The sequence below is a fragment of the Nycticebus coucang genome, chromosome 16, assembly GCF_027406575.1.
Source record: "Nycticebus coucang isolate mNycCou1 chromosome 16, mNycCou1.pri, whole genome shotgun sequence".
Lineage (NCBI taxonomy): Eukaryota > Metazoa > Chordata > Mammalia > Primates > Lorisidae > Nycticebus > Nycticebus coucang.
This window is the reverse complement of record NC_069795.1, coordinates 76,149,909-76,219,595: the sequence shown is the minus strand read 5'-3', so window position 1 is coordinate 76,219,595 and position 69,687 is coordinate 76,149,909. Positions and strand designations below refer to the sequence as shown.

Sequence of the window (69,687 nt, the reverse complement as noted above, 5' to 3'; positions counted from 1 at the left end):
GGGAGCAGTAGAAGGAAGGAATTGTGTGGTGTCTACACTGTAAATGGGGAGATTGAAGCAAGGAAGGAGACAGACACAGTAGAAAGGTTCAGGAGTGTAGCAATACCTCACCAAGACTGATACTCTTTCTAAATTTAATAGGTTCTAGGAGAAGCTAGATTTTAGGGACTTAAAGAAGAAGTAGATGAAGAATAAAAGGAGTGGCTTGGCATCTGTAGCTATACACAGCAGCTATACACTGGAGATGGCAGATTTGAACCCAGCCCAGGACTGCCAAACAATGACAACTACAACCAAAAAAATAAATAGCTGGGTGTTGTGGCGGGCACCTGTAGTCCCAGCTACTTGGGAGGCTGAGGCAAGAGAATCTCTTAAGCCCAAGAGTTTGAGGTTGGTGCAGTGCCTGTGGCTCAAAGGAGTAGGACACTGGCCCCATATGCCAAAGGTGGAGGGTTCAAACCCAGCCCCGGCCAAAAACTGCAAAAAAAAAAAAGCATTTGAGGTTGCTGTGAGCTGTGACTCCACGGCACTCTACCTAGGATGACATAGTGAGACTGTCTCAAAAAACAAAATAAAGAAAGAATAAAAGGAGCCAGTCTTTCTTTTTTTCTTTTTTTGGAGACAGAGCCTCAAGCTGTATAGAGTACTATGCCATCACAGCTCACAGCAGCCATCAACTCCTGGACTCAAGTGATTCTCTGCCTCCCAAGTAGCTGGGACCACAGGCGCCCGCCACAACGCCCGGCTATTTTTTGGTTGCAGCCATCATTGTTTGGCGGGTCAGGGCTGGATTCAAACCTGCCAGCACAGGTGTATGTGGCTAGTGCCTTAGCTGCTTGAGCCACAGGCGCCGACCCAGGATCCAGTCTTTCATATGATTAGTCTTGGCTCCTAAACTAGAAGTTTCTTGATTGTGTGTACTAGGCCATGTCTGCTACGATTGTGCCTGACACAGCACAGATCGTGAGCATCTGAACTCAGCGGCCCAGCTGGGGTTACCAGCCCCAACTCCAGATGTCCACCAGGGGGCGTCAGAACTCAGGACTCCGTGGTAGTCTGCTTCGGAACAGCCCGTGGTGACCTCGGAGTTTGTAATCTCTTGGCTCGTTTGGTTCCTTACTGAATCTGGGCAGAGGGGGCGCGCATGTTGAAGCAGCGGCCAGCGCCGCCTTCCGATGCCCTAGTAAAGCGTTAAAAATGGACTTGGGGGCACGTGAGCACAGCCCACTTAGCAGCTCTACACCCCGGCCCACTGATTTGGGCGGTAGGGTGAAGGCACAGCCTGTACTTGATCCTCGGAGAACTTGGCCTGGGTTAGCAGTAACCCTCCACACCTAAGAAATCCTTTAGAAATCCCTCTCTTCACTTCCACCAGGCAGCAAATGGTCCTGTCTTGATTCAGAAATCTTTTGTCCTTCGTCAAATCAGATTGATTGTTCAGATACCCACCCTGCCTGCACCCCCACTTTCCATAGGCTGCAGCCCAGGCACCCTTCTAGGCACTGAGGATACACTGGCCAGTATCTCTGGCCCCTTCAGTGTCCTGCCACAGTATAAAATCTAGTCGCCCACTTCCCATTTCTGGTTACACGTTGGAATCACCTGTGGAGTCTTCCTTCCTTCCTTCCTTCTCTTTCTCTTTTTCATCTTTCTTTTTTCTTACTTTCTTTTTTTTTTTTTTTTTTTTTGTAGAGACAGAGTCTCACTTTATTGCCCTCTGTAGAATGCCATGGCATCACACAGCTCACAGCAACCTCCAACTGGGCTTAAGCGATTCTCTTGCTTCAGCCTCCCGAGTAGCTGGGACTACAGGCGCCCGCCACAACGCCTGGCTGTTTTTTTTTGTTGTTGCAGTTCCGCCGGGCCGGGTTTGAACCCGCCACCCTCGGCATAGGGGGCCGGCGCCTTACTGACTGAGCCACAGGCGCCACCCACTTTCTTTCATTTTTTTTGAGACAGTGTCTCACTCTCTTGTCCAGGCTAGAGTGTAGTGGCATCATCTTAGTTCACAGCAACCTCAAACTCCTGGGTTCAAGCAACCCTTCTGCCTCAGCCTCCCCAGTAGCTGGGGCAACAGGCATCTGCCACAATGCCTGGCTAGTTTTTCTGTTTTTAGTAGAGATGGGGTCTCTCTTGCTCAGGCTGGTCTCCAACTCCTGAGCTCAAGCAGTCCTCCCTCCTCAGCCTCCCAGAGTGCTGGGATTACCGACATGAGCCATGGTACCATGACACTTGGGGAGCTTTTACAAATGAAGATGCCATTGGTAAAAGCCACCCCATCCCACAGATTCCCAACTTAATTGTTCTAGGGTGGGGCCTGGGCATCAGTATTTTTTTTTTCTTTTGGAGACAGAGTCTCAGCGTGTTGTCCTGGGTAGAGTGCTGTGGTGTCACAGCTCACAGCAACCTCAAACTCTTGGGCTTAAGCAATTCTCTTGCTTCAGCCTCCCAAGTAGCTGGGACTACAGGTGCCCACCACAGTGCCCAGCTCTTTTTTTGTTGCAGTGTCATCGTTGTTTTAGCTGGCCTAGGCTGGTTTCAATACTGTGGCTGGTGTTGTAACCACTGTGTTACGGGATCCAAACCTGGGCATCAGTATTTTTAAAAGCCTTTGGTGTGATTAAGAATCTCTGAGTCGGGTGACACCTGTGGCTCATGGAGTAGGGCGCCGGTCCCATATACCAGAGGTGGCGGGTTCAAACCCAGCCCTGGCCAAAAACCACACACACACACACACACACACAAAAGAATCTCTGAGTCTAAGGCCTTTCTACTTAAAGTATGGTCTGTGGACCAGCACCTGAAAGCTTCACAGAAATACTGAATGACCAGCTACTTGGGAGGCGGAGGCAGGAGAATCACTTGAGCCCAGGAGTTGGAGGTTGCTGTGATGCCATGGCACTCTACCCAGGGCAACAGCTTGAGGCTCTGTCTCAAAAAAAAAAAACAAAAAGAAATACTGAACGTCAGCATCCTGTGCCCAGCTTGCTGAATGAATCAGAATCTGCATTTAATAAGATCCCCACCCAGCTACACTGAAGTTTGAGAAGTCCTGAGTTAGTATACTTTTTTTTAATGTATTTTAATGTGTTTTGTGTGTGTGTGAGTGTGTGGTTTTTGGCCGGGGCTGGGCTTGAACCCGCCACCTCCGGCATATAGGACTGGCACCCTACCCCTTTGAGCCACAGCCGCCGCCCGAGTTAGTATACTTTTGTTCCTCACCAATACTCATCATCCTGGCCTGAATCGCAGCTTGCATGACTTGCTCAAGGTATAGCAGCAGCTTTCAGGAATTTTTACTGTGACTTACAGAACCAGACTTTACATCAAGACATGAGCACCGATGTGTATACATATACATAATGAAACAAGAATGTCACCAAAACAATACCTTTACTACCTGGGATGTGCTCTCATTCATTCAGCAGATATTTTGGCACCTACTTTCTGCTAGGCATTGTTCTAGTTGCCTGTGTCTAGAACAAAACCCCTGTTGTTGTGGAGTTTATATTCTCTGTGTGTGGGGGTGGAGGTGGGGCAGGGGTCAGAAAGTTAAAAACAAACCCTGGATATAAAGAGCATGCAAGAAAATTTATATAATTAAATTTCTTTAAAAAATTACATTTTGAGAGGGGGCTTTCAGGTACCAGTTATGTTCTATATCTTGATCTGGGTGCGGAGTATATTCTTGTAAAGATGCAAGTTTTTGCACTTTTCTGGGTGTTGTGCCTCAGTAAAAGTTGAAATTTTTACATTCTTGGGTGGCGCCTGTGGCTCAGTGAGTAGGGCGCCAGCCCCATATGCCAAGGGTGGTGGGTTCAAACCCGGCCCCGGCCAAACTGCAACAGAAAAATAGCCGGGCGTTGTGGCGGGCGCCTGTAGTCCCAGCTGCTTGGGAGGCTGAGGCAAGAGAATCGTGTAGGCCCAGGAGTTGGAGGTTGCTGTGAGCTGTGTGATGCCACGGCACTCTAACTGAGGGCGGTACAGTGAGACTCTGTCTCTACAAAAAAAAAGAAAAAGAAATTTTTACATTCTTATATTTTTATTCTATTATCCTTTTTCATAATAGATATTATCCTTTTTCATTTCTTGTTCCCAGTAGAGTACTATGGCATCATCGCTCTCAGCAATCTCAAACTCCCAGCTATTTTTTTTTTTTTTTGTAGAAACAGAGTCTCACTTTATGGCCCTTGGTAGAGTGCAGTGGCCTCACACAGCTCACAGCAACCTCCAACTCCTGGGCCCAAGTGATTCTCTTGCCTCAGCCTCCCGAGTAGCTGGGACTACAGGCGAACAACCAGCTATTTTTAGAGTCAGGATCTTGCTCTTGCTCAGGCTGGTCTCAAACTTCGAAGCTCAGGTAATCTACCTGTCTTGGCCTCAGTCTAAAAACCTTGCACTCGGGAGACCAAGGCGGGTAGATTGCCTGAGCTCACTGGTTCGAGACCAGCATGAGTGAGGAGACCTTGTCTCTAAAAATAGCTGGGCTTTATGGCTGGTGCCTGTAGTCCCAGCCATTTGGGAGGCTGAGGCAAGAGAATTGCTTGAGCCCAAGAGTTTAAGGTTGCTGTGATCTATGATGCCTCAGCACTCTACCGAGGGTGACAAAGTGAGACTCTGTCTCCAAAAATAAACAAATAAATATAAAATAAAATAAAAACCTTTGTTTGCTGGCCATATGTGGTGGCTCACACCTGTAATCCTAGCATTCCAGCTGAGGCTGGTGGGTTTGCTAGTGCTCAGGAGTTTGAGGCCAGTCTGAGCAAGTGCGAGACTGGGTCTCTATTAAAAATAGAAAAAAAAAAAACACCTCAAACTGGGCGGTGCCTGTGGCTCAGGGCGCTGGCCCCATATACCAAGGGTGGTAGGTTCAAACCCGGCCCCAGCCAAACTGCAACAAAAAATAGCTGGGCGTTATGACAGGCACCTGTAGTCCCAACTACTTGGGAGGCTGAGGCAAGAGAATCGCCTGAGCCCAAGAGCTGGAGGTTGCTATGAGCTATGATGCCATATCACTCTACCAAGGGTGACAAAATGAGACTCTGTATCTAAAAAAAAAACAAAAAAAAACAAAAACCAAAAAAACTAGCTGGGCATTGTAGTGGGAACCCATAGTCCCAGCTACTTGGGAGGCTGAGGCAAGAGGATCACTTAAGCCCAAGAATTTGAGGTTGCTGTGAGCTATGACACCACAGCACTCTACCCAGGGCAATAGCTTGAGACTCTGTCTCAAGAGAAAAACAAAAACAAAAAACTGGGCATGGTGGCTCATGCCTGTAATCCTAGCACTCTGGGAGGTTGAAGCAGGTGGATTGCCTGAGTTCAGGCATTTGAGACCAGTCTGAGTAAGAGCGAGATCCTGTCCCTAAAAATAACCGGGTATAGTGGCATGCACCTATAGTTTCAGCTACTTGAGAGGCTGAGGCAAGAGGATCACTTGAGCCCAAGAGTTTGTTTTTTTTTTTATGTTTGTACACATACATTCGCATATTTATTTATTTATTTTGAGACAGAGTCCCACTAGAGCCCAAGAGTTTGAGATTGCTGTGAGCTGTGATGCCATGGCACTCTACCGAGGGTCAAATAAATGAGACTCTCTAGCCGGGCGTTGTGGCGGGCGCCTGTAGTCCCAGCTACTCGGGAGGCTGAGGCAGGAGAATCGCTTAAGCCCAGGAGTTGGAGGTTGCTGTGAGCTGTGTGAGGCCACGGCACTCTACCGAGGGCCATAAAGTGAGACTCTGTCTCTACAAAAAAAAAAAAAATGAGACTCTGTCTTCAAAAAAATAAATAAATAAATAAATACAACAGAATGAAAAAGTTTTCAGCCTAATAGTCATTCACCAGCACCCACCACTCTTAGCTGAGCATGTGTGTGCAGGTGTGAGCCTGGCTGTCACCCAGCAGTGGCCTTCCTTGCCCTCTTGCTTACCCCACAGTGCAACCATCTCATGGTGGAGATTATTAAGGACACCACCAAAGGCCTCCCTCCAGCAGCATGCCCCGCCTCCGCTTAGAACTAGACCTGACAAGCCCTCCTCATTCCAGAGTTACTATCTTGTGGACAGCTCTCCAGCAGTTCCAGATGAGGGAAAAGACTGGCTCAGGCACGTTAGAGGGTTAGGGTTATCCCTGCAGCCATCTTCTGAATCTCCTGAGCCTTATGCTTCTGGTCTGTGGTTTATTTCCTCCATTAAGCTGTCAGCTCCCTGGCAGCAGAGCAGTTTCCCTCGATGTTTCTCTGATCACAAGTAGTGGAGTTACAGAACCATATGAAGATGAAGACAGCCTCAAACACATCTCCCAGCATAGCCCCAGTGCTCAATGCCATGGCAGAAACAGTCTAGGAGTTGATGAAGAACCGGGCAGGATGAAGGAAGCTTCCCTCTTTCTCTCAAGCCTAAAGTTCCAGATAACCTGCACCAGAGATGCAGAAGGGGCACGCTTTTGCCTTTCCAGGGAAACTTGATGGATGAGGAGCTGGGGAGCTGGGCTCTCCTAAGAGAAGCACCTAGCGGGACCAACCAGGATGAAGGTGCTTTGACCCCTAGCTTTGTTTGATTTAGAGCTTGACTTACTGGTGGGAAGTTTGTTCCAAATCAGTTGTTTGCATCTATTGATCAATAAAATTTAGTTAGTCCTGATGCTTCCAAAAGCAAGGCGGCTAGACTTGGTGGTGCTTTGCCCTGCCTTAGTGTTTCAGAGCACAGACTTTGGCATCTGGAAATTGGATCTGAATCCTGGATTCACTACTACTAGCTGTATGACCCTGAACAAGTCACTTAACCACATAGATCTTCAGTTCTACCATCTATAAAATGGGGGTGATCATAGGTACCTCATTAGGTTGTTGTGGGAGCTGGATGAGAGGATAGAGATGGTCTGTTAATTTTGGTAATTGTCATTATTGAGATAGTGTGAGGGAGGTTGGAGAGAGAATCCCCCTCAGGTTCCTTTCAGCAAATCTGTTGTTCTCCTGGTTTTCTTTCAGGCCAGGCAATATGGGGGAAGACCTTGGCTGAGGCAGGGTGCATTTACCTCTGTGGCTCCATGGGAAAGGGCTGTTGTAACTCCCAGTGTTATCAAATGATTTAATACAAAGTTGCCCTGCCCACCTCATAGGGCAAGGTACCACAATCCAAATCCACCCAGACTAGGGACTGCGCAGTTTCTGGAACCTATGCCCTTTCTCATTGCTCTCCTGTCTTTTGGTCATGGCCCCTAGGCCCAATGCTGGACAACATGACTGCAGAAAGAGGCATCTCTACACAGTTGCCTGGTGTCTGATTCTTCATTCTGTTCTGAGCTTTGTTGTTATTATTATTATTTTGAGACAGAGTCTCATTTGCTCACCCTTGGTACAGTGCCGTGGCATCATAGCTCACAGAAACCACAACTCTTGGGCTCAAAGCAATTCTCTTGCTTCAGCCTCCCTGGTAGCTAGAACTACAGGCACCCGCCACAACACCCAGCTATCTTTTAGAGATGGGGTCTAGCTCTTGCTTAGGCTGGTCTCAAACTCCCCAGCTCAGGCAATCCTTTGTCACCCTTGGTAAAGTGCCACGGCATCATAGCTCATAGCAACTTCAAACTCTTGGGCTCAAGTGATTCTCTTGCCTCAGTCTCCCGAGTAATTGGGACTACAGGGGCTAGCCACAACACCCCGCTATTTTTTAGAGATAGGGTCTCGCTCTGGCTCAGGCTGGCTGAGCTGTGTTACTTTTATACCATTTTACAGATGAAGTAGAGCTAATAACAAGGGCTGAATGCCCTGAGCCTTCAGGTTCTGAGCCCAGCTAGTCAGGGCTGCCTCTATCTGGGCTAGGATCTGGGTCTGCAGGCTGCATTGTCACTGGGAATCAGAGCTCCAAATTGTGTCCTTGGCTAGGGCAGGAAGGAGAGGGCCCAAGGAGCAGTGCAGGAAGGAGGAAGGTCTCCTCGGACTGGGACAGTTTCTGTCCAGGTCCATATAAGGAAATGTCACAGATCTGAGACAAACTCTCCCTCATTCAGGAGTCCTCCCTTGGCCCCAGGGAAAGAGCCAGGATGGTCCGGATTCCTAGGCCACAGAGAGATTAGGACTAAAGTCCCACCCTCACTGGATGTTGACCATGGAAACCTCCAAATGCAATCTTCTCATTTTAGAGCCAAAGCAACTGAGATTGCCTGGAAGTGACTTTTCACACAGTAAATCAGCAGCAACCAAATTGTCCCCGTGTCAGTTAGAATTAGACACTCGGGCGGCGCCAGTAGCTCAGTGGGTAGGGCGTAGGCCACATACACCCGAGGCTGGCGGGTTTGAGCCTGGTCTGGGCCTTCTGAAATCCAATGACAACTGCAACCAAAAAAAAATGGCTAGGCATTGTGGTGGGCGCCTGTAGTCCCAGCTACTCAGGAGGCTGAGGCAAGAGAATTGCTTACGTCCAATAGTTAGAGGTTGCTGTGAGCTGTGATGCCACCGCACTCTACCGAGCGCGACAAAGTGGGACTTCGTCTCAAAAAAAAAAATTAGACTCTTATTCCAGTGCTCCTCCATTGGCCATCGTTGATTTGGCGGCACCTCTCCATCGGCTTCATCTGCTTCGCTCCTTCCTTTGGCACCTCAAGCAGATCCAAGTCACGCCTAGGAGGTTGGGGGCGGAGGGAGAGGATGGGTCAGGGAGGCTGAGGGAGGAGGAAGGAGTAGTAATGAGACCGGTCTCTTTAAGAGGGCGGACCGCTCTTCAGGACCCCGCCCTCCCAGGGCGGCGCAGGCGCAGGCGGGCTCCGGGAACTCGGGCTGGAGGGCCGGCGTTCGCTGGCTGGCAGCCGGCGCGCGGGGCCGCAGCACCTGCGGGGGCCGGCGCGGGGCGCGGCGCCCGGCCAGTGGACGTTGACGCCCAGAGGCGAGGGCAGGAAGGCGGGCCAGAGATTTAGGAGCGGCCGCGAAGCAGGAGGGGACAGGACTCCGCAGCCCGCTGTCCAGCGGGACGGGGCGGAAGGAGCCGGGCGGGGGGCGGTGTGAGAGGGCGCCGAGGGCAGCACCATCTGGAGGGGCGGGACCGCGCGGCCTCTGGGGGGCAGGCGAGTGCGTTGGGCGGTGCAGGCTGGGGGCCCCGGGCGGGGAGTGCAGGAGGAGCGTGGCGGTCTCACCCCCGCGCTGCCAGAGCAGCAACCGCAGCGCGTCGGGGTTCTCAGCTGGGGCCCGCAGCAGCTCCGCGGGCTGAAGCTCGGCGTGGAGGAGCAGGGCGGGGTGGGTCCGGTGGTGCAGGAAGAGGGCGGGGTGGGCCAGGGGGTACAGGAGCGGGGCGGCTGTGGCCACGAGCCCAGTCTGGGGGTCGTGTGGGGGCCGCCGGACGGCGCGGACTGGAGACGCCCGCCGCCGTGGACGGGCTCTGCGGGCTGGCCTGTGGCGCAGGAGGAGGGGTTGGGGCCCCGCAAGCAGTACCAGGAGAAGGGGGGAGGCAGCCCCGCAGTGCAGGAACGGGGTGAGGTCCGCGCCGGGGTGCAGGAGCGGGGGGAGAGGAGCCCACGCAGGCTGCTGCGGCAGCTCGAGTTCGGAGAAGGGCTCGAAAGTTCTGGCGAACAGGGGGAGCGGAATTGGGAGAACGGCAGGCACCTCGGACGGGAGGCAGTGGTCCTGGGAGCGGCCCCAGGGCGCGAAGACAGACTCCAGCTGGTGGGGAGGGCCCGGCCTGTAGGGCCCCGGGGGCCTGAGGGGGAGGGGCGTCTAGGTGTTCAGGAAGCAAATTGGCTGCCCGGGGTGCAGGAGGGGCAGGTGGTGCAGGCTGTCCAGGAAACATACCCGAACGGGAAGGGATCCCAGGAGGGAGGGGGACCCCCCGAGGGGCACAGAATTCGGAGGCGCAGACGGAGGAGGAGGTGGTAACTTGCAAGTCACCTACTTGGCACGGGGACCCTTCCTGGAGCCCAGGGGGACGCCGGATGTTGGGGTGTAAAGAATGAGGAGCAAAAGATCGCTGTGAACCCGGGAGCTTCGGAAGTCACTGCACGAGGGCAGGCAGTAGCCCGTGCGATCCTCTTCTGCTTCCTCAGCTTGGGCATTGAAGCTGTGTCGGGAGGCAGCGAAAGTCAGCAGGTAAGGAAGTCCAAGTCCGTCTCAGCCGGGGTTAGTGTGCTTGGAAGCTTGGGGCTGCAGTTACTTCTCTAGGTTTTTCAGTGCGGGAGGGAGGAAGCTGTGTAGTTTTCAACCAGAAGGCAGGACTCCTCCCCCTAGTACTGCCTATGCAACGGGAGTGATGGGGCTTCTTTGTATAGTCTAGACTGGAGGTGAGACGTCTGGGTGACTGCCAGGTCTGGGCAGAGGGAAGAGATGGGTAGCCCAAGGGCTGAAGTTGCAGGATGGTGGTGGTAGGGGTGCCCTGGTGCCACAGCTGGGATGGTGCAATCAGCACAGATTGCCCAAGTTCTCAGAACGCCTTCCAGAGAAGGGAAGAGGGCAGTGTTGCATTAACACAACCTTACCTTGTAACCCGTTGGCCGTGTGAGCTGAGATGGTAGTGTAGCAGCCAGTGGCTTGGGCATGAGCCTCAAGTGCTCCTGCTACACTGTCTGGTCACAGCTCATTTACTTGAGGGCCCAGAGCCAAGATGATTAGTGGACAGAAGGGCGGAGGGCAACTGGTGAGGCTCCTTGTGTTTTTGTGGGACCTCAAGATCCCAACCTGTACCTACAGTGCTGGACCCTAGTCTGCCTATGTGGCCCAGACCTTGACCCCATAGTGTGGAGGGTGGCAAATGGGCAGCTGTGGTATCACAGGCTCTCCACGCATAGGGCCAGTTCCCACTCTTGGCCCAGCCTAGAGGGACTTCAGGGCCCAGGGTGGGGGCTAGGTTTGGCTTCTTGTAGGCTCCTCCCTGGCTTGAGTGGTAGGCCTCCTTATTCCTGGCCTGGGGGGCTTGGTTGGCCAGCTGGGCCTTAACTCCCCTAGGAGGGCTATTAATGGCACTGTCGGGGTTCTTGGCTTCCATGGCCCTTGGCGGTGGGGGCTGAATTGCTGTCTGCCCGGGACCTCAGCTGGGACCTATCTCTGCCCTAGCCTAAGGTACGGTTCTGAGTCACTTGGCCCCCAGACTCCCCTGCAGAGCCAGACTGGGTGGAGATAGTGCTCTTTGTGGGGGCAGAGGGTGTGGTGGTAGCCTGGAGGAGCCGGTTAGCCTGCTCCTCATGCAAACCCTAACCTGTCTGTCAGCTTCATCCCATGCCTGTCACACTGCCACTGGAATACTCATGCACCGGAAGGTCAGCTGCTGTTTCCACGGTGCCTGGCTCTTCTGGAATGGCCACGTTCTGGCTCTCTGGCTTAAATGGAGAGAATTCTCTGTTTTAAACACATACGCAGAAGCATACATCTTCACTCCCTTATTTTAGGTCAGCCTTTTTTTTTAATTTGTGGTGGATGAAGGAGAAAGAAAGGCCTTGCCATTAGACAGATTGGTTACACCACTTACTAGCTACGTAGCATCTTTGGGTACAGTAATTGCCTCTGGACTTCAGTTTCCTTTTCAGTGCATCAGGCTTTGGCTTTCCCTACAACGTCCTGAGTGTGGAGGGCTCAGGTCCTTCTTTGCCAGCCTGGTGCCCCACCTTCCAGAATCCCTGGCTAGTAGGTGTTGGGGAGGAGAGTGGTCAGTGTTCCCAGACCTTTTCTTCTGGCCACTGAGCCTGAGATGATCACTCTGTCCTGTGCTTATTCTGGAAGATGAAGTGTTTCTTTTTGTTTTTAATAACAGGTTTACTAAGGTATAATGACATGGTAAATAGAGCATATTTAAAACGTACAATTAAATACGTTTAAACATGTGCATATACCTGTGAAACCATCACCATAATCAAGATAATGAACAATACTCCTATTCCTAAATCCTCAAGTTTTCTGTGTTCTTTTGGAATCCCATCCCAACCCCTCTCTCCCATCCGCTCTCTCCCATCCCCCTTTCCCAGGTAACAGACTGGTCCATTTTCTGTCACTATACTCGAGTTTGTAGCATTATGTAAATAGAATTGAACAGCATGTGTCCTTTTTTTTTTTCTTTTTCTTTTCTTTCTTTATTTATTTTTGAGACAGAGTTTCACTTTGTCACCCTTGGTAGAGTGCCACGGTGTCATAGCTAATAGCAACCTCAGGCTCCTGGGCTCAATTGATTCTTTTGCCTCAGCCTCCCAAGTAGCTGGGACTATAGGCACCTGCCACAATGCCTGGCTAATTTTAGAGACAGGCGTCTCGATTTTGCTCAGGCTGGTCTTGAACTCATCAGCTTAGGCAGTCCTCCTGCCTCAGCCTCCCAGAGTGCTGGGATTTCAGGTATGAGCCACTGTGCCCGGCTCCGTGTTCTTTTTTTTAAATCTGGCTTCTTTCATTCACAATGATTATTTTGAAATTTATCCATGTTGTTATATGTATTAATAGTTTATTCCTTTTTATTGCTGAGTAAATTCAAGTAGTTCATTGCATGCATATGTCAGTCTGTTTATCCATTACCTATTAATGGGTTGTTCTGAAATTTGGGATATTAACACAAAGCTGCTGTGAACAGCTGTGTTAATCTTTGTGTGGACATATGGTTTTATTTCTCTTGGGTGAATCTCTAGGACCAGAATGGCTGGATCATAGGGTGGGCATGCATTTAACTATAAGAAACTACCAGACTGTCTTCCAAAGTGATTGTACAATTTTATGTACCCACCAGCTATGTATGATGAGAGTTCTAGTTTGCCGACATCTTTGTCAATTTTGGTATGGTGTCTTTAATTTAGATATTAAAATATATCTATAGCAGTAACGCAACATGATTTTAATTCATATTTTCCTAATGACTAATGCTGTTGAACATCCTTTAATGTGCTCATTTGTCATATGTATATCTTTGGTGATGTGTCTGTTCAGATTGTTTACCCATGTTTCATGTTGAGTTTTGAAGAGTTCTTTATATATCCTGGATATAAGCCTTTTATCAAACATACGATTTGTAAACGTTTTCTTCCTGCCTGTGGCTTGCATTTTAATTTTCCTAACAATGTCTTTTTGAAGAAAAGTTTTTTTAAGTTTTTAATGGAAAGCAGTTTGCCAATCGATTTTGTTATTGATGATATTGTTTTTGTCTCATGTTGCCCCAAGCTAGAGTCAACAGCATCCTCAAACTCATGGGTTCAGTTGATCCTCCTGCCTCAGCCTCCAGAATAGCTTGAACACCTGGCTAATTATTTTATTTTATTTTTTTCTTTTTTTAGTAGAGACAGCTCTCATTCTTGCTCAGGTTGGTCTTGAAATTCTAAGCTTAGGTGACACTCCCACCTTGGCCTCCCAGAGGGCTAGGATTATAGGCTTGAGCCTCCGTACCTGGTGTACTGATTTGTTATTTTATACATTTTGCTTTTGTTCTCATGTCTTAGATATCTTTGCCTAACCCAAAGTCACAGTGATTTGCTCCTTTGTTTTCTTATAGAAGTTGTATAGTTTGGGGTTTTACATTTAGGTCTATGATGAATCTTGGGTTAATTTTTGTATTTGGTGCCAGGTATGAATTAAAGTTCCAGCACCATGTATTGAAAAGATGTGTCTTTCTGATGAATTGTCTTTGAATCTTTGTCAAAAATCAGTTGTGTGTGTGTCTAATTCTGGACTGTTTTTTTGTTCCATTGATCTATTTGTCTGTCTTAATGCCAATATTACATCATCTCGATTTCTGTGGGGTTTATAGTAAGTCTTAAAATCAGGGTAAGATCTCTAACTTTATTTTTTATTTTCAAAAATGCTTTAGCTATTCTAGGTAATTTGCACTTCCATATGCATTTTAGAATGATTTTGTCAATTTCTATAAAGCAGTATGCTGGGATTTTGATTAGGATTGAGACCATTTTGGGGAGAATTGACTTCTTAATATTGAACCGTCTGGCCCATGAACAGAATATCTCTGTACTTACATAGATTGTCCTTAATGTCACTCAGCAATGTTTTGTAGTTTTCGGTGTACAGGTCTTTTCTTTCTCTCTCTCTTTTCTATCTTTTGTCAGACATATCCTTAAATATTACATATTTTTTTGGTGCTATTATAAATTATATTGCGCTTTTTTATGGTATTGGTTTTTAATTTGTGGTTAAACACACATAACATAAGATTTATTATTTTAACTATACAATTAGGTGGTATTGAATACATTCATGATGTTATGCAACCATTACCATTATCTGTCCCCAGAGCATTTTTTGTCTTGTGAAACTGAAACTCTGTAGCCATTAAAGTAACTCCTCATCCCATTCCTTCCCCCAACCCTAGTAACCACAATTCTACTTTTTTTTTTTGTTTGTTTGAGACAGAGTCTTACTTTGTTGCCCTTGGTAGAGTGCTGTGATGTCATAGCTCACAGCAACCTCAAACTCTTGAGCTCAAGCAATCCTCTTGCCTCAGCTTCCCAAGGAGCTGGAACTATAGGCGCCTGGCACAATGCCCAGCTTTTTTTAGAGATGAGGTCTCACTCTTGCTCAGGGTGGTCTCCAGTTCCTGAGCTTAGGCAATCCATTTGCTTCAACCTCCCAGAGTGCTAGGATTATAGGTGTGAGCCACTGCTCCTGGCCCCACAATCCTACTTTCTGTCTCTATAAATTTGATTACTCTAGGTGCCTCATAGGAATAGAATTATATAGTATTAGAACTTTTGTGACTAGCTTATTCACTTAGCATAATATATTAAGATTAATTCATATTGTAGTATATGTCAGACTACTGTGGCCCTGACTAGAGTGCAGTGGAGTCATCATAGCTCACTGCAGCCTCAGCTTACCAGGCTTTAAGCAATCCTCCTGCCTTAGCCTCCTGAGTAGCTGAAACTATAGGTATGTGTTGCCATACCCAGCTAATTTTTAAATTTCTTGTAGAGACAAGGTTCAGGCTGGTCTTGAACTCCTGGGCTCAAGCAATCCTGCCTCAGCCTCCCCAAATGCTAGGATTACAGGCATGAGCCACTGCACCCAGCCAAATCTGTATTTTTTACAAGTTTCCAAGTAATGCTGATGGTCCATATACCACAATCTGAGAAACAAGGGTCTTCTCTGAGCTCTGGAGTGGTGGTTCTTTGCCCTGTTGTGCACAGAAAATATCCAAGAGCTTGGAAGGCGTCAATGTTTTTCACTGATTTTTTTTTTTTTTTTTAATGTTTTCAATCCATGTTTGGTTGAACCCATAGACAGACAGAGGTTCAACTGCATGATGAATCCTGTAGATACTGCAAGAAGAGAAAACTATCCTCAAAACATAGATGCAAAGATTCTTTTTTTTTTTGTAGAGACAGAGTCTCACTGTACCGCCCTGGGTAGAGTGCCGTGGCGTCACATGGCTCACAGCAATCTCTATCTCTTGGGCTTCCGCGATTCTCTTGCCTCAGCCTCCCGAGTAGCTGGGACTACAGGCGCCCGCCACAACGCCCGGCTATTTTTTTTGTTGTTGCAGTTTGGCCGGGGCTGGGTTTGAACCCGCCACCCTCGGCATATGGGGCTGGCGCCTTACTCACTGAGCCACAGGCGCCGCCCGATGCAAAGATTCTTAATAAATTCCTCAGCAAATAGAATCCAACAATATATATAAAACAATACATGATAACCAAATGAACCTTGTCCTACGTTGGAGAGCTGAGGCAAGAGCACAGTTCAAGAGTACCCTAGGCAACACTGCAAGACTCCATCTCTACAAAAAAATAAATAAATAAATAAATAAATTAGCTGGGGGCGGTGCCTGTGACTCAAAGGAGTAGGGTGCCAGCCCCATATACTGGAGGTGGCAGGTTCAAACCCGGCCTTGGTCAAAAACTGCAAAAAAAAAAAAAAAAATTTAGCTGGGTGTGGTGGCATGTGCCAGTAGGTTCCAGCTACTCAGGAGGCTGAGACAAGAGGATCTCATGAGCCCAGTAGTTTGCTGTAGTGAGCAATAGTTGTACCCCTGTACTCCAGTCTGGGCAACAGAGCAAGACCTTGTCTCAAACAACAGCCTCAACAAAAAGAAATGCAGGCTCTTAGACCCCACTCCATGTCTGTGAGATCAGAATCTGCATTTTAACAAGATACCAGGTGATTTGAGTATATATTCAAGTTCGAGAAACTGTGATCTGTACCTCATTTATTCGTGCAACAGATACTTACCAGCACCTGCTATGGGCTGAGCTATGCTTGGTGCAGTGAGGGTGGGTCTGTTGGATTTTTTGTGTCTCTTGTTTTGTTTGTAATTTTTGGACCCCCATTTTTTTTTTTAATCCTATTTTTATTTTGTGACTACAACATTTTATCTCTCTGAGGAAATTGATGAGAGTTTCTGTGTGGAATTTAGTTCTGCAGTTTCCTCTTAGTTGCTTTTTTCTGCGTGGTTTATTCTCTTTCTCCCATGTGGGAGTCTGGGAATTTTTTTGTTATCTGCTCTTTATTAAGAGGGGGAGCTTACAGCACTGGGTGGCCATGTTGGACTGAGCTTTGTATGGTGACCTGGACGTGCCATTTGTTAGGAACCTAAAGGTTGCTGGTTATCTTTACATCTTTCTTTGCCTGATCAGAGTTCCTAGAAAAGTCTCCTGCTGGGAGGTGGAGGCCCTGCTCCATGTTCTGGGAGCAGGTAGAGAAGGGAACTGGGATCTTGACATGTTGTGTGTGCCTTCTTTGTTAGGGCATGTCACCCTCTGCTCTCAGCCAAGCTGTGTCACCATACAGAGATCTTCTATCCTTCCATTTATCCTTTCCAGGGAAATCACTTGTCTTTTGCAAGCAAGTGGTGGGGCTGGTAGCTTTGTGATGGGGAGGTAATCTAAGGGTCTGTCTTGTTTCTTTCTTTTTTTTCTTTTTTTGAGACAGAGCCTCAAGCTGTAGAGTGCTATGGCATCACAGCTCACAGCAACCTCTAACTCCTGGGCTCAAGCGATTCTTCTGCCTCCGCTTCCCAAGTAGCTGGGACTATAGGCACCTTCCACAACGCCCAGCTATTTTTTGGTTGCAGCCATCATTGTTGTTTTTGGTGGGCCCAGGCTGGATTCGAACCCAAGCCCCTTTCTTGTTTCTTAAATAGCTTTTGACTAAGTTTCTGTATTTTAGCATTTTTAGCATTTCTCTTCTGACAACCTTTTCCAGAGGTTTCTGGGGCTGCTAGTTGTAGGCCTTTTGAAGATTTTGTGGGGTAGTTAAGTGCCTCTCACCTTGGGATTCTTGATTTTTTCAGGTTTCCCCACATTTGTCACTGACCTATCTGTTTTCCAGCTTCCAAAGTTTTCTTGCGGTTGTCTCCTCTGTCCTCCCCATCCTTAGGGACTTATGTTGTTCAAAAAAAAATTCTCTTTTTTGATTGTAGTTTTGGTGGGGTTTTAGGAAGGATGAAGCTGTGTGTGTAGGCATAGTCCACTGTCTTTTTCTGGAACTTCACCCCCTCTTAAGACTTCCTCACGAAATCCATAATCGTTTAGCAGTGATGAATAATGTAGTATATATTTAGCATGTCTGATAACAGGATGTAAGACTTCAGCTGTGCTTTCCATGGGCCTACATCCTTGAGCCAAGCAATTTAGTGTATAGTCACATATGGACTGAATTCTGGCTTCCCCTTTTACTTTCTGGGTGAGCCTAGTCACCTCTCCAGAGCTTCATTTTCCTCATCTGTAAAATGGGGATAATCTAGGGTAGTAGGAGGGCTTTTAATTAGTCAGTGAAAATAAGGCTTTTAGTCAAAAGCTTATGCATAGTGTGTTCTCAAGGACCCAGACCCTGACTCCTATTCCCCTGAATCTCCAGTAGGTAGCAGATGCCTAGAGCAGGGGTATCTGCTTTTTAACTTTTTAAACAGGGGGCCAGTTCACTGTCCCTCAGACCATTGGAGGGCCGGACTATAGTTAAAAAAAAAAAAAGAAAACTATGAACAAATTCCTATGCACACTGCACATATCTTATTTTGAAGTAAAAAAACAAAACGGGAACAAATACAATCACACTGCTGCATGTGGCCCGTGGGCTGTAGTTTGAGGACCCCTGGCCTAGAGAGTAACTGAAGAGGGGGAAGGACAAGCAGCTTTTTTTTCCTGGGAGCCCCAGCTGATGGCCTTAGCTGGGTATGATAACACTGGGGTTTCTTCTTGTCTCTGTCTGACCCTTGTATGCTGCGTCTGCTAATGAGGTGAGTGCCCTTGACCTTCACCGGTCCCTGACCTTGGCAGGGCTGTTCCTCTATGGCCAATAGAGAATCACTATCACCCTGAACATTTTGCTCTCTCCCAGCTGCTGGGGATCCATTCCCCCTATGACAGCTTCTTAATGCCTTGGACTAGCCAAGCCCCTTTCCTTTTCAGGGTCTCAGTTTCTTCATTGGTAAGTGGGCAGGCAGGATTCAGTAGGATTTAATGTGTGTATCATGGAGTCCCTGGCATTTCTGTCATTCCCTGACTTTCCTGGGCCCTCTGTCCTGCCCTAGATTACATGTTTCCAGCTCCTGGGGTTTGGGTGTGGGCAAGGTTCCAAGGGGATGAGCAGTGAGTGCATCTTGCAGAATATTCTACAAATCATAGCTCTGGCATCTCCTCACCACTGTTCCTTTCCCCACCCCACCTCCAGGGCCCAACAATAGGCCCCTTCAGCTCGGGGCTCTTGCTGAGGGGGTGGGGTGAGGACTGAGCTATCCACAGGCAGGGGGGCCAGCTGAGCAGGCTATGCCCAGCCCTGAAAGGGCTCTGGGAATGGCTGGCTGCTGGAAGCTGGAGTGCAACCTTCTTCCCACCAGCCATCCTCCCTTCCTAAGGGTCACTGTTGGGCCTTGGTGTCATGACGATAGCTGGACAGTCTGGACAGTCGGTGAGAGGCAGCTCTGCATTATGTGGCATCCCAGCCCTGACACTGGGGCATGCGTGGTGTGCATGGGAATAAGACCTAGACAGCCGCAGGAATTTATCCTCTGTCACACACTGCTGGTGTTTGTGTGCGGAGGAGGGATGCTCCAGGAGTGCATTAGGGCTCTCAGTGTCCTGTCCCTGGGTGTTGGTGTTGGCACACTGATTTTTAGCTGGTGGAGCAAGAAAAGCTTCTCAGTAGTTTCAAGGCCAACTCGATACAGGTGGGGAGTTCATCGGGGGCTTTGTTGTGTTCTTCGCTCCTTCCCTCCTCCTCCCTGGAATTGAAGGAAATGAGGCATAGGAGGATCCCTATGTCATGCGTCTATCCCTGCCCTCCCACCCTGGCACTCCCCTGGATCCCTCCTCTCAGTGAGTTGGGACGCCTGACATCTCAGGCCCCTTTCCCGTCAGTCTTTACGGCATCCTTCCCCAGCCCTCCCTCCACAGTTTGGCTGAAGACACCTTTGTGAAGGATGATTCAAAGCTCTCCTGCTGCTTGAGGGACTGGCTGAGTTGTCCCTGGGTCTGACATGGCTTTGTGGGAGCTAAGTAGCTTAGCTGTTCTGGGGCAGGAGTGACTGTAATGAGATTGACAGCCCCTATTCCCGTGAAGGTACTAGCTTCTCTGGATTAGAAATAATGGAGAAGAGCTAAACCCAGGGATAGAGGGAAAATGTCAGGAAGATGTTCCTGGGAAGGTATGGTGGCAGCAGCTCATAGGAAAGGTGGCAGGCCACCTTTGTCCAGTGTTCATTACCAGGTCTCATGCCAGGTGTTTTTTCTTTTGACCGAAAAAATGATTATTATTATTATTTATTTATTTTTTTTTTGTAGAGACAGAGTCTCACTCTACCGCCCTCGGGTAGAGTGCTGTGGCGTCACATGGCTCACAGCAACCTCTAACTCTTGGGCTTACGCGATTCTCCTGCCTCAGCCTCCCGAGCAGCTGGGACTACAGGCACCCGCCACAACGCCAGGCTATTTTTTTTTTATTGCAGTTTGGCCGGGGCTGGGTTTGAACCCACCACCCTCGGCATACGGGGCCGGCGCCCTGCTCACTGAGCCACAGGCGCCGCCCCGAAAAAATGATTATTAACTAAGTTTATTTTTATTGTCTCGAAGTCTGCTGAACACTGGATCCAGTCCAGGTTAGTGGGGCTTTGTGGTGCCTCTGGTGTCTTGACTGTGCATCCTGAAGCCCTTTGCAAGCTCCAGAAGGCTTACCCTGCAGTCTCAGAAGGGTAGTCTCCCAGAAAGACTATGGGAGAGATTTGGGGGCCACGTTGATGACATAAAATATGCTGTGCTGTCCGTTATCTTCTGTAGCTTGTAAGAAATAAAATAAGGGTCTCAGAGCCTGTAGCTCAGCGGCTAGGGTGCCAGCCACGTATACTGGAGCTGGCAGGTTCCAACCCAGCCTGGGCCTGCCAAACAACAATGACAACTACAACCAAAAAAAAAAAAAAAAAAAAAAAAGCTGGACGTTGGCGGACGCCTGTAGTCCCAGCTACTTGGGAGGCTGAGGCAAGAGAATCACCTAAGCCAAGAGCTGGAGGTTATTGTGAGCTGTAACACCACAGCACTCTGTCAAGGGCAACATAGTGAGACTCCATCCCCCCAAAAAAGAAATAAGGCTGGGTGAGGTGGCTCACGCCTGTAATCCTAGCACTCCGGGAGGCCAAGACCGGTGGATCACCTGAGGTCACGGGTTTGAGACCAGCTTGAACAAGCGCAAAACCCCATCTCTAAAAATAGCTGGGCAGGTACCTGTAGTCCCAGCTATTTGGGAGACTGAGGCAAGAGAATCACTTAAGCCCAAGAGTTTGAGGTTGCTATGAGCTGTGATGCCATGGCATTCTAGTGAGGGTGACAAAGTGAGACTGTCTCAAAAAAAAAAAAAAGAAATTAAAGAAATGGAAGAAGCCATCATCATCTGGCTTCAGAGAAATGAGAGTGTTGCTGGTGAGGTTGGTCCCATTGTGTATCTTCTATCCAGGGGTTCTCGAACTTTTTAAACACGGGGCCAGTTCACTGTCCCTCAAACCGTTGGAGGGCCAGACTATAGTTTAAAAAAAAAAAACTATGCACACTGCAGATATCTTATTTTGAAGTAAAAAAACAAAACGGGAACAAATACAGTCACACCGCCTCGTGGCCTGCGGGCCACAGTTTGAGGACCCCTGTTTGATATCCCTCAGAGATCTCTGTCCTTGTCTCGTTCTGAGGATTTACTACGTTCTCTTTTTCTTCTCTGGGAATGGTATTTAGACCTTTGATTTTGAAATCAAATTTGGACTCTTGACTCTGGAACCCCAGTTTCTTCCGTAAGTTGTTCTCTGCTCTCAATTCCAGGGTAAGGGTCTTTCATAAATGCCTGGATGAGAATGTGTGTAACTGCATGGGACCGTAGGAGGTACGACACCGTCTGGTTTCTTCTCTTTGCTTCTCTTTTGCAGGGCATACTTGTCCTTGGCTTCAGCTCAATTCTAGTCTCCCCACTTTTCTGGCATTTTCTCCGATCTGTGCCTGGCTCTTCAATTCTGAAACCAGATCTGGATCTTTTTTGTTTTTGCTGGGGCTGGGTTTGAACCCGCCACCTCTAGCATATGGGGCTGGTGCACTACTCCATTGAGCCACAGGCATGGCCCTCTTTTTTTTTTTGAGACACAGGCTCACTTTGTCACCCTTGGTAAAGTGCTGTGGTGTCACAGCTCACAGCATCCTCAAACTCTCGGGCTTAAGTGATCCCCTTGCCTCAGCCTCCTGAGGAGCTGGGACTACAGGCGCCTGCCACAACGCCTGGGTATTTTTTTTTTAGACACGGGGTCTCACTCTGGCTCAGGCTGGTCTTGAACCCGTGAGCTCAGGCAATCCACCTGCCTAGGCCCCCCAAAGTGCTGGGATTCAAGGCATGAGCCACTGTGCCCAACCCCAGATCTGGATTCTTGACTCGTCAGTGTTGGTTTTCAATGGGAGTTTTTCTTTGGTGGCATAATCTGGGTAAGGCTTTTGATTGAAGGTATTGATGAGGATTTTCAATTGATCATCTGTGAATTTGGTGTGACTGTACCTACTATTAGTTGCTATGGTTTGGCGAGTAGCACTTTCATGAGCCATGCTGAGGGGAGACAGGGTGACCTGGAGACCCAGAGACCTGGAGCTGGAGCAACTGAGTCCTCATGGCAGGTTCTGCCTTCAAGGTGACAAATGTAGACTGATGGTTATGATACAACTTAGAAGCTACAACAGAGGTGTATATAAAAGGCTTCCTCGATAGAATTATGTACTAATACAGAGGGTTATAGGAATAGTGACCTTTTAAGGACAGGAACATGATGGATAATTTAATTTAAAAAATTTTTGTTCTTAATTTTTTTTTGTGTGTGACAGTCTCACTATGTCACCCTTGGTAGAGTGCTGTGGCGTCACAGCTCACAGCAACCTCAAACTCTTGGGCTTAAGTGATGCTCTTGCTTCAGCCTCCCAAGTAGCTGGAACTACAGGCTCCCACCACGATGCCCGGGTATTTTTTTGTTGCAGTTGTTTAGCTGGCCTGGGCCAGGTTCAAACCCTCCAGCCTCAGTGGATGTGGCTGGCGCCGTAACCACTGTGCTACGGGTGCCAAGCTGGATAATTTAATTTTTAAAAATTCTTTTGGCTGTTTTCCACATAAATTATTATGTGTGCATACAAATCTTATTTTCAAGCATTTGATCTGTATCTTGAGTATATAGGAGTTCATCATGTGTAGACACAGAGAAGGTGTGTCACAGACAAAGAATAGCTCGGAGACATTAAAATTAAAGAGCAGGTGTGTTTAGGGAACGGCAAACATTTGAAAGAGATGGAGGTGAAGAAATAGGCAAGGAGTAGATCCTAGAGGGCCTGTGTGCCAACAGGGGATTTGACTCAGTGAGGATACAAGCAGGGGAGGGACATAGGTCTGTGTTCAGATGACAATAATAACAATAGGCAACCATCTGCCAGGTGCTGTGCTGAGTATGCTAGTCATTATTCTCATTGACTCTTCATAACAGCTCTATGAATGAGATTCTATTAAATCGTCACTTCACAGATAAGGAAATGGAGGCTTAGAGGTTAAGTGACTGACCCCAAAGTTGCTCAGCTAGAAAGTGATGGGGCCAAGCTTTCAGCCCAGCTCTGCTTGACTTCTGATCTACATGGTGTTGATGGGAGGAATACTAAGGAGGTTGAAGCAGTGTGATGGGGGTGTCTGGTGGAGGAGGTAGGGGCGGGGTGTGGTCTTCAGTGGGAGTGGCTGGTGTAGGCTTGTGATGTTTTCAGTCATGAGACAGGAACGTGGATTAGCAGAGTGTAAGGGGAGGATGATGAGCTCAGTTTGGTTGTGCAGTTTGTGGTACCTGTGCAGCTTCCTGGTGGGACTGCCCTATAAATGTCTGGACGCAGGGGTTTAGAGCCACAGGAACTCAGGAATGGAGACAGACAGCACTTGGTGGTAATATGATTCCTGAGAGGAGAGGTGGTGACCCCCAGGGAGTAGAACATCCTTTGAGAAGAGAAGGATGTCTGTGTTCAGAAGTTTTAGGAAACACCCACAGTTAAGAAGGGTGAAGAGGCTTCAGGACTGGCCTCAATCTGTGGGTCTGGTACCACCAGCAAACACAGTCTCAGTGTTAGGACCTTGGCTGCTAAGCTCCCCAGGGGGTGAGTGGGCCCTGCTTGTCTTGGAGCTGGAGAGGGTAGGGACAGCCATGGCATGTGTCGTGATCACTCCCTTCTCTTTCCTGGTGTCTGGCCAGCCTCCTCTGCAGACCAGTGTGATGTCAGACCCAGGCTGACCTGGGGTGTGGGATTGCCAGGCATACCTCTTGCTGGTATGAGGTTCTAAGGCTAACCAGGCTGGCTGTGGGCTAGAAGCATGAGCACTGTGCACACGGGGTGACTTGAGACTGACAGGTCTTAGTGGGATTCACATATGGAGGCAAGATACTCCTCTGGCAAAGAGAGGTGCTGTAACCCCCCTTGTCCTTCTGTGCAGTTTTTCCTCCAAGGCTTGGAGAAGAGGGAGGAGGAGATGGGAGAAGGCCAGCTTGAAGGTAGGGTTAGCATATGTTCCCAAGAATATGGTAGATTGTTTTAGAAAAATCCTCCTGGCTGGAAATTACATGTCATTTCTGCTCCTCAGCATGGGTTTGTCACTTGACTGATGCTGTTGGAGAGGCTGGGGAGAAGGGAGCACGCAGCAGCGGGGGGCTGGTCCCCAGCCTTTCTTAGCTGCCTTTTAGCTCTGTGGTATGAAGAGACAAAGAGGCAAGTGAGGATCAGAGGAGAGTACAGGTGGGGGTTTCTCCAAATCCTGGAGATAGTTTGGATCCTGTGGATGTCTTATACTAGGCTGGTGTTGGGAGACAGGAGATTTATGGAGGGATAAGGCAGGGAGAAAGCAGGAAGGAGGAGTGGTTTGGATCATACCCTGCATCCAACCAGGGCAGGATGGGATGGGCCTGGCAGTTTCAGCCCTGCTTTCTACAGCATCCTGAGTTTGGGTTCTTGCAGCTACTCCTAAGACTAGTTTCTGCCTTAGCTGCAATAAGATATGGAGGAGCTTCTGCCTAGAATAGACCAGGTGTCCTGTAGCCCCTCCCTGGCAAACTCATCCCCCCACCCTAGCTTCAAGGTGGAGAAGGGACTGTGTGAGGAGAGTGGGCTTTATGGCCACTCACCCAGTGCCCTCCTGGGGTCTCTTTCCTCAGCCTGGAAGCTGAGTGTGGAGGGGGTAGTATCTCTCCCTTCTCTGCCCAACCCAGGGAAGGGTGAAGGCGAAGGTGCCCTAAGGCCAGCCCCTAAATACCCGTCACTAAGGAGTCAGTAGATGCTTCAGATGCCATCAGAATGAGAGGGTGTGCTTATGGTACCTTGGGGCCCTGGGGGCCAGAGGGAGAGGAGGAGCCTCTGCAGTGGGACTTCTTGCCTTGGCAATGGCCTCATCTCAGTGCTGGGTGAGGCACCGTATGCGTGGGTACACGTTGGAGCGGCTCCTCCAGCAGGAGTCTGGGCACTGGAGTGAGTCCTCTGAAGTCAGAAAGTGGCATGGCCCACCCGGCCCACCCAGTGCTTCCAGGGGCACACCTCTGTCAAGTCCAGCTGGGCTGATGGGCTGCGGGATAAGCAGAATCTCCTGTCTCCCTTAAGTGTGGGGAGGCCTGGTGTCTCTGGCTGGGTGAGAAGAGTGTGGAGCTGTGGGGTGCAGGGTACGGGGGGAGCGGCAGGTAGGTACCTTGCATTTTTAGAGCAGGGTGGAAGCTGGGGTAGGTAGAGTGGTAGGGGGTAGGCTTAGGCCCTGGGATGTCTTATAGGAGGGGTTGAGTCAGGACAGAGACTTTTCTTCTGTGGCTTCTTAAATGAACCCCCATATCATGGAATATGGGGGGGCTTTTGAATCCCCAGGGCCCTAGTTTGGTGGCCCTAGAGCTTTGGGGTTCTGGAGGTGGGTGTAGGGCAGAGTAGAGCTGTGGCTACGCGGTCAGCCAAGGTGCAGCCCCGCCCTGGCTTTCTATGGGGGTTAGCCCCTGGCTGACACAGCCCTCCCTTTTGCTTCTTTCCAGGTTGGAGAAGGGGTGGGATCAGCGCTGCTGAGAGGCTAGCCGAGTGGGGATGGGGTTGGGGGTGGGGTTGGGGGTGGGACTGCCGCAGGCCCGGAGGAGGAGAGGGCGTGACCACCGGGTTGACTGGCAGCTGGTGGCGGTGTGAGGCTGTGGGGTTCAGGGTCATGGACCAGGCCCTCCCAGGCGCTGAGGTACATTAGCGGCCCCTGCCCTCCTGGAGGATGCTTGAGGCCCGGCCCCGCAGGACGCAGGGCAGTGACGCTGCTGCTGCCGGTGCCGCTGGAGGGGCGGGGGCTGCGGCCAGTGCTGCTTCCCTTCCTGACAGAACCGCCACCGGGAGTTTGGGCTCCATGGGGGAGAGATCAGCTTACCAGCGCCTGGCTGGGGGCGAGGAGGGACAGCAGGTAATGGGGGGAGGCTAGGGCACAGCCAGGTTCCTGGGGCCCAGACCTGGACGTCTGCCTGTGAGCTGAGGGCCCAGCCCTGCCCTCTGCACCAGCCTCTCAGGAGTGAGTGGTATCTGTGCTTGTGGGCCTGCCTGGGGACAGAGCCCTGGGGCTAGGAGGCTGGGTAAAGAGTGGGGTGTGTGTGGTGGTGTGGTGGGAACAGGGGTTTCAGCGGTGGTGAATTAGTGATGCAGGCGTCTGCCCAGCGTGCAGGAGCCTCCTGGGACCCAAATAAACTGCCCTTTGGGCATTCTTAAATGCTCCATGGGAGCCCACGAAACACTGCTAGGATTTGGATTCATCTTTTAGGACAGTTGAGTCCCTGTGTCCTGGACATTGTCATTTACTGACCTTTCAAATGTCCGTTTGCTTTGGAAAATATGGTCACCGTATTGATGGGGCTGCTTCTCTTCTCTTTGGAGCGCAAGCACTTTTTCTCCTGGCCGGCAGAGGGCAGTAGCTGACAGGAGAAAGGAGGATGCAGCAGGAAGAGTTGGGGCAGAAAGGTTGGGGCTGTTTTTCCTGGGCGGAGGGAGAAGGGGCCCAGCAACCACCCCACCCTGACTCATATATTTCACTTCTCATAGCCTCCCATGTTGGATTGCTGGACAAGCAGTGAGGGCTTGTTCTTAGTGGACATGCAAGGAAGAGTCAGCATGGGGTTCTGGTGGCTTTGGGTCACATCTTTTCAGGGGTAGTTAGCTTTTAATCTGGCCTTCTAATCCAGCAGCCCCATCTTGCAGAAGAAGGAGTAGCCCTTAATTGTCTCCAGACCTCAGGTCTCCTCCATGTGGTTTCTGGTGCCGGGGTAGCCGCCTACAGGCGTCTCTGTTTGAGGGTGTAGTCTGCCAGGATTTGGGGAAAAGTCTGTTCCTGCATAACTTTGACCTGACCTTGTCTTGTATGTTAGCTCTGCCCTCAGCCCTCGGACTAAAGGGTTGCTGCAGCTGGCTGTCTTCACAAGCTTTGGATGGGAGATGATGGAGATGATAGGGGTTGGGAAGAGAGGATGGATACTAAGGGTGTTCTCCTACCCCTCAGGGTCAGACCAGGAATTATCTGTCCCTGCAGGTATCCCCAAGGAGGTTAAGCACTGGGAGAGGCCCTGGAAAGAGAGCCTGGTATGCTGAACCCCCAAAACTCTCCCCAGCTGCCTGCTCCTCCAGCCAGCTGGGGCTCCCTGAGCTGGTGGCCAGCTGGACAGGGACAAGAAGGCAGTGTGCAAGAAACAGGGGCTCCCTAGGCACAGCCTGGTGGGGGGAGTGGAGGAGCCGGAGAGAACTTCCTGCAGCTGTCAGGTGTGTCTGGGGGCTGTAGTGAAGGGGGGTGTAAGAGCAGCTGGCGCCCTTTGAGTAAGGGCAAAGGGATCATTTGTCAGTTCTAGGAACGTGGGGGCCCATGGGGACTTGGTGGAGAGTCTCCAGTCTCCTTAAGTGGAGGCCTTTGTGTGTGTGGGTGCTATGCAGAAGACATCTTACTGCCTGGGATCCTATAGCTTTGGGCTGGGGGCATCCCAGCAGGGGTGTTGAGCATGTTTGTTTTGAGGGGGTTTTGTACCTTGGACAGCTGGTTTGGGTAGCCAGAGTATTGTGGGCAGCAGACAAGGCAACCCCAGGGTAAGGGGTGGAGATCCTCACCCCTCCACCCCACCCTTGCTCTTGGCCGGACTGCCCCACTCTGGCAGGCTGCCGGCCTCCTATTTCCGTCGGGCACCAGGGTAACAGGGCCACATTAGGGTCTGAGCCAGGAGACGCTCAGCCAAGGCTGGGACTGGGGGATGGGGGAGGGTCTCTGAAGGGTCTGCCTGCAGGGTCCAGGGAAGACTTACTGAGATCCTAGACCCCAACTCAGGTTGCGTTCTAGTCTCCATATCTCCAGACAAGCCTTATGTATGGGGGCCTGCAGTCCCCCTTTGTGCATGGTGTTTGATTCACATAGCCCCCACCCTAAAATCTCAGGAGTTGTCTGCAACTGTGAGAGCTGGGGCAGAAGCCAGAGACAGGGGGCCTGTGTATGGGGAGGCAGGGGGGCTGGTGCGGGTGGCTGGAAGGAAGAGTCCCCCCCATTCCTGCTGCCCTCTTGGCAGTGATTCAGAAAGGTCCTTTTTCAGCCAGTGTCAGAGCTGCTCAGCTGGGGAGAAAGGGAGGGAGGAGGGAGGAAGGCGGGGGTGGGGGTGGAGGTGGGGGGGAGGGCGGGCAGATGGGTGGGGAAGCCAGAGAGTAGGGCTGGAGCTGTGACCATTGCACTGGAGAGAAGACACAGAAACAGGACAGAGGACCCAGGCTGCAGCCAGAGGAGAAGAGCTAAGCTGCTTCCTTGCCAGACTGGCCAGCTGTAGATACCCAGCCAGGCTTGCAGCAGAGCAGAGGGGCCTACCCAGTTCTTCTGTCCCGTTTCCCACCACCAGAGTGGGATTTGGGGGTCTGTCCTAGGAGACAAACCAACTTCCCTTTTGGGGTGTGAAACTCTGAAGCTGAGGCCCCTGTTTATTTGCTTCCTGGACCAAAGCCCCAGTGGTCTGCTCAGGGGCTCCAACTCTGTGGAGATGCCGGCAGCACGTCGGTTCCCTGGCCTAGAGCTCTCCTTTCCTCTCCTGGCCAGACTGCGGAGACGTCTTTACACAGTGAGTGGTGGGCTGGCATCAGGGGCCAGGATGGCTGGGGACTGTGAATGGCTGAGGGACATCTCCAGTGAGGGCTTGACTGGAAGGTCTGGGCCAGGTGGCCTTTCCCCTTAGGTTATTGCATTCATTCATTTTTTTTTTTTTTTTTGCAGTTTTTGGCTGGGGCTGGGTTTGAACCCACCACCTCCCGCATATGGGGCTGACGCCCTACTCCTTTGAGACACAGGTGCCGCCCTACTGCATTCATTCCTGTTGGCCTGTGTGTAAGCCGGGTCAGGTGTGTGCTTGCATGGCATATGCAGGTGTGCAGACTCACACTGTTCGGGGGCCAGGCACATGCAGAATTAGAGACTGACTGAGCTGGGGAGAGCTGTCGCCACGTTCTGTGCTTCACAGAGAAACTTGAGCTAAAGGAGCCAAGAAGAAGGCAGGAATGGGGAGCCTGGAAGTAAAGGGTGACCTTTCTGGGGTTACCCTGAGCTTAGCAGTAGAGACAGGACTGGGACTCTGACTCCTTTCCTTAGCGGGATCTCAGTGTTCTTCGCAGTCTTCCCACACACTCCCCCTGTACAGAGCAGCCCTGTCCCTGGAGTCCAGGAGCAGGGAGAGGAGTGTGCAGCTGAGCAGAAAATGTTTGCTAGCTGGTGCTTTAGGAAAAGGGAACAGGCCCGGCTGTACTGTCTGAGTAGCTTCGGGGTGGGGCCGCTGGCTCTCCCTCAGCTCTGACCACCTGGAGCCTGGCTTTGAGCTGTTTTCAGGAGCCAAGAGGAAGGCAGGAATGGGGAGCCTGGAGCCCTGGGACTTGCGGGGATAGGGAAGGAGAGGAAGGAGCCTATAGACTGTTTGCCTTGGTGGGAGTGAGGAACCCCCACCTTGAGGCTGAGCCTTGTAGGGGTGGGGTCATTTTGCTGCAGGCGCAGGGTGGCAATGGTGAGAACGCTGGGTGGCCCTGCCTGGCCAGGCTAGGCCAGTGATTTTCACAGTGCACCCCTGGAAAGCAGCAATGCCCTGTCCTCTTAAACCTTTTTGTAAACATGATTTTGTTGAGGATGAATGAGTTAATACAGCTGAATGCTTAGACTTGTGCCTGGAATATAGTAAATATAGTCAAAGTGTTAGGTATTGCTTTTATTGCTATTCTTCTTAAAATTAATAGAAATATAACCTGCTAACTATGTGTATGTGTGTGTATGTAGTCATCCAGACAGTGTAATGCCAACAATAATGTAAAAGAGAAATATAAGGAGAGTAATTTTAATCACTTTGTGCACTCCGCCGTGTCTGTATGCTAGATGACATAGTGAAGTCATCGGATCCCAAGACTTCAGGTAGAACCACCACGAAGACAACGCTCAAGTGCCAGCGGAGGGGAGTTTTGAAACACAAGGCTGGGGGTGCTTCCCTTTTTCAAATGGTATACTTTGCTCTATTCTGAATAAAGCAGAGTCCAGTTTTCCCTCAGTTTACACAGTAGTTCCATTCCTGGAAAATTCAGTGTATATTAAAGCTACCAAAGTATACACATGCTCTTCTCTTATGGGAAGTGGGATTAGAGTCCAGGTCTGGACGATTATAAACAGTTTTTTCACCTGCACAAATTGAGTTGTGTGGGATTTAGGACAGTATGTGAGACCGTGCTGTGTGTTGTAGGATAACTCATGCTCTTGTTCCTCATTCACCCACTAAACGTCACTCATGCCCCTGTCACCAACATTGAGACAACTAAAAGTGTCCCCTAGGGGGCTGTGCAGCCCTCAGGAGAACTGTGCAATAAAGGGTTACAGTTTAAATTTTGGAAACCACCTCCGCCTGGCCAGCCGCCTTGGTGGAAGAGCCAGGATTTGAACTGAGGGTTTCTCATTCCCATTTGTCACTCTTTGTACTCGGCTGAACTGCCTGGGAAAGTCTGAACTGGCACTGTGCTGGCAGGCCCACTGGCTCATGCTGGGCCGGCTGCAAGTGCCTGCTTCTCTTCATACATCTCATTGTGATGAGAGCTGGGGATGAGACCACCTCCGAGATGGACAAGGGTGGGGGCACGTCAGTTGGCCCATGGCCGGGCAGCTGGCCTTTTCCCTCTTGCCTGCCTTTCTCATTGGGGATTGAGCATGGGTCGGGAGCTGGCATGGTCTGGCCAAGCCCTCAACTCTTACTTGGACAGGGTTTGGTGTCCTGTCTGCTTAGTTTTGAAGGTGCCACCAACCTCTTTCTCTGGGGTTTGGTGTCTTGTCTGCTTAGTTTTGAAGGTGCCACCAACCCAAGAGAGTATAGGTCAGGGGTCACTCACTCAGTGAGTGACTATACTAATCAACCCTAATCATCCTAGCCTAATCAGCCTATTGGCTGATTGTGGCCTGCAGATGTGTTTTTGGCTGGCACTACACGGTGTGTGTAGTTTCAGAGTTGAACAAACAGTGGACAGGGTTAGAGTCGAGAGAAAGAATGTTAAGTGAAAATAAGGAGGCTGGATGCAGTGGCTCACGCCTGTAATCCTAGGACTCTGGGAGGCCGAGGCAGGTGGATTGCTTGAGCTCACGAGTTTGAGGCCAGCCTGAGCAAGAGCAAGGAGACCCCCATCTCTAAAGATAGCCAAGCGTTGTGGCAGGCACCTGTAGGCCCAGCTACTTGGGAGGCTGAGGCAAGAGAAGTAACTTGAGCCCAAAAGTCTGAGATTGCTGTGAGCTATGATGCCACGGCCCTCTACCGAGGGTGACAAACTAAGACTGTGTCTCAAAAAAGCAAAAAAATAAGGAACAGACTGGTATGAATATTATGGTACCATTTGTGTGGAGGAAAAACCCAAAACCTGAGAGGGTATGTGAAAGACATTGGCAACTGGCTTCAGGGACAGGAGCTAGGAGGCTGGACAGTAGGGGACGGAATGAGACTATGGTCCCTGTGTATGTTTGTATATTTTATTACCTTTCCAAAAAAATGTTAATGGCAAGATTTCACATATAAGTTCAGATTTCTGGTAGTTCTTAAAAGACTTGGAAGCTTTGACAACACTGTCAGTCTCTTGAGACAGCCGTTGACAGGAGGAGAACTCAGTGACTTGGGGTGTCCAAAAGCCTATGCTGGTCCTCACCCTTCTCTCTTATCTTAGACTTGATGTGGTCCTGCAGGTGCTTGGGTGGTGGCTGTGGAATGGTCTTTTGACCTATGGAAAGGCTGTGGTGATGTCAACCTTTGGGAGGAACTTTGCTTAGAGCTCATTGATCCCAGGATCTTTCTGTGGGGTCTGATGAGCCCCTGGGTGGGTGTAAGGGGCACAGTACCCCAAAAACATTTTATTAAGACTTCAGGAGTAAGAATGTGGCTGTTTTCATGGAGAGACAGTTGTTTTTATCAGATTTTCAAAGGTCTATGACCCCTGGAAACTTCAGGTCATTCGGCTGCAGATTTTAGGTGTGAGACCCTGATTCCTGACCTTAGGGCCAGGGTTGTATCCCAGCTGCCCTAATTCTACCCTTGTGGCTGGCAGGAATGGGAAAGCAGGTACAGGCTGTTCTGTACAGCCGTTTTTGTAGGAGCAACAAGGTGGTTTGAGTCCTTCCAGGCAGTGATCTAGTAGGAGGTGGGGAGCCACCAGCACTCAGGGGCAAAGCTGCTGTTCTCTCTGGCATCCCTGGTCCCTGAGCCATTTTTCCCTCCCCACAGAGGCTGGGCAGCAGCAGCATGCAGCCGGAGGAGGGCACAGGCTGGCTGCTGGAGCTGTTGTCCGAGGTGCAGCTACAACAGTACTTCCTACGGCTCCGTGATGACCTCAATGTTACCCGCCTGTCCCACTTTGAGTATGTCAAGAATGAGGACCTGGAGAAGATCGGCATGGGCCGACCTGGTAGGTGGGACCTTGGCCTTGTGACCATTTCCAGCCTCTATCCTCAGGACCCACCCTCAAGCATGTGGAAGCCCCCTGTCTTTTATGCCATGGGATAGCAGCTGAGAGCTCTGTCTGCTTGTCCCAGAGCCCCCGAGGTGGGGCAGCGGGGACATCAGTAGATGCTGCACACAGAAGTTGGCGGTTGCAAAGGTGAATCAGTTTGAGGAGAATGAAGCCTGACTTAAAGCCCTGGCTACTCAGGACTTACTGCATACCCTTTTTGTTTGATTAGACTTTTGTGGGATGGATTTCCTTGTTATAAAGCATAAAAAGCATAAAATCAAGTCTCTTCTGATCACCATTCTGAACACCAGGAGCATCAATGTCCAGAGATCTATAGACAGAAGAAAGATAAAAATCAGATGATTTGCTAACTTTTTCTTTGTCTCTCACAAGCGTGTGTGTGCACACATGGAGAAAGATTTGCTCTAAGTTGAATTCATTTCTTATCTTGGTGTTTATCCTAAAAGTAGTGGTTGTAGCATCTGGAAATCATAGTGTTCTTTTTTTTAATGTTTTTTTTGTTCTTTTTTTTTTTTCTTTTCCCTCAAAGTCTCTCTCTGTTGTCCCAGGCTAGAGTGCTATGGTGACCTAGCTCACAGCAACCTCAGACTCCTGGTTTCAAATAATCATCTTTTTTTTTTTAAGAGACAGAGTCTCATTTTGTCGCCCTCGGTGGAGTGCTGTGGCATCACAGCTCACAGCAACCTCCAGCTCTTGGGCTTAGGTGATTCTCTTGCCTCAGCCTCCCAAGTAGCTGGGACTACAGGCACCAGACAGAACTCCCGGCTATTTTTTTGTTGCAGTTTGGCCAGGGCTGGGTTCAAACCCATCCCCCTCGGTATATGGGGCCGGCACCCTACTCACTGAGCCACAGGCACCACCCCATCAAGTGATCTTCTTGCCTCAGCCTTTGAGTAGCTGAGACTATAGGCACCCACCACAATGCCCTGTTCATTTTTCTATTTTTTTTTTAGTATAGACAGGGTCTCACTCTTGCTCATGCTGGTCTTGAACTTCTGAGCTCAAGCAGCCTTGGCCTCCCAGAGTGCTAGGATAGGCATGAGCCACTGAGCCTAGCCAAAGTCATGGTGTTCTTTATAGAATATTGGAAACTTAGTGCATTGAACTTAAAATAGCTAAATAGGTAATAATGTGCTAAATTAAACATTGACTTATGCTACTTTTGACCTGGATAGTTGGTGTCTGATGCCAGTAACATAAGGGTTCTATGGAGAAAAAACTCGAAGTTGAAAAAATTTTATCCACTACCTTGTTTTTTTTTTTTTTCTTCCTGAGAGCTGGGAGAATGAATGCTACTGTCAATTTGTGGGAACCATCTGGTCAGTTGAGGCTCCTGGTTAGTTGAGATTGATTATACTGGTATCATCATGCTGGACAGTGTCTAATGGTGGACCCACCCCAGGGATACCGAGGAAGCCCATGGGGCAAGCAGGAGCCTCTTTGGGTTGTGAGCCATCTTAACAGTGCTGTGTTCTCCTTGGCTCCCCACAGGCCAACGGCGGCTGTGGGAGGCTGTGAAGAGGAGGAAGGCCATGTGCAAACGCAAGTCGTGGATGAGCAAGGTGGGTGCTATTGGGTCCTGGGAGCCTTCCTCTCATCCCTAGGCAGGTGTAATCTCACCACGTTCCCTGGCACTTTGTTCAGACCTCACTCCTCCAGGGTCTTATCAGGCAGGGCACTTGTTGAGCTGCCCAGCTGAGTGTCTGTCTCCGCCAGAGATGGACACGTGAGCAATCTGTGTGTAATAGGTCTTCACCGTCCCTCCTGGCGCGCCTGCAATAGGAGCTTGTTGACAAGTGTGCCTTAACTTAGCTTTGCTCTGTCTGCGTGTTGGGGGCCAGTGTCCAACATGGGGTGGTGGGGACTGTCTGGACCCAGAACATCCTTGCTTTTCTTCCCTCCTCCCCCATCCTCTCTGGTCTCTAGGTGTCTCTGGTCCTTCTGACAGCTTCCTTCCCCCATCCTGCCCCCACCCTCCCACCTTGCCCTAATTTGGGATTGTGGTGTAGTGAGTCCCTGGTCTGACTCAGTGGAACTTCGCCCATTGTCTGGAAGACAATGACAGAGGAAGTGAGCCAGCCAGGGCCTTCCCACCCCACTTCTGGCGTCTGGACTGGGGTGAAGGGTGGGCAGGGCAGAACAGCTGGGCTGGGATTGGGCAGCAGAGATTTTCTGGCTGTAGTCTGGCAAAGGGGCTGTCTCTTGGGATTCTGTGGCCTTTTCTGGGAATACTGTCCTGGTCCCTTGCCCAGGTTTTAGAGAAGGATGAGTGTGATGGGGCCGGTGAAGGCAGGAAAGGAGGATGGTGTGGTTTGCCAGGATTCAGGGGTCTTGGATTTGGCACTGGCTTTTGTGGTAAGTCCCTGGGCAGTCAGCGATCCTCTCCAGACTTCAGTGGTGTCTTCAGTGAGCTGGTGTGGCCCCTTTGTCCAGCTCACTTCACAGGGCTGGTGAGGGGCCCCAAGATGATGGCTGTGAAGAGCCTTATAACATGAATGTGAACGTGGCAAAGAATTTTAGTTACAGAAAGGGAGGAAGGGCAGAGCAGAGGCCAGAGAGGCCCTCGGATTTGAGATGCCCTTGGCCCGTACAGATAAGACTCCACCAGCTTTGGGGAGTGGGAGACCTGACCTGGGACATCTGTAGACTGAATTCAAAACTTTGAATGCCTCAGTGGAGGTAGCCCAGTCAGAATGTGGCCTGCTCTGACCCTCACCGCCTCCTTTCTCCTGTCCTTTGGCCTTTGGCCCCCTTCCTCTTTAGCCCAGGCCTGAGTCCCCTCTAATCTTCCTTCTTTCTCAGCCCTCAGCTCTAGGCGCCCTTTCAGAAACCCAGCTGGCTTCCCCAGTCCTTCTCCCAGCTTCATCTGAACCACACACACTCTCTCATGGTTCAACCTCAGACTAAAATTATCCTCTCTCCTGGGCAGGATGAAGGGCAGCCGACTCCCTGGGGAGGGTGGAGACAGACAGCACCAAATGGTCAGCCCAGAGAAGGGGCCAGGGCTAAAAATGGACAAGGAGGTGTTTGCAGAGGGCCCCTTAGGCTCCGGCCCCTTCTCCATGGTTTAGGGACTGGAGTCTGTGCTGAGCGTGGGGTGCAGGAGGGGGGCTGGGCAGGAGGAATGGGAGGAGACTCAGCTCCTGGTGGGTGGTGCCTGAGGGCTTTAGATTGTCCTTTTCTCCACAGCTGGGTATGGGGCCACAGCAGCCACAGACTGCATGCCTGTCTGTTTCTGGTACCCACTGTGAGGATACTCTGAGACAATAGGTGCCTATTTGGGGGTGTGCTCTGGATGGAGTGTGGGCCTCTAGCATGGCTGCTGCCCCCTGCAGTTTGGCAAAGCCAGGACCTATCTGGAGGCTATCAGGAAGACCACCATTGGGGTGGGATGAGTGACTGGCCCTATAGTCTTGGGTTCCATCTGGACGCTGGCTGCCTTCAAACAGGTGTTCAGCGGAAAGAGGCTAGAAGCTGAGTTCCCCCCTCATCACTCTCAGAGCACCTTCCGGAAAACCTCGCCCACCCCAGGGGGCCCAGCAGGGGAAGGGCCTCTGCAGAGCCTCACCTGCCTTATCGGGGAGAAGGACCTGCGCCTCTTGGAGAAGCTGGGAGATGGCTCCTTTGGCGTGGTGCGCAGGGGCGAGTGGGATGCTCCCTCAGGAAAGACGGTGAGCGCTCTGTCACCACAGGCATGGCAGAGGGCCAGCCTGAGACTGGTAGGGGCTCTTTTTCCCCCTCTGCTGGGATGTGAATGGGGAACAGGTCACAAAGTAGCTCACCTAACAGTACATGCTCAGGTTTAACTAAGTATGTTTCTTTTTTTGATTATAAAATAATTTACCTATCCTAAAAGTTTGGAAACTAGTTGAAAAATCAGAAAAAAAGTGCTTGTAATTCCACTCCTCAGAGGGAGCAGAGTTAGCATTTCTGCCTTTTTCCCACCTCAAGTATTTTATTTGATTTAGTTAAAATTCAAATTTTGGATAAACTTTTAAAACTTGTCCTTTCTTTTTGACATTTTTTTGTTTTGAAATTTTTCTTGAGGGATAACATACGTACAGGCAGTTTTCCCAAGTTAGAAATATTCAATTTACATACAGCTGGCACTTAAAAAAGGAGGCCAGTAGAGTAAGTCCCTGAATTACAAATATCTGACTGATGAATGACTCATATGAATGGAGCCTATTACAGGTAATAGGTAAATATACCTGTTCTAACTACACATGAGTTCAACTTAAGAACAAACCTACAGAACCTATCTTGTTCATAATCCAGGGCTCCCCACACACTAAAGCATACAATTTTTTTTTTTTTTTTTTGAGACAGAGTCTCGCTCTATGTCCTGAGTAGGGTGCCCTGGCATCATAGCTCACAGCAACCTCAAACTCCTGGACTCAAGCTATCCTCCTGCCTCACCCTCCTAAGTAACTGGCACTGTAGGCATCCACTACAGCTCCCAGTTAGTTTTCCTATTTTTAGTAGAGACAAGGTCTCACTCCTTTTTTTTTTTTTTTTTTGTAGAGACAGAGTCTCACTTTATGGCCCTCGGTAGAGTGCCATGGCATCACACAGCTCACAGCAACCTCCAACTCCTGGGCTTAAGCGATTCTCTTGCCTCAGCCTCCATAGTAGCTGGGACTACAGGCGCCCGCCACAACGCCCGGCTATTTTTTTTGGTTGCAGTTCAGCCGGGGCCAGGTTTGAACCCGCCACCCTCGGTATATGGGGCCGGCACCTTACTTGCTTTACCTACTGAGCCACAGGAGCCGCCCCTTTTTTTTTTTTTTTTTTTCCAAGACAGTCTCACTTTGTCGCCCTTGGTGGAGTGCTGTGGTGCCTTAGCTCACAGCAACCTCAAACTCTTGGGCTCAAGCAATTCTCTTGCCTCAGCCTCCTGAGTATCTGAGGCTACAGGCACCTGGCGATTTTTAGAGACAGGGTTTCACTCTTGCTCATGCTGGTCTCAAACCTGTGAGCTCAGGCAATCCATCTGCCTTGGCCTCCAGGGTGCTAGGATTACAGGTGTGAGCCACCATGCCCAGCTCAAGGTTTCACTTTTGCTTAAGCTGGTTTTGAACTCCTGAGCTCAACTGAGCCACTGTGCCGGCCTAAAGCATACGATTTTTTTTTTTTGAGACAGAGTCTCATTATGTTGCTGTCAGTAGAGTGCTGTGACATCACAGCTCACAGCAACCTCAAACTCTTGGGCTTGAGTGATTCTCTTGCCTCAGCCTCCCAAATAGCTGGGACTACAGGCTCCCACCACAATGCCAGGCTTGTTTTTTTTTTTTTCTCAGTTGTCATTGTTGTTTTAGCTGGCCCGGGTGGGTTTGCACCCGCCAGCCTCGGTGTGTGGGGCCGGCACCCTATCCACTGAGCTATGGGCACTGCCTAAAGCATACAATTTTTTTTTTTTTGAGACAGAGCCTCAAGCTGTCGCCCTCTGTAGAGTGCTGTGGCATCACAGCTCATAGCAACCTCCAACTCCTGGGCTCAAGTGATTCTCCTGCCTCCGCCTCCCAAGTAGCTGGGACCACAGGCACCTGCCCCAACGCCCGGCTATGTTTTGGTTGTTTGGCGGGCCTGGGCTGTATTCGAACCCGCCAGCTCAGGTGTATGTGGCTGGCGCCTTAGCCACTTTAGCCACAGGCACCCAGCCTGAAGCATACAATTTTTAAGTGACATTTTACATTTGCGCAGACCCATGGTCAGACCAGATTGTGAAGCATTTCCAGCACCGCAGAAGGTTCCCCTCTTGCCTCTTCCTCTCAGTATCCCCTCTTCCAAGAGGAGCCACTATTCTGACTTCTTGAGCAATAGATTAGTTTTTTGGCATTATATTTAAAGCATCTTCCTTTTATGCCAAAGCCACTTTTTTTTTAATTTTTATTTTATTATTGTATTTTTTTCTTTTAGTTTTTGGCTGGGGCTGGGTTTGAACCCACTACCTCCAGCATATGGGGACGGTGCCCTACTCCTTTGAGCCACAGGCACTGCCCCATTTTTTTTTTTTTTTTTGGGTTGGTGCAGTTTGGCTGGGGCTGGGTTCCAGCCTGCCACTCTTGGTATATGGGGGCGGCGCCCTACTCCTTTGAGCCATAGGCTCTGCCCCAAAACCACTTTTAATATTTTATTTTATTAATAACATTTTAATATTTTGTCATCACATTGGTCATCTTCTACCAGTATGATAATTGCTCTTTAACCTGGGAATTTCCCCAGAAGGGGGAGGCCTCACTGATGGCCCCCAGAAGCTAGCCAGCTCCCCTTTTCTAGTCATACCACATGCAGAATATGCCCAGGCACTGGTGACATGTCCACCCACCCAGATGAGAGATCTGAGGCAGGGCTCTTGGAGCTGAGTTGGAAGGAGGAGAAAGTTCTCTCTGTTCTGAGTGTTGGAGGCTGGACAAATCCTGACTCCTTGCAAATCCTGTTCTGGGCAGGTGAGTGTGGCTGTGAAGTGCCTGAAGCCCGATGTGCTGAGCCAGCCAGAGGCCATGGATGACTTCATTCGGGAGGTCAATGCCATGCACTCGCTGGACCACCGAAACCTCATTCGCCTTTATGGTGTGGTGCTCACACCACCCATGAAGATGGTGAGTGCTGTGGGTAGGCAGGGGCTTGGGCCCCTTCCCTGTGGGGCGAAGAGACGCGTGGGGACCTAGCTTGGTGCTGACTCTCTGGAGGCCACATTCATCCCTGGGCACGGCTGGTGCTCATTGGCAGAGTTGCACCCATGGGAGGACCTGGCCCTTGCATTTATTTTTTATTTTTTTATTTTTTGCAGTTTTTGACCAAGGCCAGGTTTGAACCTGCCACCTCTGGTATATGGGGCTGGCGTCCTATTCCTTTGAACCACAGGGACTGCCCCCACCTTGCATTTACTTTTTGGAGTTGCAGGGCTTTACCTCTTTGGATTGCTTCTCTCTGGGCTTTAGTTAACCACATTTCCTGGAGGGAGCAGCCTAGGAACTTGGAGGACTCTTACAGGTCCCCAGATGACAGGCCAGGCCTTCAGGAGAGGGACTGGCAGCCCCATGTGGGGTGCTGAGAAGGGCAGGGCTCATCCAGGCCTATTCCTCTCACCTCTTCCATGGCTTCAGGTAACAGAGCTGGCACCGCTGGGATCGTTGTTGGACCGGCTGCGTAAGCACCAGGGCCACTTCCTCCTGGGGACTCTGAGCCGCTACGCTGTGCAGGTGGCTGAGGGCATGGGCTACCTGGAGTCCAAGCGCTTTATTCACCGTGACCTGGCTGCCCGCAATCTCCTATTGGCTACCCGAGACCTAGTCAAGATTGGGGACTTTGGGCTGATGCGAGCACTGCCCCAGAACGATGACCATTACGTCATGCAGGAACATCGAAAGGTGCCCTTTGCCTGGTGAGGGGCAGGCGCTGCTGGCTCATGGGGCCTAGACCTCACCCTGGTCCCTGTAGACCCAGGCGTCAATGCTTCCGGGGTCTTCTCTACCTGCTGCAGCCCTTGGCTCTGCCTGGGTCTGCCCTTGTCTATTCTGGGTCTGGGGTGCCCTTCTTGTGTACCCATCTATTCACTCATCCATCCAGGACCTCCTGAGGGCCCATGTGCCAGGGTCAGGTTGGTCCTAGAAGGCACAGGGAGAAATGCTGTGGGGACCCGTACATCAGTGTGTTCTCAGTGGGACATTAAAAAGGCTTCCTGGCCACGTATGGTGGTTCATGTCTGTAATCCTAGCACTCTCAGAGGCAGGTGGATCACTTGAGCTCAAGGAGTTTGAGACCAGCCTGACCAAGAGCGAGACCCTGTCTCTACTAAAAAATAGAAAAAACTAGCTGGGCATCATGGTGGGCGCCTGTATTCCCAGCTACTTGGGAGGCTGAGGCAATAGGATCTCTTGAGCCCAAGAGTTTGAGGTTGCTGTCAGCTATGACACCATGGCACTCTACCCAGGGCACAGAGCGAGGCTCTGTCTCAAAAAGTATATATAAATAAAATTAAAAAAAAAAAAAAATTAAGGGGCAGCGCCTGTGGCTCAGCGGGTAGGGCGCCGGCCCCATATGCTGAGGGTGGCAGGTTCAAACCCAGCCCCGTCCAAACTGCAACAACAACAAAAAAATAGCTGGGCGTTGTGGCGGGCGCCTGTAGTCCCAGCTACTTGGGAGGCTGAGTCAAGAGAATCGCCTAAGATCGGTGTAACCTGGCTTATTGTACCCTCAATGAATCCCCAACAATAAAAAAATAAATAAATAAAATAAAAAAAGACAAAAAAAAAAAGAGAATTGCCTAAGCCCAAGGATTTGGAGGTTGCTGTGAGCTGTGTGACGCCACGGCACTCTACCGAGGGCGATAAGGTGAAACTCTGCCTCTACAAAAAAAAATTAAGAGAAGGCTCCCGGGAGGACATTATGTTAAAATCCTAAAATAATCAGGAGAAGTTAGCCAGGCAAAGCCTGGATGTGAAGTATGTGTTAGGTAGATCTAGTGGTAGGCATGGCCAGACCACATTGGGCCTCACAGACTGACCAGGGCTACTCACCTGTTCTTTGGGGTGCTAGCCCCTGTGCTGAGATGAGTGTGGTCCTCTGTACCAGAAGCACCGAAAAGAGAGTAGGAGGTAGGAGGGCTTGGTCCATCTCTGCTTGCCAGAGCTGTGGCTGTGGGCACCCCTTTAATCCAGGATGTGTGGTACCCTAATTAGTAACTGATGTTACTCCCAAGGTGATCACAGATCCTAGATTATGCCTGTTGCCCTAGAGTAATTCATAGCACCCTCTTTTATATTCAAGAACCCTGGTTTGGATGGTAAATTATAAGGTCACCATTTTGTGTATAGCCCCTTTAAGCAACCCTGTGAAGTGAGGAGGTCATGGTTCTCATTTAGCAGATGACCAACGTGAGGCTTAGAGATCTTGAGTGACTTTCCCTGGATCCCATCCTCTTTGAGCGGCAGTACCAACGCTTGAGTCCCACAAGAGATTCTTGATTTCATATCCAGGGTCCTGTCCTCTCTCTGCACCCCAGTCCATGCTGGGATGCCCCTTTTCTAGCCCGCTGCAGTGGTACTTCTCCCTCACCCAGGAGGGAGGCCCAGGGAGAAATGTGGGTATATTTGGGGTGAAGCCAGTGTGACTGTACCCATTTTGGTTTTTCCCCAGGTCCTGTCCAAATTTCCCACCCACACCTTCTATCTGAAAGGACCTAAATTTGAGGATCCTGCTCCAAATCTGGTAGTCATCCTCTTAGCACAGTTAGCAAGCAGCCTGTACTCTGATTGCCTGCCCCCTCCTGGAGCCTCTGACCTCTTTCCTTTTCCTGCTTTCCTAACTGGGAAATATCACGCTTCTCCTCCCACCCCAGGCTGCCTGTGAATGGGAGACTTGAGCATAGGTGATTTTTTTTCCCACATCTGTACATTGTACAGTCAAGAAGTCCCGCCCCTCCCTATCCACTTCATACCCCGTCTCTGGTACCTGTTGAGCCTGGCATATGTGGCAGCCACAAATGCTTGTTGAATGAGTATTTTACGTCCATCGGGGCTGTTGCATGTGTGGGTGCTCAAAGGGGCCTTCTCTTTGACCCCTTCCTCTTCCAGGTGTGCCCCTGAGAGCCTGAAGACACGTACCTTCTCCCATGCCAGCGACACCTGGATGTTTGGGGTAACATTGTGGGAGATGTTCACCTATGGCCAAGAGCCCTGGATTGGCCTCAATGGCAGTCAGGTGAGGGGCCTGGGAGATGTGCTTTAGGGGGGGTGTTAATTTGATCCCTGGTTCCCTCCCTGACCTTGTTGGAACTGGCTTTCATCAGGCCCCCTTTTCCTCCTGTACTCCATGTCTGCCTGGCCTCTTAGGGAGAGCTGAGCAAATAGAAGAGGCCGTGCCAGTGGGCCAGGGAGGGAAGAGCGGGGGCTGCCCTCATTCCTTTGTTCCCTCATCCCCTTGTCCTTGCCATGTCTACATACTCTGAGGCCCCAGACCTGGGAAGAAGGGTCAGAGGCTCCGGGAGCAGGCCCCTCCTTGACAGGCAGATCTTTCCTTTGGAGGAATGGCACTGTGGCCAGCAGCTTCAGCTATGGGATGGGCTGGAGGGAAGGTGGGGAGTGAAAAGCTGAGTGCTGTGCCAGTCCCCAAACTCTGCACGGCTCTCCACCCCACTTCAGATCTTGCATAAGATTGATAAGGAGGGAGAGCGGCTGCCCCGCCCCGAGGACTGCCCCCAGGACATCTACAATGTTATGGTCCAGTGCTGGGCTCACAAGCCAGAGGACAGACCCACATTTGTGGCCCTGCGAGACTTTCTACTGGAGGTAAGGGGCAGGTCTGCCCAGAGTAGCCAGGGTGTCCAAGCAAGGGGCTGTTCAGGGGTTAGTCCTGGGTGCAATGAACTGTTTCTGCCCCCAGGCCCAACCCACAGACATGCGGGCCCTTCAGGACTTCGAGGAACCAGATAAGCTGCACATCCAGATGAACGATGTCATCACTGTCATTGAGGGAAGGTAGGGGATACTTGGAACGACAGATTGGAGGGCCATGTGGACAGAGATCTCTTTTGCCTCCAGATTCCCATGGCCACACACAGGCTGGTAGTTGGGCCTGAGCACTGCAGTGTAAGGAGGGAAGATAGGCCTGTGTCAGTCTCTGAGTGCGTGGGGCTGAGGACATAGATGCTGCTGCTGAGATGGGCTTTTCCTTGCCAAGCTTCCCCTCTGGGCTCCACCCCTGGCTATGTGGATGGGGCCAGGCTTGCCGACCTCAGGGCTACAAAAGAGCTCTGTAACTCCAAACATACCTCCTCTGAGTCCCCCGCTTCTCTCCCTGTGTTCTCTCGGCATAGGACTCTTGACTGTCCACCTGGTGCCATTCAGTGTCCCCAGCAGCCTTCCCCCTGCCTGGGTGTCACCCTCTCTCAGCTGTCCCTTCTTCCCACTAAGCCCCACTCTTCCCTTCTAGGGCCTTCCTCCATCTTCTGCTTAGGTCCCAGTTCTGCTCCCCTGCTAGTCTCCCCTTGTAGGACCCTCTCTGTTCCTGCTCCCACCCCAGGCCCTCTTGAGTCACTGTCTCTTACCTGCAGCCCCAATGCTAGCTTCAACTCTTAGAGGCCCCACCCACTCGGCCCCACCTGCTGTTATCTGATCCCCAGGGTGTCTGAGGAACTAGTTGGGGCAGGGCAGGCTTCAAGTGCCTTTGGGGCAGGGGGTGAGTGTTGAGGAAGAAGAAGAGTGAAACAGAAGAAATTCCCTGTGCTGCCCACTCTGGCTCAGAACCAGGCAAGGATGGGGCATGGCTTGGGGTCTGCAGCTGATGGTTAAATCTCATGCCTCGTGGTGGGTGGGTGAGAGAAGAGAGCCACTGGGTCCGAGTTGGTGATAGAGCAGGCCTGGAACCCAGGCTGGCTATGTAGCATGGAGACCTTCACTGCTGTGGCCCCAACGCCTTTCCCAGATCAGAACTCCTTTGCCTTTGGTCCCAGGATCTGTGAACAAGAGGTGGCTCAGTGAGTAGGGCGCTGGCCCCATATGCCGAGGGTGGCGGGTTCAAACCCAGCCCCGGCCAAACTGCAACAACAACAACAAAAAAATAGCCGGGCGTTGTGGCGGGCGCCTGTAGTCCCAGCTGCTCGGGAGGCTGAGGCAAGAGAATCGCGTAAGCCCAAGAGTTAGAGGTTGCTGTGAGCTGTGTGACACCACGGCACTCTACCCGAGGGCAGTACAGTGAGACTGTCTCTACAAAAAAAAAAAAAAGAATTACATAGTAACAGGTTTCAGGGGTCAGCTATGGTTGGAGTTGGTGATGGTAGAAGAAAGCAGAAGGCTTTTAGGAAAGAGAAGTGGGCGACAGGAAGAAACACCTGTGGATTTGGAGCTAAGGGGCCAGGAAAGGGATTGTAGGCATGGTACTCAAGATTGTAGGCATGGTACTCAAGGAGGAGGATTAAGGGTGGGGGCTCTGTTGGAGGTACCTGGCAGGGCCTTAAGGTAGAATTCTGGGCCTATGACCTTTCCTACCTCAGGGAGCCAGAGAGCTTGGACCAGATCCCTCTTGTGTACCACCTGCAGTCCCCCTGGTCTTCACTCCACTTACCTTGCTCTCAGTGGGAACCATCTGCCAGCCAGTGTTCCCCAAGGGTGACTCAGGAGCCTGCTGTGTTTCTGGGGCATGTGTCTCCAGAGCTGGCACCTGAGGTCACCACTGGAGCAGGGCAGGCTGTGGGAAGGGCCCAGGGAGTGGCTCCTCTAGGGAGGGTTGTGAGTGCGCCTGCCCTGCCCTTCCGCCCTGGGCTCTGGTTAGCCCCAGCAGCTGGATCTGCTGCTGCCACCGTCACTGCCACTGCTTGGGCTGGCTGGGCTCCTGCGGGCCACTAGCCCTGACTTGGACCTCACTGCCTGCCCTGGGTCCCTGGAGCCATTCAGGAGGTGGGAGGTGAGAGGCAGGAGGCCACAACAGCCGGTGAGGCTTTGGGAGTGGGCCCTGGTGGAGACAGAGCTTTGACTCTGCCCCCTTGTTTTCTCAGTCCCTGAATATCTCTGTTTGTTTGGTGGACTCTGTTTCCATGTCTCTGGGTGGATGGGTTCTGTTGCGTGTCTGGGTTTGTGCGTGTGGGCTCTGTCGGTTCCTGCCTGGCTCTCACCTCCTTCCTTATCCACACTTTTCTCTTAGCCTTGCATCCATCTGACTGAAGCTGTCCCAGTCTTTCCTAGTCCAGAGTCTGGAAAGCCACTTGCCCCAGCTCTGACTGAGTCTGTAGTTTCAGTGCTTCTCAGGGTACCAGGTGGTGGGCAGAGAGAAGGCACCTAGCTATCCTAAGCCGAGCTTAGGAGGCCTTGTCTAGATGCAGAGAGATGCATAGTGACTGGTCTTTCCCAGAGGGTCTTATCGGAAGGGCGGGATGCCTGGCAGTACTTTTGTTCTATATACAGAACTGGCAAAGAGCAAGTTTTGAAATCCATTTGCAGGGCCTGGTGTGGCCCTGGAGCTGCTGCTTCCTATGGTAGGTCAGAGAGGGAGGAACAGGGTCTGGGTTATCCCCATCCAGAGACAAGGTAGGGGCAGGAGTTTTGAGCAGAATGTTTACCCATTGTTTGTTCTGCCATTTCTGGACTGCCTTGAGCCAGGACTGGAGCAAGGTGCTAAGATTTCCTCAGCTGGCCTTGGTTTTCCATCTTGCATGCCCAAGGGGCAGCAGGAAGTAGAAAGTCATGCTGGAAGTACTGGACCCTTTTCCTAGCCACCCCTCCCCCCAACTCCCCATCTGTCTGTGCTTCACTCACTATGAATGGCAAGCCTGGCCCTCCCATTGTTGTGGACACTCTGGCGAGTTCACGGTGGAAGGAGAGGGTGTGGCGAGAGCAGGCTGGATGGGAAGGGTCAGTCTCTCTTCCCTCCGGACTGCTGGCACCATGGCCCTGAGTCTCAAAGCAGGATATATGGGCTGTGAGATGACGCGTCGGCCGTCTTGGATGTTCTGTTTGAGCCTTGTTGGGAGAGAATGATGCTTCTGCGTGCACCTGGGTGCAGTCCCAAGGGGCTGTCCTTACATGCAATGCACTCCAGCTTTTCTTCCCCCAGTACCGAACATGTTTTTGAAACGTGGTGTCAGGACCCCCAGCAGCTGTAGGGGTTCTTGTCTTGGTTATGCCTGTAATAAGGGGAGGTGGCCTTGCTGTCCCTTTTCACCCTCAGGCTTGGGTCAAAAGGAGGCTTTTGTATGAGGAGCTGGACTGTCTTGGCCAAGGGAGGGGTGGAGGGTGAGGCCTCCTGCTGGACCTGGCCTTAGGCACGAGTCCACGCTACTGTGAAGTACATCTCCACTGGGCTGCAGTTCTCACCCAAGTTAATAAGCACCTCTGAGGAAGGGTAGAGAGCAGAGTCCAGCATCTGTCCAGAATGGCGAGAGCCAGCAGGGAGCCAGTGGGTGTTGGGGGCAAGTGGTGGCCAGGGTCTCTGGTGCTGGGCACTCTCCCCCAATGGACTGGCACAGGAGGCTGTGTGTGGTGAGCAGCCATTTCTTTGCTCCTTGGAATGGCCTTGCTATTTTCGGATGGGCCTTGTCCCTTCTTGGGGTGTTGTCCTCTCGTCTTCCTTCCCGCCCTGAAGGCAGGGTGGTAATCACAGAGTTGCTGTGTGTGGCATGGGGCCGGGCTGGGTGGCCTTGTTTATGAGGAGGCTGGGCTATGGGCAGTCCTACCTCTCACCTCCCTGGGGACTACTGTGCTTGTGGGGTTTGACCTTTGGTCCCTGGGAAAGGCTGTTGTTGAGGTCTCACTTCAGCCAGGCCTTGTCACCTCACGAGCAGTGAGTCCAAGTGCCCAGGCATGGCTGCTGCCTCCCCCATCCTCTCTCCTCTAACCTCTCTGGTCTGCTGTGTTTTGAGGGACCTTCTTTACATTTCTGGCTTTGGGGCAGGTGAAGGCGTGGGTTGACAGGGAGGGCAGGCACCTTGGTGCCACATATGCCTGCTATAGGAGCATGGGGCTGTCACTGCCTCTGCTGAGTCCAGATTCTTCCTGTGCCGTGAGGTACGAGCAATTCTAGCAGCAGATATAGGAGCCTCAGGACCTGTCAGAGCTTTTTCAGGCGCTAAAAGTATCCAGGGGAGAGCTCTGTTCTTTCTCAACCCCATCCCAGATCTGGCTTGGGCTACGCCAACAGAGGTCTTGTGTCTGAGGTCAGAGTGAGGGCCTACGGTCTGATCACTCTAGGAGTACTGAGTTCCCTCCTGGACCCCTTGTCTTAAGACCAGATAGAGCTCCTTCTGAAGAGGCAGTTAAGGTGGCAAGGGTAAGGCTCTCGCAGGCCTGCCAGAGGTGATGGAAGGCACTAGAGATACATGGAGTCGTGAAGAGGAGGCTAAGGTTGCCCTGAATGCTTCTAAACACTCGAAGGTCTGTGTAAGGGAAAAAGGGTGTAGTTGGTGGGCTTGGCCCAAATCCCAGTGCTAAAGCTCATGGTACTCTCTGGGGTCCCTGCAGCTCTTAAAACTCCCAGAACCTGGCTGATGAGTGAAATTAAGTAGCCAGCAGAGACTGGGGCCAGGCTTTGCTGGGTGGGTAGGAGGCAAGGTGGTCTTGGGAGAGGGGTTGTTAGCCTTGCAGACGTAACATGTGGTCTTGAGTCCTGAATCTGCTGTGATTTTTCTGGTAATCTGGCAAGTGGTGTTACTTGTTAGAACCTGCTTTTTTATTTGTAAACTCTAGGAAAAACTTCCTGACCCACCTAGTGAGCTTAGGGTAAGGCTGTGTGCAAACAGCCAGGCCCGTATGGAGGTTTGGGGGAGGAGGGCTGATGGCAGACCTCCTGGCCCCGAGGACTACCAAGGTGTCCAGGGCATGAGAAGAGTACCACTGCCTAGGCCATTTTACCAGGCCTGGTGCTCACTATGTCATCTCTGTTGGGCAGGGCTGAAAACTACTGGTGGCGTGGGCAGAACACGCGGACGCTGTGTGTGGGGCCCTTCCCTCGCAACGTGGTGACTTCCGTAGCTGGCTTGTCAGCCCAGGACATTAGCCAGCCCTTGCAGAATAGCTTCATCCACACGGGGCATGGCGACAGTGACCCCCGCCACTGCTGGGGCTTCCCCGACAGGATCGATGAGTGAGTACCTGGGCAGGGCCACCAATCCCCGCCGAGGCTTTGGGGCCTGAAGCCCCTCACTGTTCCCTGTGTGAGTTCTCAATGTTCTTGCCCTTTCTCTGGGTCTCCAGCCCCTACCCTGCCGGTCTTCCCTCCTGATTTCCCTGCACTGCCACTTGGTGGAGAGGCCTCCGGGACCAAAGCCGTAACCCCTCTTGGCATTTGGCCTAAGGAGAATGGTCAGGAACCAGAAAACAGTTGAGTGTCTCTTATGAGCACTGCATTTGAGTAGCAGTCTTTTCTTCACCTGCTGGTGGTGCCAGAGTCTGGGAGGTGTGAGGCTGCTGGCCTACATGGGAGTGAACTTGCTTCTCCGAACCAGGGGGCAGGACTCGGAGTCTGTAGGGAACTGCAGAGGTGATGTTAGGTAGCAGCTCAGGTACTGCCTCCTGCCCTGCACCTGCACATTACTCCGTGGAGCTCACTCTGTATCTGGCTGAGAGGGGATTGTAGTCTCCTTTAAGTAAAAGGACAAGGCCATTGAGGGCACCTGGGGAGGACACAGAGAAGAATTAGTCACTTCCTGGGAGCCCGAGCCCAGGGAGCCCTCTGGTAGCAACTTGGTGGCAGGCCTCCAGACCTCTGCTCGCTGCAGGGGGACTCCAGGCCCTTGACCTCTGCAGCCCTTTCTCCTGACTTCTGATACACATGGTCACCCTGGGAGGTGTGGCAAACAGTGCCTTCAACCCTCCATGTCTCATGCTCCAGAACCCCAAGCTGGGAGGGGTTACTCTATGTGTCTTGCCTCACAAGAGGCAAGGGCGAAGGCCTGAGAGAGAGAGTGCAGACACCTTCAGGAGGGGCAGCGCCCTCTGCCCTACTCCTGGCATGCCACGGCCAGCCCAGCCTCATTCCTCAGGGCTTTAATCAGCCTCAGTGACTAAGTTCCAGATACTGACAGTTGGCACAGGGGGTGAGGGTAAGTCGGGAGCAGGGCAGGTGGGCCATTCTCTTCCCCTCCTTCTGGCAGTGTGGCAGAAGGCTTCCTCCTGCCCTCCTGTCTGGGCAGCTGTAGCCCTGATGCCCCTGCTCCCAGGCTCTGCCATCACGCATGACAGGAGAACATGCCTGTAGGTGGCTGACTGGTGTGGGTTGGGGGTGCCATGGAGTTGGAGGGTATTGTGGTAGACTCTATAGTCCTAGAGTTTTCAGCTCTCCAGCATATTCTCTGGTGCAGCCTGGTCTCTGGAAGAGACATCAGGATCTACAGACTCCACTGTCTGTAGAGTCATGTACTCCAGACCCAAGTCCCTCACTTAGCTTCTTCCAGGATGAAGGGGCTTTGATGAGATGGTCCCCCTGGGTTTTATTTTCTGCCTGACCTCTGAGGATAGGCCCAACATTTTTGCCAGGTGTTCTCACTGCCTTCCCTCCTACACACTTCCCCTCCCATCTGACCTGGCTCTCTCCCCACAGGCTATATCTGGGAAACCCCATGGACCCTCCTGACCTGTTAAGTGTGGAACTGAGCACCTCCCAACCCACTCAGCATCTGGGAAGGGTGAAAAGTAAGAGCCCTCCCTCTCCTTGGCATCCCTTTTCATTGGCTCCCCAGCAGGGGGCACTGTGTGCTCAGTCCGTTCCCAACCTGCTGATCTGGGGACAGTTGGGTCAGGGCAGCAGGCAGAACAGCTGTGTCCCTGGCTCCAGCTGGGCGTGGGGTGGAAGACAGCAGGCGGCTGTATCCGCCGAGGTGGGCATCCTCAGGCCCGTCCTGCACCAGCCCCGCCTGCCATAGCTTCCCTCCTCCTTCCTTCCCCACTGGCCATGCTCAGGTCCTCCCTTTCCTCAGTTCCCCTAATCCTGTTCTCTCCAGAGCCAAAACCACCCCACAGGCTCTGTCTCAGCCAGGAGCCTTATCCATCTTCCGGATCCTATGCCCTGTTCCAGAACAGTTTCCCTTCCTGCCGCCCATTGCCTCGCATTTGCTGTTCAGTTTGTACCTTCGCTTGCCTCTATTCACTTCTCTCCCTCTCTCTCTTTCCCTCTCTCCAAACTCTGACCTCTTGTCTGGCTCTGTCCCCTCCTTCGTCCTCTGCCCTGCTTTGTCCCTTTCTTCTCCGCATGGCCTTTCTTGCAGGGGAGCCTCCACCTCGCCCACCTCAGCCTGCCATCTTCACTCAGAGTAAGTGGGGCTGCTCCTGGTGCCTTGGCCCCCGCCCCCACCCCCTCTCTTCTCTCACTTCTCCTCTCCTGGAAGGTACAGAGCCTGCAGGGTGGCTGGGTGGTGGCTGGGCAGGAGGGGACATGGTGTGTGCAGTGAGCTTTTTTCTGCTGATCTTGCCTATTAAGCTTCTCTTCTCCCACTGTGCCCAAGGCGCCTGGGCTCTGGACCAGATGTGGTCCTGGCACCTGTCTCGACCTCTCTCTTCCACTGCTTGGTCTTGTCTCACTCCCTTTTTGACCTGCAGAGCTGAGGCTGGGCTTTCATGGTGGTTGGTCTGGAGCCCTGTCCCCTCCAAGGATGGCTCCTGTGGCCTTTGATGGTGGGAGTCTGCCCCATGCCTGCACTAATGGTGTGTGGTAATGGGAGTGGAGAGGGATTTACTAACCAGGGCCCAGGAGGAGGGGTATGTGGGGTCTTGTGTTGGTGCAGACAGGCAGAGTGGGGTGCTGCTTGCTTTAGCTCAGGTGGAGGCAGAGGGTTCACCAGCCCACATGGAGGGCTGACAGTGAGCAGAGTCGGTGTGCCCTGAGAATGCTGACAGCCCAGGGCTAACCTCTAGGGGAACTGGCCATGGAGAATTACTGGGGATATTGGCCTCTTTCCCACATCTCACTGCCCTGTGCCCTGCCTGACTATTGGGGTCTCCCTTTCCAACACAGAACCAACCTATGACCCTGTGAGTGAGGACCAAGACTCCCTGTCCAGCGACTTTAAGAGGCTAGGCCTGCGGAAGCCAGGCCTGCCCCGAGGGCTGTGGCTAGTGAAGCCCTCAGCCCGAGTGCCAGGCACCAAGTCAGGCCGCAGCAGTGGGGCTGAGGTCACCCTCATCGACTTTGGTGAAGAGCCTGTGGTCCCGGCTCCACGGCCCTGTGCACCCTCCCTGGCACAGCTGGCCATGGACGCCTGCTCCTTGCTGGACAAGACCCCTCCACAGAGTCCCACACGGGCACTGCCTCGACCCCTGCACCCCACGCCCGTGGTGGATTGGGACGCACGCCCGCTGCCCCCACCCCCTGCCTATGATGATGTGGCTCAGGATGAGGATGACTTTGAAGTCTGCTCCATCAATAGCACCCTAGTGGGTGCAGCGGTCTCCGCTGGGCTCTGCCAAGGCGAGACCAATTATGCCTTTGTGCCTGAGCAGGCACGGCTGCCCCCTCCCCTGGAGGACAACCTGTTCCTCCGCACCCAGGGAGGAAGTAAGCCACCCAGTTCCGCTCAGACCACAGAGGTCTTCCAGGCCCTGCAGCAGGAGTGCATGCGCCAGCTGCAGGTTCCAGCTGGCCCACTGGCCCCCTCACCAGGCCCAGCTGGCGATGACAAGCCCCAGGTGCCTCCCCGGGTACCTATCCCCCCTCGGCCTACACGCCCACATGCTGAGCTGTCTCCAGCCACCTCAGGCGAGGAGGAGATGGGTCGATGGCCTGGACCTGCCTCCCCTCCCCGGGTGCCTCCTCGGGAGCCCCTGTCCCCTCAAGGCTCGAGGACCCCCAGTCCCCTGGTGCCATCTGGCAGCTCCCCGTTGCCACCACGGCTTTCAAGCTCACCTGGAAAGACCATGCCTACCACTCAGAGCTTCGCCTCAGACCCCAAGTATGCCACACCCCAGGTGATACAGGCACCTGGCCCACGGGCTGGGCCCTGCATCCTGCCCATTGTTCGGGACGGCAAGAAGGTCAGCAACACCCACTACTACCTGCTGCCTGAGCGCCCGCCCTACCTGGAGCGTTACCAGCGCTTCCTGCAGGAGGCCCAGAGGCCTGTGGAGCCGGCACCCATGCCTACACCCCTGCTGCTGCCGCCCCCCAGCACCCCAGCCCCTGCCGCCCCCACTGCCACTGTCCGACCGATGCCCCAGGCTGCCTCAGACCCCAAAGCCAATGTCTCCAGCAACAATAGCAATCCAGGGCCCCGGCCACTGGCCTTGAGGGCCACTGCTCGACTGCTGCAGAGGGGCTGCCCTGGGGATGGGGCAGAGGCTGGGCGCCCCTCAGATAAGATCCAGACGGTGAGCCCCAGGCCTGGCCTCAGCGAGGAGGGGTGGGGGGTAGGGCAGTGGCAGAGTGACACTGACTGGTGGGTGGGTGTGCCCAGCTGCAGGCCATGGTGCATGGGGTGACCACAGAGGAGTGCCAGGCAGCCTTGCAGAGCCACGGCTGGAGTGTGCAGAGGGCTGCTCAGTATCTGAAGGTACTACCACCTGCCTGCCTGCCCTGGTGTTCATGGACCCTGAAGACCAGTCGTACTGCTCCCGACCTGCCACCCCTTCCTCTCCTGTCCTGCCTCTCTGCTGCCCCTGCCCCTGCCCCTGCCCTGGGTGTGGTGCTGTCCTCCCCTCCCCCCACATCATGTGCATGGCACAACCCTCTGCCCCCAGGTGGAGCAACTCTTTGGGCTGGGTCTGCGGCCAAGGGGGGAATGCCACAAAGTGCTAGAGATGTTCGACTGGAACCTGGAGCAAGCTGGCTGCCACCTTTTGGGCTCCTGTGGCCCTGCCCACCACAAGTGAGTGAGGGCCATACTCTTGCCCCCATCCCACTAGAATAGAGCCCGTACCTCACAGGTCATTCAACGCCAAAAGACATAGGCCTCTCCAGCTGGGGGGAGAGTAGGATTAACCCAGGCCCCAGGAAGCAGGCAGTTGAAAACAGTTTCTCCAAAATGAATTCATTTAGATTTTTAGCCACATAGTTTTCAGATGAACTGAGAAATAAAAAGGAACTAGAAGCTCTCTGGTTGGGGATTTGCTTTCTCCATACCCACAGCAACCCTGAGTGGCTCTAGGGAGCAGCACTTTAGGACTCGGTTTAAACAAATATTTTTCTTTTTTTCATATTTCTGTTGAAAGTAATGTTTAAAATTACAATGCCTTTTAAAGGAATATCCAACAACAACAAAAATTTATTGGGCAGTGCCTGTGGCTCAAAGGAGTAGGGCGCTGACCCCATATGCCGGAGGTGGTGGGTTCAAACCCAGCCTTGGCCAAAACTGGAAAAAAAAAAAAAAATTTATTACATCCTTCCAGTAAAAGGTTTTATAGCAAAATACATAGCTATATGTAGTATAACAAAATATGTAGATATATAAATAAATACAGATACTTTTGTTGGTTGAGATGAGTTACAACTGTATTGTCCAGTCTGATCTCAAGCTCCTGGCCTTAAGTGATTCTCCTGCCTCAGCTTCCCAGAGTACTGAGATTACAGGCGTGAGCCACTGCTCCTGGCCTAGATTGGTTTTTTAAAATATAGTTAGTTAAATAATATACTTTATATTTTATATAAATATTTATATGAAACATCAAGTCAAAACATAGTAAAACATAGATGGTGGAGGTGCTGGTAGAATGTAGGGGTTAAGACTTGTCAGACAGAATTAGAACCAGCCTTTGCTGTCAACAGCAGTACACTCAGGTTTCTCATCTGTAAAGGTATAAACAGTAGTGCCTGCCTCATAGAATCGATGTATCTGCTGTGTGTGTTACCAAATGTCTGGCATACAGGACACAACCCTAAGTGTTAAGATATTTGTTAGACATTATTTCTTGTTTATTCTTATTTATTTGTATCCAATTAAGCTTGGGCTTTATTGTCCCCGTCCTCTTTAGGTACTCTTAATACATAATAGTGCTGTTCTCAATTAATTTATTCATAGTTGATTAAAGAAAAAAGACACACCAGGGTGGTAAGTTCCAAACTTATTGCTTGGAACTACCAGTTTTCTCCTGATGCGCCGAAGAGGCAGTGACTCCTTTGGTCCTCTGATGCTCACTCACTCTGGACTTCCCATAATCTGTTTAATGGAGGGACTCTATGGTTGCTTCCCATCCTTTAGGCGCTGAGATACATCTGCAGAGCCAGAGGACCTTCCCTGAAAGAATCACTTGAGCTTGTCCATCTGCCAACGGTGGGGAGATGCCCCCATCTAGGCCTGGAGGACCTGCTGCCACTTCTGCTCCCGTGGACAGAAAGAGGCTGAGGCAGCAAGAGGCTGGAGCCCTGCCTTGCCTGTCCCTCCAATACCCAGTGTTGCCCCTGCACACTTTGGTTCAGCCCTTGGTACCCAGCCACATTGTGGGAAGGAGCCCTATGAAGGCAGGTCTGGGCTGCCCTGGTAGGCCCTGCACGTGACCTGCCTCTGGGCTCTAGGCCTTGGCCGGGCCTGTGGCTGGAATTATGCCCCCAGACCCTGCCCAGGGGACCAGACTGAGAGGAAACCAGGCTTGACCTAGGCAAGGAGGATGTGTTTGCCACAGAGAAAGGTGGGCCAGCACCCAGCAGGCCCTCCTCAGGGCTGGGCCCTTTTCAAGGAGACCCTGGCAGGCAGTTGGGGGTATTGGATAGAATGTGACTTGTGGCCTTGCTGTGGACATGTTATGGGATTTGGCTGGTCTTAGAATCTTGTGCCTGGAAATAGCCTGAGGTGGCTCAGGAAGCAGGGATAGGGTGCCAGACCATTCTCTGGCAGGGACCAGGGCCCAAGGCCCCAGGGTTGGAAGGAGACCAAAGGGGCAGGTGCCCTGGAGGCATGTCCGTGCTTCCTCTTTGACCCCAGCTCTTCCCCTGTGCCGTTCTGTGTTTTTCCACCAGCCTCTTGCCCAAGTTGCTACCCCATCTATCAGTACCTGCTTCTTCCAAACAAATAAAGTTAGTTTCTATTTTATGTTACTTATTTGTGCCTGCCTATTTCTTTGCCTGTTGGGTCCACAAGCTGGAGGACCCAAGGCTTCCCAGGCCACCGTGGTCTGTTCAGGATAGCAGGCCTTGTAGCACCACCTGTAGACAGAGGGAAGAAGTGCAGGCCTGGGAGAACCTGAGGAGTCTCCCCTTAGGCTGGCCGAGGAACCATAGTGCCTGCCTAGTCTGTCGCTCACAGCCCCTGTACTTTTGCTCCATGAGTTTCAGCAAGACCGGATATGCTGCAGGAGAGTAGGAAACTCAGCTACCTAGAGCTAAGTCAGGAATGCTAGTAGTAGGGAAGACTTCAGTAAGTATATTAATTTTGTTTTTCTGAATAATACATTCACATGGTTCAAAGTTCAAAAGGCACTAAAAAGAGTGCAGTGCTTGGCCCCAGCTGCCCACCTACCCTCCCCAGAGGCTGCCTTTTCTGTCCGTCCCTATGTAGTCCTTGTGTTTTTTTTTTTTTTTTTTTTAACTTAACCGTATTTTAAAGAATTCCATGGCAATACTGGAAGAGCTTCCCCATTCATGGAGGTACCGTAATCTACTTAACAAACTTCCTCTTGATGAAGGATTGTTCTGGTAATTGGAAGGATGAGCTCCCAGTGGTGGGACTCCTGGGTCACAGGGTACGTGCAATAATAGTACATGTTTCTGAATTGTCCTCAATAGAGGAAGTAGTTCCAGTTGTCATACCAGCAATGTGTGTGAGCTTTCCATGTGTTAGAGAGCTTTCTGATTTTTGCCAGACTGGTGAAAAATAGTGTTTCTATAGTTTTAATTTGCATTTCTCTTATGTATGAATAAACTTTTAAAAGATAAGTTGAGCCATTTGTATTTTCTTTCTTATGAATTGCCTACTAATATCCTTGGCCTTAGATTATTATTTCTTTTCTTTTATCTTTTTTTTTTTTTTTGCAGTTTTTGGCTGGGGCTGGGTTTGGCCCTGCCGCCTCCAGCATATGGGGCTGGCACTCTACTCCTTTGAGCCACAGGCACTGCCCTCTTTTATCTTTTTATTTATTTATTTATTTACTTGAGACAGTCTCATTATTTTGCCCTTGGTAGAGTGCCATGGCATCACAGCTCACAGCAACCTCCAACTCTTGGGCTTAAGCGATTCTCTCCCCTCAGCCTCCCAAGTAGCTGGGACTACAGGTACCTGCTGTGATGCCCGGCTATTTTGTTGTTGTTGTGGTGGTGGTGGTGGTTGTCATTGTTTAGCTGGCCTGAGCCAGGTTCAAACCTGCCACTCTTGGTGCATGTGTCCGGTGCTGTAACCACTGTGCTACAGGCCCTGAGCCTATCTTTTTAAAATTTTTAATTATTATGGATACATAATATTTGTATATACTTACAGGGTACACATGATGTTTTGGTACAGGCACACAAGGTGAATTAATCAAATTAGGGTAATTGAGGTATCCATTACCTCAGGAATTTATTTTATTTTTATTAGGAACATTCCAATTCCAGTCTTTTAGTTATTTTAAAGTATACCCTAACTTATGTTTGCTTATACTCACTTTGTTGTGCTATCAAATATTATTCATTTTATATTTTAGCACCCATTAACCATCTCCACTGTATTCCCCCTCCCCACTACCTTCCCAGCTTCTTGCAATCATTCTACTCTTGTCTCCATGAGATCAATTTTTTTGTTGTTGTTGTTTGTTTGTTTTTGAGACAGAGTCTCACTATGTTGCCCTCGGTAGAGTTCTGTGGTATCACAGCTCACAGCAACCTCAAAGTCATGGGCTTAAGCAATTCTTTTGCCTCAGCCTCCCAAGTAGCTGGGACTACAGGCGCCTGCCCCAACGTCCAGCTATTTTTTTGGTAGCAGTTGTCACTATTGTTTGGCAGGCCTGTGCCGGGCTGGAATCCGCCAGCCTTGGTGCATGTGGCTGGCACCCTACTCACTGAGCTATGGGTGCCGAGTGGGGATCAATTGTTTTTAATGTTTAGCTCCCACATAGGAGTGGCAGCATGTGAGATTTGTCCTGTGCTTGGCTTATTTCACTTAACCTAACGTTCTCCATTTCTATCCGTGTTGTGGCAATTGGCAGGATTTCATTCTTTTTTGTGGCTATATAGTACTCCACTATGTCTGTGTACCACAATTTCTTTATGCATTCATCCATTGATGCACACTTAGGTTGATCTCAAGTCTTGACTATTGTGATAGTCAAGACTTGAGATCTTGCAGTATCTGCAGGATACTGCAAGATGCTGCAGTAAACATGGGAATGCAGTTATCCTTTCAATATACGGAATTCCTCTGTGGATATATACCAGCAGTGGGATTGCTGGGTCATATGGTAGCTCTATTTTTAGTTTTTTTATTTTTTATTTTCTGGAGTTACAGTCTCACTATGTCATCCTCAGTGGAGTGCTGTGGCGTCACAGCTCACAGCAACCTCAAACTCTTGGGCTCAAGCACTTCTCTTGCCTCAGCCTCCCAAGTAGCTGGGATTACAGGCACCCGCCACAACTCCCGGCTATTTTTTGGTTGCAGTTCTCGTTGTTTGACAGGCCTGGGCTGGGTTCGAACCTGCCAGCTCCAGTGTATGTGGCTGGCACCCTAGCCGCTGAGCTATAGGTACCAAGCCTATTTTTAGTTTTTTGAAGAACCTTTATACTATTCTCCATAGTAGTTGTATTAATTTACATTCCCTCCAACAGTGTTTGAGAGTTCCCTTTTCTCTACATGCTTGCCAGCATTCGTGATTATCTTTTTGATAAAATCCATTTAACTGGGGTGAGATGATGCCTTGTGAAATGATTTGCATTTCTCTGATGACTAATGAGGTTGAACATTTGTTCTTATATCTGTTGTCCATTTGTATGTCTTCTTTTGAGAAATACCTCTTCAGATCCTTTGGCCATTTATTTATTTTTTTAAGACAAAGTCTCACTTTGTTGCCCTTGGTAGAGTGCTGTGGTGTCACAGCTCACAGCAACCTCAAACTCTTGGGCTTAAGCGATTCTCTTGCCTCAGCCTCCCAAGTAGCTGGGACTACTAGCGCCTGCCACAATGCCTGGCTATTTTTTGTTGCTGTTGTCACTGTTGTTTAGCAGGCCCAGACTAGGTTTGAATTCGCCAGCTTCAGTGTATGTGGCCAGCATCCTAACCACTGAGCACAGGCACTGAGTCCCTTTGCTTATTTTTAAATCAGATTATTTGATTTTTTCTTATTGAATTATTGGAGCTTCTTATGTATTCTATAAGTTTTTTTTTTTTTTGAGACAGCGTTTCACTTTGTGGCCCTGTGTAGATTGCCATGGCGTCATTGTCCACAGCAACCTTAAACTCTTGGGCTCAAGTGATTCTCTTGCCTCAGCCTCCCAAGTAGCTGGGACTACAGGCACCCACCACAACACCTGGCTATTTTTTAGAGATGGGGTCTTCCTCTTGCTCAGGCTGGTCTTGAACCCATTAAGGGTTCAAGCTCAGGCAGTCCACCTGCTCAGCCTCCCAGAGTGTTAGGATTATAGGTGTGAGCCACTGCACCCGGGCTCATTCTGTAAGTTATTAATTTGTTGTCAGATGGGCACTTTCCAAATATTTTCTCCCATTCAGGGGGTTGTCTCATCCTTTGTTGATTGCTTCCTTTGCTATACAGACGCTTTTTAGCTTGGTGTGATCACATTTGTCTAATTTTGCTTTGGTTGCCTGTGCTTGGGGGTATTACTCAAGAAGTCCTTGTTCAGGGCGGTGCCCATAGCTCAGTGGGTAGGGCACCAGCCACATGCACCAGGGCTGGTGGGTTCAAACCCAGCCTGGGCCTGCTAAAAAGAGCAGAAAAAATAACTGGGTGTTGTGGTGGGTGCCTGTAGTCCCAGCTACTTGGGAGGCTGAGGCAAGAGAATTGCTTAAGCCCAAGAGTTTGAGATTGTCGTGAGCTGTGATGCCATGGGACTCTACTGAGGGCAACACAGTGAGACTCTGTCTCAAAAAAAAAAAAAAAAATTCCTTGTTCAGACCAAGGTCCTAAACTATGATCCCAATGTTTTCTTTAGTAAGTAGTCTCATAGTTTCAGGTTTCTTTAATCCATTTTGATTTGATTTTTTACATATGGTGAGAGTAAGGGTCTGGTTTCCTTGTGCATATCAATATCCAATTTTCCAGCACCATTTATTGAAGAAGCTGTTCCTTTCCCACTGTGCTTTTCTTGGCACTTTTTTTTATTTTTTTTGGCAGTTTTTGGCTAGGGCCAGGTTTGAACCCGCCACCTCTGTTATATGGGGTCGGTGCCCTACTCATTTGAGCCACAGGTGCTGCCCATTCTTGGCACTTTTGTTGAAGATAAGTTCACTATAGATCTGTGGATTTATTTCTGGATTTTCTATTCTGTTCCATTGGTTGATGAGTCAATTTCTTATGCCAATACCATGTTGTTTTAGTTACTACAGCTCTATAAAGTAATTTGAAGTCAAATAATGTGATTCCTCCAGTTTTGTTCTTTTTGCTCAGGATGGCTTTTGTTATTCTGGGTCTTTTGTGGTTCCATAATACATTTTAGAATTGTTTTTTCTATTTCTCTGAGAAATGTCATTGGTATTTTGATGTCGATTGCAATGAATCTATGGATTATTTTAGTTAGTATGAACATTTAACAATATTAATTCTTCTAGTCCACAAGCATGGAATATCTTTTCATTTTTTGTGTGTGTTCTCTTCAATTTCTTTCTTTTTTTTGAGAGAGAGCCTCAAGCTGTCACCCTGGGTAGAGTGCCGTGGCATCACAGCTCAAAGCAACCTCTAACTCCTGGGCTTAAGCGATTCTCCTGCCTCCGCCTCCCAAGTAGCTGGGGCTACAGGCGCCTGCTACAATGCCCAGCTATTTTTTTTGGTTGCAGCCGTCGTTGTTTGGCAGGCCTGGGCTGGATTCCAACCCACCAGCTCAAGTGTATGTGGCTGATGCCTTAGCTGCTTGAGCCACAAGTGCCGAGCCTCAGTTTCTTTCATTAATGTTTTATAGTTTTTATTATAGAGATCTTTCACTTCTTTGGCTAAGTTTATTTATAGGCATTTTATTTTATTTTGAATCTATTGTAAATGGAACTACTTTTTGGTTTCTTTTCTATATTGTTTTCGGCATATGCCAAATGCTGCTGATTTTTTCGTGCATTGATTTTGTAGTCTGCAAATTTACTGAATTTTTTTTTTTTTTTTTTGAGACAGAGTCTCACTTTATCGCCCTCAGTAGTGTGCTATGGCATCACACAGCTCACAGCAACCTCCAGCTTCTGGACTTAGGTGATTCTCTTGCCTTAGCCTCCCAAGTATCTGGGACTACAGGCGCCCGCCACAACACCCGGCTATTTTTATGTTACAGTTTGGCTGGGGCTGGGTTTGAACCCACCACCCTTGGTACATGGAGCTGGCACCCTACTCACTGAGCCACAGGCGCCGCCCTGAATTTGTTTATCAATTCTAATAGTTTTTTTTTTTTGTAGAGTCTTTAGGTTTCTGTACATCAGTTATTTCCAACTAGTGTGCCATGAGAGAATCTATGGTGTGCTGTGAAAATTTTTAAAATCATCACTTAAATTATTTTTGAAAGAAGTTCAGGGCCAGGTGAGGTGGCTCACAACTATTATCCTAGCACTCTGGCAGGCTGAGGTGGATTTCTTGAGCTGAGAAGTTTGAAACCAGCCTGAGCAAAAGCAGAAACCCTGTCTGTATTAAAAACAAAAAAATTAGCCAGGTGGCTTGGCAGGTGCCCATAGTCCCAGATACTCAGGAGACTGAGGCCAGAAGATAGCTTTGAGCTCAAGAGTTTGAGGTTGCTGTGAGCTCTGATGTTGCCCATGGCACTAGTACTTAACTGCAGGGAGACAGAATGAAACTATCTCAAAAAAAGTTCAAAGCACAATAAATACATTCTTTTTTTTTTACTTTTTTTTAATCAACATGATTTCAGTGTGCTACGGAAATTTAACTATAAGTTCAAGTGTGCCATGGGATAAAAAAGGTTGAGAAACACTGTTCTAGATAATATTGTCTGCAAAGATAATTTGATTTCTTCCTTTCCAATTTGGATACCTTTTGTTTCTTTTGTCTGATTGCTCTAGCAAGAAATTCCTAGTGTTACTATGTTCAGTAACAGTGGTGAAAGTGGGCATCCCTGTCTTGTTTCAGATCTGAGGTGAAAGGCTCCATTCAGTATGATACTAGTTGTGGATCTATTATGTATGGCTTTTATTGTGTTGAAATAAGTTCCTTCTGTAACCAAATTTTTGAGAATGTTTATCATGAAGGGATGTTGAATTTTATCAAATGCTTTTCAGCCTCAATTGCAATGATCATATGGTTTTTGTCCTTCATTCTGTTGATATGATGTATCACATTGATTGATTTGCTTATGTTGAACCATCCTTGCATTCCTGTTATGAATCCCACTTGATTGTGATGAATTATCTTTTTAATGTGTTGCTAAATTCAGTTTGCTAGTTTTGTTGAGAATTTTTGCATGTATGTTCATCAGATTAATGAACTTGACCTTAGATTATTACTTGGTTTCTCACTGTTTTTTGTTTTTTGTTTTTTTTTTTTTTGTAGAGACAGAGTTTCACTTTATGGCCCTCGGTAGAGTGCCATGGCATCACACAGCTCACAGCAACCTCCAACTCCTGGGCTTAAGCAATTCTCTTGCCTCAGCCTCCCGAGTAGCTGGGAATACAGGCGCCTGCCACAATGCCCAGCTATTTTTTTTGTTGCAGTTCGGCCCGGGCCGGGTTTGAACCCACCACCCTCGGTATATGGGGCCGGCGCCTTACTGACTGAGCCACAGGCGCCGCCCGGTTTCTCACTGTTTTTTAGGAAATTACTAGATCAAGGAAACTATCTCTTTGGATTTCACATATTATCATGTAAACTGTAGGAAAAGAGGTAAATCATAAGAAAACAGGCTGATGTGGCTTGAGTTTATTATTTTCTTTTATTTATTTTTGAGACAGTCTCACTTGTGTTGCCCTCAGTAGAGCATTGTGGTGTCACAGCTCACAGCAACCTCAAACTCTTGGGCTTAAGCGATTCTCTTGCCTTAACCTCCCAAGTAGCTGGGACTACAGGCATCCGCCACAATGCCCAGCTAATTTTTTGTTGTAGTTGTCATTGTTGTTTGGCAGGCCTGAGCTGGGTTCAAACCTGCCAGCCTCGGTGTATATGGTCGGCACCCTACCACTGAGCTATGGGCACTGAGCCAGATGGCTTGAGTTTATTAAAAACAAAACACAGGCTGGCTGGGCGTAGTGGCTCATGCCTGTAATCCTAGCACTCTGGGAGGCTGAGGTGGTGGATTGCTTGAGCTCAGGAGTTCAAGCCCAGCCTGAGCAAAAACTAGATCCCATCTCTACTAAAAATAGAAAAACTAAGGCCAAGAGTTGGAGGTTGCAAGGTTGCTGTGGGCTATGAAGCCATGACAGTCTACCCAGGATGATAACTTAAGACTCGGTCTCAAAAAAAAAAAACAAAAACAAAACACAGGCCATTCATGATGGACCTGGGCCACTCTTTGTGTCTGTACTCTGGGGTGGCCAACGTGGTGGGCCCTAAGACTAGGAAGTCCTGAGGCCCAGCAGATCTGTGTACTGTTTGTAGAGGCAGGAATTAAATTATTTTAACTGCAATTTAAAAACTACTAAAATTTTTAGTCAAATATATCATAAAATGGAAGCAAGTTATATTAAGTGAATTTTTTAAAATTGTTTTTTGGAGATAGAATCTCATTGTGTCACCCTCAGTAAAGTGCTATGGCATCATACCTCACAGCAACCTCAAACTCTTGGGCTCCAGCGATCCTCCTGCCTCAGCCTCCCAAGTAGCTGGGACTATAGGCATCCACCACAATGTCTGGTTAGTTTTTCTATTTGTAGTAGAGACTGGATTGAACTCTTAAGCTCAGGCAATCCACCTGCCTCAGCCTCACAGAGTGTTAGGATTACAGATGTGAGCTACCACATCCAGCCTGAGTGTTGAAAATTGCTTTCAGATCAGGATTCCATCCTCAGCTCTGTTTCATGTTGGAAAAGTTATTTAACCTTTCTGAGCCTATAAACTGGGAGAGTGAGTACTGTTTTATAGAAGGGTTGTGAGGACTAACTGAAGTTGCAATGGTTAAATACTTTGCCTAGCGCATTAGTACTCCCTACACTGTAAGCATAACTTTTATTTCTTCATATTCCTGCCTGTTTCTATCAATCAGCAGCTTACATCATACACTGACCATACTCTGTGCATAGAATTATGTTCTACTTTTCTGATTTTCCCTAAAACTTTGTAAAGTTTTTTTTAGAAAAGTTTGTTCTTTTGCTACACACAATCATCCTATTTATAGATCCTGAACATTTTGTACTCCATCTAAAAAAAATTCATTTGAGGGGGGGTAAAATGATGGCCAACTTTTATGTATTTACCAACTTTTTTTTTTTTTTTGGTAGAGACAGAGTCTCACTTTATCACCGTCAGCAGAGTACTGTGGTGTCACAGCTCACAGCAACCTCCAACTCCTGGGATCAGGCAATCCTCTTGCCTCAGCCTCCCGGGTAGCTGGGACTACAGGCACCCACCACAACGCCTGGCTATTTTTTTTGTTGCAATTTGGCCAGACCCGGGTTTGAACCTACCACCCTTCATATATGGGACTGGCGCCTTACCCACTGAGCCAGAGGTGCCGCCCTATATTTACCAACTTTTTTTTTTTTTTTTTTTTTGTAGAGACAGAGTCTCACTTTACTGCCTTCAGTAGAGTGCCATGATGTCACAGGACTCACAGCAACCTCTAGCTCTTGGGCTTCCGCGATTCTCCTGCCTCAGCCTCCCGAGCAGCTGGGACTACAGGCTCCCGCCACAATGCCCGGCTGTTTTTTGGTTGCAGTTCAGCCGGGGCTGGGTTTGAACCCATCACCCTCAGTATATGGGGCCGGCGCCCTACTCACTGAGCCACAGGCGCCACCCTATATTTACCAACTTTTAAGAATACATTCCTGAGCTGACACATGTCAGAAACATTTTTTGCAAGGGAAGGAGGATGCGAAAGGAGCTGGAGATTTCTCAGGGGATCAGAAAAGACAATGCAAGTTTGGTACCTGTAGCACAGTGGTTATGGCACCAGCCACATACACCCAGGCTGGCAGGTTCAAACCCAGCCTGAGCCGGGTAAACAACAATGACAACTGCAACAAAACATAGCCAGGTGTTGTGGCAGGTGCCTGTAGTCCCAGCTACGTGGGAGGCTGATGCAAGAGAATCGCTTAAGCCCAAGAGTTTGAGGTTGCTGTGAGCTGTGACATTACAGCACTCCACCGAGGGCTACATAGTGAGACTCTGTCTCAGAAAAGAGAAAAGACAATGCACTTTTTGGGGGGTCAGACATAAGGTTCTCTTAAACCCCAGTGTTTTCTGGTATTTTTCTTATTTCTAATCAGCCTGCCAGCTTTTGTCAGCGTCTCTTAGGTTTACGGAAAAGATCTTCAGGGAGGATGTTAAAGAAATTGACTCGGGTTTATTGGCCTACACGGGGAGTCAATTCAGTGAGGATTTATTGGGCACTTTCTCTGTATCATGCCCTGATGAGAGGACAAAAGCTGAATAGACGCAGACTGTGCTGCAGGGAAGAACTTCACAGTCTTTTGGGGACTATGACATCATAGCAAGATGGTAAGTGCTCTTATAGTCATGATGTAGCAGGTGCCTTGGAAGCAGAGAAGCTGGGTCCCCCGAAGGTGACACTGTGCTGACTTGATGGGTGATCCCAGGAAGGGGAGCATGCAGAAGGCACTGCAGATGGTAGGATGTGCCGCACAGGTCTTTTCCTAGCACTGCCATGTGGCAAGGCTGCAGCTCATCCTTTTGCTGCTTTGAAGGTGGTTTGGAGGTGGCTGTGGTGATTCTGGTGAGTGATGCAGGCCTGGATCATAAAGCCACTAGTGTGCCGAGTCCTTTTGACTTTGTAGACAAGGGGAGACAGTAGGAGAGAATCAGATGTGATTCTGATCATGATGTGGCCAGGTCTGTGTTTAAGTGAGAGATGTCACTGCTCTACTGCAGCCACAAGAGCAGGGAAAGTCTAGCACATGTTTTTCACTGCACATTGGGAACAAAAGTGTTCTTTTTTGTTTTTTGAGATAGAATCTTACTATGTCGCCCTCAGTAGAGTGCTGTGTGGTCATAGCTCACGGCAACCTCAAACTCTTGGGCTCAAGTGATTCTCTTGCCTCAGTTTCCCAAGTAGATGGGACTATAGGCTCCTGCCACAGCACCTGGTTATTTTTTGTTGTTGTTGTCATTGTTTAGCAGGCTCAGGCCGGGTTCAAACCCGCCAGCCTGGGTGTATGTGGCTGGCACCGTAACCACTGTGGTATGGGCACCAAGCCAAACAAAAATGTTAATTGTTACAGAAATTGAATTTAAGGGCTCAACATCCATACTCAGCAGCTAGGGCACCAGCCACATACACTGGAGCTGGTGGGTTTGAACCCAGCCAAACCCATGACAACTACAACAAAAAGATAGCCGGGCGTTGTGGCGGGCGCCTGTAGTCCCAGCTACTTGGGAGGCTGAGGCAAGAGAATCTCTTAAGCCCAAGAGTTTGAGGTTGCTGTGAGCTGTGACACCATGGCACTGTACCAAGGGTGACATAGTGAGACTGTCTCAAAAAAAAAAAAATAAAGGAATTGAATTGAGGGAACAGAGGACCCTCCAACTCCTAGAATCCTTGGTGACAGCAATGATGGTTCTTATTTTTTTTTTTTTTTTTTGACAGAATTTCACTTTGTCACCCTGGGTAGAGTGCTGTGGTTTCACAGCTCACAGCAATCTCAAACTCTTGGGGTCAGATGATTCTCTTGCCTCATTCTCCCGAGTAGCTGAGACATAGTTGTAGCCCAGCACAACACCTGGCTATTTTTAGAGACAAGGTCTTGCTCTGGCTCAGGCTGGTCTTGAACTCCTGAGCTCAAGCAATCCACCTGCCTTAGCCTCCCAGAGAGCTAGGATTACAGGTGTGAACCACCACGCCCAGCCAATGATGGTTTTTGAAGGCCAGTCCCAGGCCACCTGTGGTCTAGGGTTGAATTTTCACTTGCCTGATGGGAAATGATAAGGACTATACAATTGGTTTCTGTTTTTGTTTTTTAAATATGCCATTTGAAGGACCACCTTCATGCTGAGATTTTTGTCATCCATTTTTTGGTATTGAAATGGCTATTCTTAAAAAAAAAAAAAAAAAGAAATGGCTATTCTTGGGTGGCGCCTGTGGCTCAGTGGGTAGGGTGCTGGCCCCATATGCCGAGGGTGGCGGGTTCAAACCCAGCCCCAGCCAAACTGCAACAACAAAAAAAAAAAAAGAAAAAAAAATAGCCGGGCATTGTGGCCGGTGCCTGTAGTCCCAGCTACTTGGGAGGCTGAGTCAAGAGAATTGCCTAAGCCCAAGGATTTGGAGGTTGCTGTGAGCTGTGTGACGCCACAGCACTCTACCGAGGGCAATAAGGTGAGACTGTCTCTACGAAAAAAAAAAAAGAAAGAAATGGCTATTCTTATGCAGTGATGGAGTGCTGGTATTAGATGTTAATTTGTCCTCATACTCTTATTAGCAATGCTATGTCAGCACAACCCTCCAGCAATTATTATTGTTTTAGTGATCCCTGAAATCAATCTTGAGAAGTCCTAGAGTACTTCTGTGTTGGGCAGCACCACCTATTGGCAAAGTGGGACACTGCAGTCCCACCCTGAGAAGGCTAAATTACAGATAGTGAGAGGGAGGGGTAAGATTGTATAAAGTCATTGCCTAATAAATCAGTTAAGTCCAAATGCTTCTGGCTCAAGCCAAATGGGTGCTTAAAGGGACTCAGACCAGTAAAGCCTGGAGGGGAAGGAAAAAGATCACCCATGCTCTGGAGCCAAATCAGGACCGACTAGAACATGATGTCAGAAAAGAGATGGGGAGCAGGGCATTCTGCTCTGGAGGAGACCCCACCTAAACCTAGACAAGAAGCCAGCAGCTGGGGGCTACCTGAAAGGGCACTTAGGGCTGAGAGAGAGCGTAGTGCAGGCACTCCTACCCAAAGTCCTGGTATGACACAAGTGCCACTTGGGAAGCCTCAGCCTCCACTGTGTTTTTTTTAATGTTGTCATGATCATCATACATGCTCACTGTTGAACTATAACATTCAGAAAAGCATGGTGAAAAAATTAAAATTACCCAGAAAGTAGGCTTAGTGCCCATAGCACAGTGGTTACAGAGCTGGCCACATACACTGAGGCTGGCAGGTTTGAACCCGGCCTAGGCCTGCAACTAATGACAACAATAAAAAATAGCTGGGCGATGTGGTGGGCACTTGTAGTCCTAGCTACTTGCAAGGCTGAGGCAAGAGAATCACTTAAGCCCAAGAATTTGAGGTTGTTGTGAGCTGTGACAACACAGCACTCTACCCAGGGCAACAACTTGAGACTCTGTCTCAAAAAGAAAAAAAAAAAATTACCCAGAAAGCCACTTAAGATTTTGATATATTTTCTTCTAGTTTTTTTTTTTTTTCTTCCCTGAGAAAAGACAGGAAAGTTGGCCTTGGGATGATTTTGTCTTTGCCAACCTAAATAACAAGCAGAGAGAGGTTAAAGGAAAATGATTATGGCCAGGCACATGACTCATGCCTATAGTCCTAGCCCTCTGTGTAGCCAAGGCAGATATATCCCTTGAGCTCAAGAGTTAGAGACCAGCCTGAGCAAGAACAAGACCAAGTCTCTACTAAAAATAGAAAAACTAGCCAGGCATTGGGGTGGGTGTCTGTAGTCCCAGCTACTTGGGAGGCTGAGGCAGGAGGATCACTTGAGCCCAGGAGTTTGAGGTTGCTGTGAGCTAGGCTGATGCCATGGCACTCTAGCCTGAGCAACAGAGTGAAATTCTGTTTCATATGTATGTATATGTGTAGATATAAATATATATATAGGACCCTGCAGTAGGAATCTGGGTGCCATGGTAAACTATGTGCATATTTAAGATGTAAAGGAACACAAAATTTTTATTTATTTATTTATTTTTAGAGACAGAGTCTCACTTTGTCAACCTCGGTAGACTGCTGTGGCGTCACAGCTCACAGGAACCTCTACCTCTTGGGCTTAGGTGATTCTCTTGCCTGACCCTCCTGAGTAGCTGGGACTACAGGCGCCCACCACAATGTCCGACTATTTTTTTGTTGCAGTTTGGCTGGGGCCGGGTTTGAACCCGCCACCCTTGGTATATGGGGCCGGTGCCCTACTCACTGAGCCACAGGCGCTGCCTACAGAACACAAAAATTTTTAAAGGAAAAATAAAGGATTACATAATTGTTTTGAGATAATCTCTGCCTACAGGGATCAATAACAAGGGCGACGCCAGTCTGATACTGGACCAGCAGTTGCTGGGCAGATGTCCCTGCACACATATTTTTTGTGTAAGTTTACAGTGGCTTTTGTGTAAGCTTTTGAAGAATCTTTTGTGATAGTTTTTGCTATTGGGTAGAAGCATGAGAACCCTCTCTTCATAGGCTTCCATGGCTGTATTTGTCAGTGTTTTTGTTGCTTTTTAACACAAGTGACTCCATTTTGATTCTGACCACTTTCACATTTCCATCGTTAGGGCTTTAAGTTCTAGAGAGAAGGCGTCCTTATGTGCTCCAGGAGAGCACGTTGGCTAGATTTCCTGCTGGCTTTCCAGGTCAGCATCTTGATTTCATTCCCCTTCCTCCCTCTCTTCCTGGCCCTGGCTACTTACTTAGAATACATTAGTTGTATTTAACATAAGATACACGGATGTCAGATCACTGGGTTCCTAGTCCCTTCCCCTGCCAGTGAGGGGATCGGAGTGATCAGGAGATCACCCAGGGCAGTAAGCACACTTGTGCCAGGGGCAGGCCTCTGGAAGGACTCAGCCTGAATGGACCCCTCTATCACCACCATCTCTTCCTGGAGCCTACAGCTGCCACCTCCCTCTCCTGCCTGCTTCCCTTTGCAACCACAGGTCGGGTCACTGGCTCTTAGGTAGAAATACTATAGGACTGGGCTTCCTTCACAGGCCCAGGCAGCAGTATGTTTTAGAAAGTGGTTTGGCTGCCAGATCTTGTCTAATACTTAGGCTCTGTTTAACCACAGCCTAGTCCACAGATGGGAAAGCTAACACCTTCCTCTATCTAATGTGCATTTATTTTTCTTTTTTTTTTTTTTGTAGAGACAGAGTCTCACTTTATGGCCCTCGGTAGAGTGCCGTGGCCTCACATAGCTCACAGCAACCTCCAACTCCTGGGCTTCAGCAATTCTCTTGCCTCAGCCTCCCGAGTAGCTGGGACTACAGGCGCCTGCCGCAACGCCCGGCTATTTTTTGGTTGCAGTTTGGGCGGGGCCGGGTTTGAACCCGCCACCCTTGGTATATGGGGCCGGCGCCTTACGGACTGAGCCACAGGCGCCTCCAAATGTGCATTGATTTTTCTTTGTCTCAGTTACATAGTTCTAATTTGGAATAATTTCTAACTTGTTTATTGTAACTCCTTATATCTAACTCCTTTTTTTTCTCCTGCTAGAAGTTTTTTTTTTTTCCCTAAAGAATTAAATTGTTTTGCTCTCCCAGTAGACAGTCCTCCCTCCCTCCCCTTCCTTCCTTCTTTCATTTTTAGACACAAGGTTTCATTCTGTCTCACTCTGTCGCCCTCTGTCTCCCAGGCTAGAGAGCAGTGTTGTGATCATAGCTCATATAACCTTGAGTTCCTGGTTAAGTGATCCTCCTGCCTCAGCCTCCCAAGTAGCTGGGACTACAGGAATGAACCACTACTGCATGTGGCTA

General features: G+C 50.0%; 1 protein-coding gene across 16 annotated transcripts; it reads left to right on the top strand.

The window, feature by feature from the left end:
• Window positions 1-9,704: 9,704 nt before the first annotated feature.
• Window positions 9,705-54,855, top strand: TNK2 (tyrosine kinase non receptor 2). 16 transcript variants are annotated; one of them, XM_053565369.1, is made up of 17 exons: window positions 9,705-10,075; window positions 32,160-32,340; window positions 33,898-33,968; window positions 35,856-36,077; window positions 38,856-39,008; window positions 39,516-39,793; window positions 41,985-42,111; window positions 42,552-42,698; window positions 42,793-42,887; window positions 47,788-47,982; window positions 49,438-49,529; window positions 50,102-50,146; window positions 50,433-50,537; window positions 50,848-52,196; window positions 52,283-52,378; window positions 52,566-52,693; window positions 54,023-54,855. In XM_053565369.1, the coding sequence occupies exons 2-17, from the start codon at window positions 32,178-32,180 to the stop codon at window positions 54,027-54,029; spliced, it is 3,273 nt and encodes a 1,090-aa protein (XP_053421344.1). In that variant the 5' UTR covers window positions 9,705-10,075; window positions 32,160-32,177; the 3' UTR covers window positions 54,030-54,855. The 16 variants fall into 16 exon arrangements, with proteins under 16 accessions (XP_053421344.1, XP_053421349.1, XP_053421351.1 ...); XM_053565367.1 differs by lacking the exon at window positions 9,705-10,075 and adding an exon at window positions 25,535-25,621; XM_053565361.1 differs by lacking the exon at window positions 9,705-10,075 and adding an exon at window positions 25,614-25,834 and having other exon boundaries at window positions 52,289-52,378.
• The last annotated feature ends 14,832 nt before the right edge of the window (window positions 54,856-69,687 follow it).

Excerpts from the sequence above, each read along its gene's own strand:
- TNK2 (XM_053565360.1), top strand. The coding sequence starts at position 25,652 with ATGCTTGAGGCCCGGCCCCGCAGGACGCAGGGCAGTGACGCTGCTGCT. Across the intron at positions 25,835-32,159 it reads GGGGCGAGGAGGGACAGCAG|AGGCTGGGCAGCAGCAGCAT; the intron begins GTAATGGGGGGA and ends CCCTCCCCACAG. Across the intron at positions 47,983-49,437 it reads TTCCCCGACAGGATCGATGA|GCTATATCTGGGAAACCCCA; the intron begins GTGAGTACCTGG and ends CTCTCCCCACAG.